The sequence below is a fragment of the Leucopleurus acutus genome, assembly GCF_964270905.1.
Source record: "Leucopleurus acutus genome assembly, chromosome: Y".
NCBI lineage: Eukaryota > Metazoa > Chordata > Mammalia > Artiodactyla > Delphinidae > Leucopleurus > Leucopleurus acutus.
The window spans coordinates 10,141,162-10,213,250 of NC_139164.1; the positions used below are offsets into that span (position 1 = coordinate 10,141,162).

Consider the following 72,089-nt stretch of genomic DNA (forward strand, 5'->3'; position numbering starts at 1 on the left):
GAGACCTTCTCTGCCTGGCTTATTAGTTTCCCTCAGTCCTTGGGGACCATTATAGGGAAACCTCTGAAGTGGAAGGAAAATCCAGGCTCTGAGTAAATTCACCAGCCTCTCAGCTGTTGTGTCATGGGACTCCGGCTTAGAGATGAGAGGGAAGTCAGAGGATGGGGGCCACGCTGAATCTGGGATAGGCCCCTACCACTTGGCAGGTATTGGGCTAGGTGCCCCTCCCTCCAGTCATTCAATTAATTGGTGCCAGGTGCTACAGAGAATAGTGTAGCCTCAAGTCTCACCTGTATTAAAAAAAAACAACAACTGTACCATAATTTCCTTCTCTGGACCTAGCACTCCTTCCTTTTTCAGGCAAGCTTTTAGAAAAACTTGGTTGCTGATTTCTTCCTCTGAAAAAAATCCATGGTCTTCATTCATTGTTCTCTATCACCACTACAACTTCTCCAATCTAAGCCCAGCTAATCTCTAACCTGCCTCCAGTCTCTGCCCTCCTTCAGGGCAGCTGAATCTCCAAGGCAGCAAGTGTAACCATCATTTCCTTGCTTTAAATTCTTTGATGGCTCCCCACTGCATGCCAGATCAGGTCCCAATCTTCTTCTCCTTGAGGCCCTTTGTGATCTGGCCCCTGTCTTTATTTCTTGTCACTTCCCCACAGGAAACATGCATTTCAGCCATACTTAACTACTTACAGTTAGTCAGGGATATGCACATACTGTTTTGTGCCTTTCTTTATTTGCACATACCAATCTTTCTTCCTGGGATTCTCCTTCCAGCTTGACTGTCTGGCAGATTTTGACCTGACCTATGAGCTACAGCTGAAACATGGTCTCTTATGCAAAGACTTCTTGGATCTCTCACCTTTTCTTGGCTTCAACCTTCTAGTCACCTAAGCGGCACCCTCCTCATACTCCCTAGTCAGTTCTTTTCATGTCTGGTCTTATTTATCCCCACCCCTGCCCCTGATTTTTCTTCACTTGAGCCTTCTTCCATACCAGGTATCTGCTAATGTTGTGTACACACATTATCCCATTGAATCTTCCTACCACCCGGTGAGTTTGGAGCCATTATTATTCTCATTTTACAGCTTAAAAAACTAAGGCTTGAAGAATCTGGGTCAGTTACCCAACATCACCCAGGATACAGGGTTAATAAGCAGCACAGTAGAGATTGAAACCCAGGCTGACTCAAAAGGCTTAACCCTGGCACTAAAGTATCTAGCCTTTACCCCTTTAAGGAGTGTAGTAACATCCCTTAAGGGAGAGGCTTGCTGGGCTGGGCAGAAGTGGAGATGAAATCTCTTTAGTTCCATGTTCCCTGAGGTCCTAGAGGCTGCAGACAGTGACCTTGGAGCAGCCCAGCTGCTACTATCTATGCTTTCTTCCATTTGAGACAGAAAGCAGAGGGGGATAGGAAAGAAACTAGTACCTTTCTAAGGCGAAAAAGATGCAAAGCTTCAGGTACTAATGCTGCCTACTTCAACAGCTCACACAAAATCCCCTGGCCAAGCCTTGGCAGAGAAGGTCAAACAGTCCTGGGCAAGACTGACGGGCGGCAGGGAGGAAGCCGGAGGTTGGGGGGCGGGGGTGCAAGCAAATTAAGCCAGCGTTCAGGCTCCAACTGCCACCTGGTGGTCAGCCTTAGAAAGGCAAGTGGATGGGGGCTGGCTGGAGCCCTGTCTTGGCACAAGCTACAGGGCAGAGAGACTGCCCAAGTGAGCTGGCCCTGGCTCAAGCATTCTTTCACTCACTCATTCATCCCTCCATCTATCCACTCATTTCTTCATTCATTCCACAAAGGTGTATTGTACCAGGCACAGTGTAGGCACTGGGAATACAGCAGTGAACAAAACAAAAATGCCTGCTCTCCTTGAGCTCGTAGTCCAGTTGTGGGAGACAGACAAAAAATAAATATGTAGATGACATTGTGTATTAGATAGTAATGAATTCTGAGGTAAAAACACATGGGAAAGGGGAGAGGCAAAGGCTTTGCCATTTTAAGTAAAGCCTCGCTGAGAAGATGAAATTTCAGAAAAGACTTGAAGGAGGTAAGGGAGGTAGCAATGGAGATGTCTCTGGAAAGAAGGTTGTGGGATAAGGAAATAGCCCAGGAAAGATTCTAAGGTGGGAACATATGTGATGTGATTAAGGAGCAGTCAGGAGGCCAGTGTGTCTGGAGTAGAGTGAATAAGGGGAGCAGTAATAGGAGATAAGCACAGAGAGGTAGGCTGGGGTTGGATCAGGTGGGGCTCTGAAGCCCTTCTTATATACTGAGTGAGATGGGAAGTCATGGAAGGGTAACTTGCCCAGGATCACCCAAGCAAGCAACTGGCATTCTGTCTCAAAAGCCTGTGCTCTGCACTGACAGGGATATACACATAGACCAGTGGAAAAGAGAACCCAGAAATAGACCCATACAAATCTGCCCAAGTGAGTTTTGACAAAGGTACAAAGCAATTCAATGGAGGAAGGATAGTCTTTCCAACAAATGGTAGTGGGGCAATTGGACAACCATAGGCAAAAAATAAACCGCAACCTTATACAAAAATGAACTCAGAATGGATTACAGACTTAAATGTAAAACACAAAATTATAAAACTCTTAGAAAAAAATAGGAGAACATCTTTGGGACCTAGGGCTAGGCAAAGAGTTTTTAGGCTTGACTCAAAATGCACAGTCCATAAAAGTAAAAATTGATAAGTTGGACCTCATCAAAATTAAACATTTTGTTCTGGGAAAGACATGTTTGACTCACATAAAAAAGACACCAATGTTCATAGCAGCCTAAAACTGGAAACAATCCAGATGTCTTTCATCAGGTGAATGGTTATACAAACTGGTGCATCCATACCATCTGATACTTACTATTCAGCAATAAAAAGAATGAACTCTTGATATATGCAACAACTTGGATGAATCCCCAGGGAATTATGCTGAGTGAAAAAATACAGTTCCAAAAGGTTATATACTATATGATTCCATTTACATAAAATTCTTGAAATAACAAAACTGTAGACATGGAGGACAGATATATGGTTGCCAGGGATTAGGGATGAAGGGAGGGAAGTAGGTGAGTGTGGATATAGAGGGACAACACGAGGATTTCCTTGTGGTGATTGAACAGCGCTGTGTCTTCTAAGGCTGTGGATACATGAATCTCCACATGTGATAAAATTGCATTAGAACAACACACACACACACACATACACACACACACACACAAATGAGTTCATGTAAAACTGGTGAAATCTAAATAAGTTCTGTGGATTGTATCAGTGTCCGTTGACTGGTTTTGATATTATACTGGTAGTTAGGATGCCAACATTGACAGAGGTGGGGTAAAGGATGCACAAGACCTCCCTGCAGCTTCCTGTGAATTACTTCAAAATAGAAATTTCAAAACAAACAACCTTAGAAGAAACAATTAGAGATTCTAAACAATAAACTTATAGAGTATTCAAGCAAAAAATTTTGAAGACCTCCACTATGTCAGTTTAAATAAACAAAAACAGCTTAACAGATTTACTAGCATTCATACCTAAAAAACATCAGTTCCTCAAGAGAAGATCAGAACTACTTATGATCTGACATTAATATGGGGATATTCAAGGTGACAGTTAGTCCAATACTGTTATATTACAGATGGGGAAAATGAGGCTCAGAGACAGGAGGCTACTTGCCTAAGGTCATACAGCAAAGAAGAATGGTGAAAATAAAGTCCTCTTGGTTCCTGGTTTCAGTGAGGATGATAAGAGACTCGGCAGGGGAAACAAGGTCAGGTGCCTCCCCCTCTGTGAGCCTTTCTCCCTTAAACTCTGTAAAATGTCTGGTTTGAGTATGTAAAGAGCCTAGCCCAGTGCCTGGCACCTAATTGGTACTTATAAAGTGTAATTTCCCTACCCCCCCGTTTGTTGAGAGAGGGACCCCCATGCCTTCATTCAAAGCCAGAGGGAAAGAGACAAAGACTACAGCCACAGCAGGGAGTCACCCTCACCTTCCTTTGAGCGCCCCCTCATTTCTAGACTTCTAGTAGGTATTGATCCTTGTTATGTCCTGGGGGTAAGGTTGAGGGTCACCATGGAGATGCCTGGGGGGATGGGATGACATTTCTGTTTCTATGGTGACAGCCTGAGAAGCAGGATGTGATTTGGAAGAAAGGTTGGGGAGCATGGAGTTCTTTCCATGGAGATGGGGAGGGGGCTCTCTGAATCTCACCTAGGGGTGGAGGTAGGGGAATTAGAGAAGTGAAGCCACTCATCTCCATGGTAACAGATGGGGAAGAGGTGGAGTCACCTAGGGAACAGTGGGAGGTGAAGCCTTCTATCTCTGATGCTAGAAGGCTGCTAGGGATATCGCTTAGAGCTATTTAAATGTTTTAAGTGGTCCTCCATGTACCACCTAAATTCATCTGTCATATCACCAGTATGCCTCCACATTTTGGAAAGACTGACCAGTATACCTACTGTAGTCTCTCTCAGAGCTACTGTGGGGCGCAGTTAAGACATTTCCAAGTTCTTTGGAAAGAAGTGCTATACAAATGGGCATGCAGTAGCTCCTGCTTGGCTTGCGATCCGCAGGCGCAGGAGTTTTGTCTGTCTCATTCACTCCAGCACCTAGAACGGTGTCTTGCACATAGCAGGCATTCAATAAATACACGTTGAATGAATTAATTACCTACCTTTTGTTGCATCCAACTGTAAGTTCCAATAATAGTGAAATGCTTCAAATTCCCTACACATCCTATCACCATTCAAGACTCAGTTTTGGCATCATCTCCTTTGAGATGTATCACTCTCAATGTATCACTATGTATCACTATAAAATCATATACCACTTTACATTGACTTTTTGTCTGTTTCCCTCACCTGGCAGTTAGAGCTTTGGGAGCAAAGACTATGCATATTTATATCCCAGCAGCTAGCACAGTGGTTGGCATATAATAGGTCCTTAATAAATATTGAATTAAACCAAATGCCTCCTTATTGCTTGCAGCACATCAAGTCTACACACTTCTGGCTGACTCCACATCCTCCATAATGTGGGCCAGCCTACTGATTCAGCCTTCCTTCCTTTCACTTTTTAGCACAATCTGTTACATGTTCATTTCCCCTTTCATTCTTCACTGGGTCTGTAATTTACGCCCTCTTTTGTAGTATAGTATAGTGGTTGAAAGCATGGGCTGTGGAATAGGATCTGGATTCAATGCAGTTGGGTTCAAATAATGTGGTAAGGGAACACTAAAGGGCCAGTTACTTTAACCTCTCTGAGCCACAATTTCCTCATCTGTAAAATAAGGATATAACAACACCTATTTCTTAGGGCAGTTGTAGGGATTCATTGAGAAAATGCATATAAAATACATAGCACAGGCAGGAAATGAGCACTCAGAGAAGGTAAGGTATTATTGTTTGTAATTCATTTAACACTGAGTCCCTACCTAATGACCCCACAGTGTCAGGTGCTGTGCTGAGGTAAACAAAGTCAAACAAGACACTCCCTGACCTCAAGGAGCTCTCAGGTTACTGAGAGACAGCTGTGAATAAAGAAAACCATAGTCCGGTACTGTCATAGGGAAATGAATAAAGTGCTGTAAGAGCTAAGAGGAGGATACCTCACCTGCAGGTAAATGAACAGGAAATGCTTTCTGGAGGAAGTGATCCTTCAGCTAAGTTGTCAGTACTAAATACAGATTTGCCAGGCAGACAACGGAGAGAAGGACATTGCAGGCAGAAGGCACGACCCATGTAAATGCATGAAGGCCTAAGAGGACATGATAGTTTGGAGAACTAGGAGAGTCAGCTAAAGGTGGAGCTTAGGATCCATGGGTGAACAGAATGAAAAGGATGTCAGCAGCAGGTCGAAAGGATCAGAAAGTCAGGTATGGAGTCTGACCTTTAACAGAATGCCCCCCTCAGGGCTAAAGTTATTCCCTCCATTCTTACCAAATTCCTATTTGATTACTTGTTTACTGGTCTTTCCCATTGAACTATGGGCCCCTTAAGGTCTCAAACCCAGTGTCTTGTTCTTTAAATTTCCAGTGCCTAGGATTTAGGTAGCACATAACTAATGTGGAAAGGAAGGAACTTCTGTAAGGTCACACAGCTACTCAGTAGCAGACGTAGGACTCAAATATCAGTCTCCAGAGTGTTTGTAACTGTTTTACCACATTCCTCAGAGTTGGATATACAAGGAATTTAAATCTTTCATTTAATTCAGTCTTCATTGTACTGGAGTTTTTCCTTTCATGGCTTAATGAACTTATTCATTCAGAAACAGGCTACTAGGGAGGCAAATTCAAATCTCAGAAATACTTAGTGAAGATAGTTTGAACACTAGGGATTAAGTCATTATTCCATATATAATTTTTGGCAAGTTACAGCCTGCTCTTGGCTTTACACTGTGCACAATATGACCTCATCTAGTGTTATTGCTGGCATTACAGGTACAAATATCAGTAGAACATTACTCGCTCAAGACAAAACAGCAGTAGACCAAAGAAGGTCTAAATTGCCAAGTGCCTCAATTCAGACAGGCCAGAAAAGGTCTACTATACCATTTCTCTCATGACTCACAAAATTTATCTAAGATAACAAATCTGTGTTGGTCCAAACATGACAAATGAACATCATTTCGATCAGAGAAGCACAACAGGAAATACTTGAAAGGTCATCTCATTTCTGTAGTTATGCATAGATTACTTAAAATTCTTTCTACTATTTTCCTGGACTTTAGTTTCTCCCCATTCCGACTCACTCTATATACTGTCGACCAGTTAGTCATCCTAGCTCTGCAACTTCGGGCAAGTTACCTAACTTCTCAGGGTCTCAGTTTCTTCATCTGCTAAATGAGGGGGCTGTGCTAGATTAGTGCTTTTTATACTGTGTTACTTAGAGCCCTCGAGTGCTTAGAGCCCTCAGAAGTGCTTTGGTGCCTTGTGTGCCACTGCACAAGTTGGGGAAAAGATGGGCTGAGTTGGAAGGCTTCTGTGTATCTACTTCAAACACAGCAGCCCTTTTAAAAACTATGGGCCTGTCTAAAATTTGGTTTGGAAAAAGAGTTCTGCTACTACAAAAAGTTTAAGTGACATTATACTTACAAGATTTCTAAGGGCCCTTCTGGTTCCCCTAAACTAGGATTTTTTTTTAAAATGTCTCATACACAACAGGGATTTAATGGGATAAAGTGTTTACACACAGAAACACAATAAATGACTCATTGTTATTATTACCTTTTTTCTAACCACTTTTTAGTCTTGGTATTATCTCAATAAGATGCAATGTAATACTTAAATGATGATGTGAATATACGATATGCACTGTGAAAGTAACTGGCGATTCTCATGAAGACTGTCATTTTGAAAGCCATAGAAAAATGGCTTACAAAGTTCAAGACCAAATTCAAATTCTGCATATTTTTTTTTCTCTTAGGCAACAGTAAAACTATGTCTTAATCCAAGCAAATATGCAGGAACAAATTATCTTTAGTCTCACAAATACTGTTTTAGAAACAGCAGCCTCATCACACCCGTGCCTCAGAGCGTACGGCACTGCCAAGACCCGGATCGGCGACGAGTAGACACGCGAAAAGCAGCACCTAGGGTTTGCTTGTTTGTTCGCGCGTTGTGTGTCTGTAACAGATGCCTAACACTGGTAATAGCCTGGTAAAATGAGTCTACGGAAACAGTTGCTAGGTTTATCTAACAGCCGCTTCTAGTAGTTGTCCGACGCTTAGGTAACAATGGAGCCACTGGACCAATGTTGCGCCCCGTCCGGTTTCGTTGCTGGCAGCCCCGCCCATTTGTCCCAGGACCGGAAGTGAGGTCTTCGGTGTTCTTCCCTGCCCCAAGATGGCAACGGCCGAAGACGAGTTACTGCCGCCGCGGCTCCCCGAGCTGTTCGAAACCAGCAAGCAGCTTCTGGACGAAGTGGAAGTCGCGACTGAACCCACCGGCTCCCGCATCATCCAAGATAAGGTGCTCAAGGGATTGGACCTGCTGAAGAAGGCTGCCGAAATGTTATCGGAGCTCGACTTGTTCAGGTATGGGGAGAGGGTAGTATGACTGAGAACGTAGGTAATAATAGTTACCAAGGGCGGAACCATTGATCATGGGTGCAGGAGACCTTTAAAACCCGGAGCCTTTCTTTCCTACCTCCCACTGCGACCTTGTGTACATTGTTTACATTCTCCACTTCTCTTCCGAGATAAGTATCACACGACTCTGCTCCCTAGTGTTGGCTATTTGCATAGGCATTGGGTGTGAGCGCACAGCCACTGTCAGTGAAGAAAACTGGCAGCTGTTCCCGGTGCCTCCTCCCTTTGTCCCACCCACACCCACACCCCAGCCCTTCCCTCCCCCAGGAAGACAGGGCCACAGTTTTAATGCCCAGCCAGACTTCACAGCCTTCTCTTTGCTCTTTCCAGCCGAAATGAAGATTTGGAAGAGATTGTCTCCAGCGATCTGAAGTACCTGATGGTGCCAGCATTTCAAGGAGCATTCGCCATGAAACAAGTCAACCCCAGCAAGCGTCTAGATAATTTGCAGTGGGCTCGAGAACGCTTTTTAAACTACTTAACTCAGTGCCAATACTATCATGTGGCAGAGTTTGAGCTGCCCAAAACCAAGACCAACTCCACTGAAAATAACACTGCTAATTCCTCCATGGCCTATCCTAGCCTCGTTGCTATGGCATCTCAGAGACAGGCTAAAATAGAGAGGTGGGTCATTTGAGGACTGCCCAATGGCAGTGCTGTTGGTGGGGAGGGGTGCATGTTTGTTTTTTTTTTCTGGGGGTGGGGTGGGAAACAATGGTGTGTGTCACTCTTTGGATTCTTATTTAGCATAGGCCCTGGTGAGAGCAAACTCCTGAGTTTCTCAAGAAACCACTGCCTTGGTTGAAATGATCATACCTAACTGTCAGATCCCTAGCACCTTATGGTTGCCAACAACAGCAATGTAGTTTAGCAGAGTGTCTCCCAGTCTCTCCCACACCACAGCACAGCAATACTCACATGGTACAGTGAGTTATCTCTGAAGGGCACAAATATCTTGTACCTATAGTCCATTTATGGTCAATTGATTGAGAAGCTCTGTTCTAACAATGCTGGATGAGGTGTGTAACATCCTGAACTAATATTAGTACTGGCATACTTTATTATGTGACCTTGAACACCTTGCTTACTCTCTTAGTTTAGTTTTTTAAAAAGAGTGCTCACAGTGTTTAGGAGCTATGCTAGGCACTGGGGATTCAAACTAAGTATGGGCGTTTGTATGAATATGGGTGGTCTCTGCCTTGGAGGAGCATGCAGTGTGGTGAGGAAAAGAGGCATAGAAACAGTATAAATTATAAAATGATGTGTTAGGGAAATGCACAACTTATCGGGAGAGCAGACAGGAGGGGCACCTAACCAAAGAGGGAGCAGGAGAGAGGAGAAGGCTCCCTGGACGAGGTGACTCCTGTGATGAGTTGTTTAAGGATGCATAGGAGTATCATCTAGAGGAAGAAGAAAGGAGGGCTTTAGCCAGCAGAGATAATAGCATTAGTAAAGCTACAGGGACATTAAAGACCACAGTGCTGGGGTGGGGAACAACCGTAAGCAATTAGGTGTTGCTAGGACACAAAGTGGGTGGTGAAGAAGGGGAAAGAATGGTGCTGAAGAATTTGTAGGGTTCACACCAAGGAGAGCTTGGAGTGCGAGGAAGGTGAAAGAATGACCTTGTTCCTGAGAACCTGGGAAGGGGGTTTGAATCCCAGCTCCAAAATTTAATCATTCTGATTTTGGGTAAGTTGCTTAATCCCTCAGTGCCTTAATTTCCCCAGATGTCAAATTGGATAATAATAGGTCCTATAAAATAGAAGAGAAAAAGCTCTTACCACATTGTCCGATACAGTAAGCGCTCAAAAGTCAGCTATTGTTGTATCTTTATAACTGAGTACCGGTTGTGGAATGAGAGACCTGGGTTTGAGACCAGCTTTACTTATAAGACATTGAACTTTGGGTAACTTATGTAACCTGTCTGAGCCTCAGGTTTCCTCATATGTGAAGTCTAAGTAACAGTGGTACCTATCTCATAGGGTTAAGAGGCATTAATAAAATAAGCCACATAAAACAGCTAGCATAGTATGTGTTACATAGTAAATATTCTATAAATCTTACCTATTATTAGGCTATGCTAAAGAGCTTGAGATTTGTTTGTGACTAGGGATCCACCGGAGGTGGGTTTCTTTTTTGTCTTAAAGGGTAGCAAGGTCATATTTGCATTTTGACTGGCATACTCTGGCAGCAGTTAGGAAGCATTCTGAGGGAGAAGATTAGATTCAGTTACGTCACAGAGGTGATGAGACCTTACTACTGCAATGGCAGAAGGGATGGAGGGGATATATTTATAGGGTTGAATCTGCAGAAAATGATCAATTGGTTGTGACAGGTAGGGTAGAAGGAAGCAGCAAGGAAGATGTCCATGTTTCTGATGTAGGTGGGTGGCTGTGGAACTCATTGAGATGGGGGAATAGAAGAGGAAGAACAGATAGGGGAGAGTATGAATTGTATATTGAGACATGTTGCATTTAAGGTGCCTAGGAGACATACAAGTCAAGGTATCTGTAGCATGAAGCTCAGAGGAGAGGCCTGGTCTAGAGACCTGAAAATTGATTGATTCAGTTAACATATTTATTGAGCCTTTACTGTGTGCTAAGTAATGGAGACCCAGACAAAGTCCATGACCTCATGGAGCTCTTGTTTTGGTGGAGGAGACAGACAGTAAGCTAGTAAATAAAAATGTGATTTTAGGTGGTAAGGGCTTTAAAGAATAATAAAGTGTGGTTAAGAGCTAGTGAGTGACAGAGAATGATTTTTGAGGAAATGGGATAGACTGATATGAAGTGGAATTCAGTATCATGTCCTTTGTAAGAAGGTAGGAAGCCCATTGGCATATAACAGTAGTTTAAACAGTGAGTTTGGTATCCAAATAATCGTAATATAACCCCAAAAAAGACTGTAAATGCACTAGAGAGATACAAATGGTGTTGTGGACAAAGACCAGGGAGTGATCACATCTGGTTGGAGGGTTAAGGGAAAGGTTTCCGAATGTAGTTGCATTTGAGGTGAGACTAGAAGGATGGTTAAAAATGCAAATTATAGGTTAGCCTGAATGTAAAAGTAATAATACTCATTGTAGAAATTTGGAAAACAGAACATTTTTTTAAATTAAAAATAAATCTTCATCCTAGCACTCAGAGATGATCTTTGTTAACTATCTGATGTATTTCCTTCCAGATATATAGTTATTTTAGTTAATAAATTTGGAAGAATACCATAAATATAGATTTTTTAATCCTTTTTTTTTAAAACCTAACATCCTGTTTTGGTTTCCCAATGTCTTTTGACGCCGTGGTATTTAATAGTTAAATAGTATTCCAGCTTAACAGTCATATCATAATTATTTAAACTAATCTTTTATTGTCATGCTTAGCCTGTTTATGGGTTGATTTGTTGATTTGTTGTTTTGAGGAAACATAACTGCATCTGTCACTGTTCCTGTAGGACAGATTTCTAGAAGGACCAGTGGCTAAATCAAAAGGTTTGAATATTTTGGCTCTTGATGGTAATTATATTGCTTTCCACAATAACAAAGTTTCAAAGTATGTCCCACTGCAACAGTATTGAATGGCAACACTTAGAAAACCCAGATGGGCAAGCAGGAAAGATACCACATTGTTTTGGTTTGCATTTCTTTGGTTAGAAAGCTTGATCTGTGAATTTTTTTTTTAATGCCTGACAGATGAGATACCAACACTATCTTTTCGCTAATGGCTCCCATATTTATATCACTAACCCAGACCTCTCCTGACTTTGAACACCATACCATATGTGGATGTTTCACAGACATCTTAAACTTAACATGCCCTAAATTGAACTGCTGCCTTTTTAATCCCCAAATGTGCCCCCACACTCATGTCTTTACCATCTCAATAAACAGACCACCACTCACCCAGGTTTTAAGCCAGAAACGTGGGAGTTAGCTTCAGTTCCTCCCTTCTGAATTGCCACATCCAGTCCATCAACAAGGCCTGCAAGTTCTAGCTACAAAACATACCTTATGTCCTTCTGTTTCTCTCTTTCTCCACTATCATACCTTCATCTAGGCCACCAGCATCTCGCACTTGAAATATCCAAAAAGACCTGGATGATCTGGCACCTGCCTCTCTCCAATCTCGTCATATATCATACTCCTCTTGTTCACTAGACTGCTGCCGTAATAGCCTTCTTTCAGTTCTGAACAGATCCAGTTCTTTCCTTCTACAGAGTCTTTGTACATGTTGTTCTCTTTGCATGGAATGCTCTTTATTTATCTGTCTTTCTGGGCTTTGTCTTTCTCCCCTACTGGAATGTATACTCCACGAGAGCAGTAGCCATTTCTCTCCTGTTCTCTGTGGTATATCTAGCACAGGGCTTGGTATATAGAAGGTGCTCAAAATATATTTATTCTTGACAAGCAGGGGGGAACAACATGAGCAAAAGCCCAAGGCAGGGTAGTTGGAGGTATGTACAGGAAATGGAGAATAGTCTGATTTGGCAGAAGCTAAGAGTAGTATGGTTGGAGGACTATAAGGAAGTGATGTGTATGGAACATTGAAAGGGAAGAGCAGAGCAGAAAGACAAGTTAACGTGTTATAATAGTACGTCATCTGGGAAGAAGTGATAAAAATGAAGTTACAACTATCAGATGTTATTTTTTTCTTACATCTTTATTAGAGTATGATTGCTTTACAATGGTGTGTTAGTTTCTACTTTATAACAAAGTGAATCAGTTATACATATACATATGTTCCCATATCTCTTCCCTCTTGCATCTTCCTCCCTCCCACCCTCCCTATCCCACCCCTCTAGGGGGTCACAAAGCACTGAGCTGATCTCCCTGTGCTATGCTGCTGCTTCCCACTAGCTATCTATTTTATGTTTAGTAGTGTATATGTGTCCATGCCACTCTCTTACTTTGTCACAGCTCACCCTTCCCCCTCCCTGTGTCCTCAAGTCCATTCTCTAGTAGGTCTGTGTCTTTATTCCTGCCTTACCCCTAGGTTCTTCATGACATTTTTTTTCTTAAATTCCATATATATGTGTTAACATACGGTATTTGTCTTTCTCTTTCTGACTTACTTCACTCTGTATGACAGATGTGTAAAGAAGATGTGGCACATATATACAATGGAATATTACTCAGCCATAAAAAGAAACGAAATAGAGCTATTTGTAATTAGGTGGATAGACCTAGAGATATTACTTCTGCAAGAAGCATTTATATGATTGGAAAACAAATTGTTCAAATCCTTATTTAATTTCTGTAAGTCCTCTATCCCCCACCTCATGACTTTACACACTGAGGCCATCCTACATTAAACACCTGTATGGTATGTTCTCTCTCTCCCTCAAAACCTGTTTCTTCACATATCTTCTCTAATTCCCATCTTTGAGGCATAAGTCTTGATTAACTGTACCTACATTCTTTCAACAGAACTGGAGAAGTAGAAGCTGGGTAAGTAATGAGTCTAGTTTTAGGTTTACTGAATTTAGGTCCTGAAGTGACAACTGGACAGCCATGTCCATAGACAGATGGAAACGTGTAACTAAAACTTATCAGACTGTTTTGCTACTAGTGCTAAAAATTCAGGAGTGTCACTGGGTGTGGATAGTTTGCCAAGAAAAAACATGTAGAGAGAGAAAAAAGTCAAGGATAAAACCTTGGGGCAAATTAAGGGAGAAGGAAGAGGAAAGAAACAGCAGAGGTAAGAGACTCAACAAGGTACAGGTAAAAGTACTTACAGAAGCATGGGGAAGAGAGAGGACAAATGTCATATCCTCTTTGAAGCTTCTCTCTACCTGTCTCCCCTCCCAAATACTGTAGCACTTAGTTTATGTTACTTACCAGGCCATAACAATCTGTTATTTTCTAGACTTGGAAGTTCTAAAGGTCAGAGACCTTGACTAATTTTATCCTTAGTATCCTAATTATATCATTGTATCCTTGGTACCCAACCGGTAGTTGGATCATAGTAGGTATTTGAGGTATCTTTGGGAAGGACAGAGTGGTCATCAGAAAGATGGAAACAATAGAGTATAGCAGAAAAAACCTGGGCTTTGGAGTCAGGCCTGGGGTTACCAGTCCAATTTCTGCCACCTAGTAGATGGGTATCATCTGGCCTCCCTTAACGTCAGTTTTTCCCATCAGATAACAATATATTGCTGCTTACAAAGCACTTTCATGAATATTGTTCATTTGACCCTCTTAACAGCCCCATGAAGCAGATATTATCCCATTTTAGAAATAAGGAAATGGGCTCTGAGTACTGACTTGTCCAAAGTTACATGGCTGGTAAGTGACCAGGCTTTATTTTTGTTTTTGTTTTTTTGTGGTACGCGGGCCTCTCACTGTTGTGGCCTCTCCCGTTGCGGAGCACAGGCTCCAGACGCGCAGGCTCAGTGGCCATGGCTCACGGGCCCAGCCACTCCGCGGCATGTGGGATCTTCCCAGACTGGGGCACGAACCCATGTCCCCTGCATCAGCAGGCGGACTCTCAACCACTGCGCCACCAGGGAAGCCCCGCAGGCTTTAGACTCAGGTCTTCAAATTCCCAGTTCTAGTGCTGTTTAGAAAAGAGAGAAAAGTGGTCATTTGAAAAGGCAGAGCATGGATTGAGGGAAGGTGTTTCTAGGATAGGGGAAAGGCACCAGTAGAGTAAAAAATTGTAACTGCTAATGACAGGGAGGATGATTGAGTGAGGCTTGGAAGAATGTGGGTGGGGACAGGATTGATAGCCAAAGTGGAATGGTAAAGACATTAGCTGCTTAAAGGCAAGAGGAGAGGAGGAAAGGTTAAGCTATAGAGATTTTAAGTTAAAAAGGGAAATTGAATTTGTACATTGGCTGGCCATCTGGTGAGCATGATGGTGGCATGGAATCCACAAAAAAATGAGCAAAAAGATAGCTGAACAAGAGTGACCGTTCCGCTGAGGTTTGATCATATGAATTTGTAGTTGACTCATTTGACACAAATTTGTAATTCGTTACCTCTCTTCAGCACCTTGGGAACAGAAAAGGGGAATGAATGATGAAAGTTGCCCAGAGTCAGAAGGGTGTCAGGCAGTGGGGAATTCTAGGGTGATAGGGAGTGTTTGCATGCAGCGGCTCACCATAGGAAATCTAGAACAGTGACAAAGGCCTAGGACAGTGGTTTACAATCTGTTCCTTCGAGCCCTAAGATTCCACCACAGTGCATGGGTAGGGGGCATGTTGGGAGCCCTCCTCTGATTTAACCAAGGTGGATTTTATCTTTTATTACTTTTTGGAGGTCCAAATAAGCTCTTATAAGAAGAAAGCGTTCTTCTGCTAAGACAGAAAGGTTTAAAAAACACTGGCCCCAAAGAATAGGAGTTCAGGAACTTAGAAGTCCCAAAGATGACTAGGAGCAAAGTCATAGAAGCAAAGGAAGTAGAGAAGAAGGAAAGACCAGAGAATGTGACTAGACCACATGCATGCAGAGGATAGGAAAGGAAGCACAGGAACCTTATTCAAAGGCCCAGTAGACTAACCAAGAATATACCCTGGATTACATACATTCTAAGGCCCTGATATGTGTGTGTGTGTGTGTGTGTGTGTATTTTTTTTCCTGACTTAGGTACATCCAGGAAAGAGGATGGGGGTAGGAGTGGCACCAGAGTTAAATGTTCTCAAGTGATATCTGTAATAGAATTCATGAAGTAGGAACTGACCTGTGTAGTGTTTGACTCAGAAGGCCACCTATGATGATTCTGTGACAGTTATTTGTAACATTACATAAAGTGCCCACTTATTGATTAAAAGGAGCAGAAGAGCCTAAAAGTTTTTATAATAAAGAATGTTTCCAGAGGGGAGGTTCTTGACTTTTTGTGGGTCGTGGACCTCCTTAACCTCTCCCCAGGGAAAAAAAAAAAAAGAAGAAGAAGCATACACGTAGAATTCTATACAAAATTTCGGGGAGTTCAAGAACATCCCTCCCTCCAAACTCTGTCCGTGGACCTCAAGTTAAGAACTCTAGATTTGGGTGAACACCCACAGAGGAGTGTCTGATTCTGGAGGTCTAAGTGTGGGGTTCCAGACATAGATATTTCAAGATACTTCTCTTGGAAGTCGTGGAGTTTTCTCTTGACTCCTGTCTTTGCCTCAAGACCTTACATCCAATAAATCAACAAATACTGTTATATTTTAATTGCGTCCACATCTCACCACCTCCCTATTTCACATCACTGTCTCTCACCTGGATTGTGGCAATATCCTCTTACAGATTTTCGTGCTCCACACTTGCCTCCCCCCATTGCCCACAGTCTACACACAACAGAGTAGTCCATTAAAAAAAAGTTCATTTCATGTATTCTACTTTAAAGCTTTCAGTGGCTTTCTCTTCTCAAAATATCATGACATTTGATATTTCATGTCTTCTTGGCCTACAGGTTCTACAAATTATGGTCCTGGCTATCTCTCTGACCTCACTTCCTATTATTCTTCACGCCATGCCAGCCACACTGACCTCCTTGCTATTTCTCAAACATGTCAGGCCAGCACTCTCCCACCCCAGGCGCTTCATATTTGCTTTTCCCCCTTAGAACACTGTTTCACATACTGGCATGGCTTCCATCCTTATTTCCTTGAAGTCTTTCCTCAAATGTCATCTCTTCAAAGAAGTCTCTCACCCCTACTTTTGCACCATCACTCTATCCACTTTACCTTGCTTTTTTTCCTTCTTCAGAGCACTTCACCACCACCTGACTCATCTATTTCTTTTTGTCTGTCTTCTCACACTAGAATGAAAGCTTTAAGAGAACAAGGACTTTCTTGTATGCACTGTTGTGTCTCAAGCACTGAGAACAGTACCTGTCACACAATAGGTACTCAGTAAATAGTCATCCAGTGAGTGACAGATGACGTACTAGAAGGCATCTTGAAAAAGGCAGGCGGGGTGGATATGAGTCTTCAAATTATACTAGGATGAGTTAGAGGAGCTGGAAATGTTTTGCCCATAAGAAAAGAAGAGATGACCATTTTTTAGGCTGTTTCACAAGGAATTCCAGCATCAATGGCAGGTAAATGACCCCTAAGATTCTATGACTATTTGAATCTGTAATTCCCAAATGGACATTGTATATACTAAGCACCCAACCTAGTAAAGGTTGATGTCATAAAGTTGCTAAGGCACTCCCATCTCAAAATATGATGGGAAGAGTTGCTCAGATCAGGTTACTTCGATCTTTTTCTGGTTTCAGAATGTATTTCTCAGCTTCTGCTGATCGCTTCATTGCCTTGTAGTCTTAAGAGAACTGCCTTGGTGGCAAATTCTGAGATACAGAATCTGTATTTTTGCCTAAATGGAAATCGGTGTACCTGGTCATTTGTAAAGGTAAAATTGTATTGTGGCCTTCTTTTGAAGGAACACCTCTTTATTTTTAAGTTCATGACTAATGTGTTTCTGTGGAACAGATACAAGCAGAAGAAGGAGGTGGAGAATAGGTTGTCTGCAATGAAATCTGCTGTGGAAAGTGGTCAGGCAGATGACGAGCATGTTCATGAATATTACCTCCTTCACCTTCGAAGGTGGATTGGTATCAGCCTAGAAGAGATTGAGAGCATTGACCAGGAGATAAAGATCTTGAGAGGAGAAGACTCTTCAAAAGAGGTAAGCCTGGTTGCTGCCTATATTGCTAAAAAAGCTACTGTCACAGATTTGAATCTTCTACAGGAGAGTAATCGAATTAAAATCCTTTTAAGTCTCCATAAAATCATTGTTCTTATTAAGATTAGTGGAGGAAGGCTGAAGGTTCACTAGGATAGCTTGCTTTCTAGCTTATAGTATTGTTCCCCAGTGTTTTCTAACCTGTAACACACTTCCAGTCTTTTGTAATTTTGTGACATGCTAGGAGGGAAAGGGGCTTCTCTGAAGTGAAAATTGGTTTGGGCTGTGAGCAGTCATGACTGCTGAAGGAAGGCATAGGGAGGTGGGCCTTGAAAACCTATGCGTGACTGTAATAAACAGGAAGAGGGATAGGATGGGAATGAAGAAGAAGTGTGTAACTGGAGAAAGAGAAAAGAGTAAAAAGAAGATAAAGCAAAAGACATGGAATGTGTTTAGATTGGGGGAGAAACCAGGATTTAACCTTACACAGTGATACACTCTCACACCTTAGGTCACCCAAGTATGAAACACAGCAAGGACATCTCTGTGCACAAAATATTGGGCATATTGGTAAAGAAAATTTGTTGTAACCCCACTTTGGCTGCCTCTGAAGATCATAACCGTGTTTTGGAGCTGCTACTTCAAAATATTAGGCTCTGCTGCCACTTATTTTTTGGTTCAGAATATAACATGAATTGAGTTGAATTTATCAGCTAGTTGCAGGCATTTAAGTCCTCAGAGAAACCTCTTGCTAATTTGATTTGCACTAATTAGCTCAGGAGCTTTTGCCTCAGGGTAACATCAACCTAGTTTCTCCTGTGAAAGGATCAAAGAATGAACAATTAGTATTCTAAAACCTTAAGGCCCCTTGGGCATATCTAGATGAGTGGTTCACAAGCATCCTGAGGCTGGACTCTTCTGGATCCTCCCATCTCCTTAGTTTTTTGTTTTTATGCCCTCTCATTTGGTATTGGGATTGGCTCTGGAAGTGATGGAGTTTAGAAGCAAGTGAACATCTTTTCTTTGATCTTTTCTTTGGTGTGCCCCTGGACAGCCAAGTTTCCTTGAAACATTTCTACACACCTATATATGAAAGATACTAACCCATTCTTCACCCCCTTGCATTTAGGAACATCCACTTCTAAAACACCCTAGGGAGCTCGTGACAGTTAATAGCAAAATTACATTGGACAGGGTTTTAGCAGAAGGGTCTTCATAATTCAGCTTTAGCACTGAAGGCCAGGCTAAGGAAAGGGGCTTCAAATTGAGCTCAAGGGTTTTAGATGGAACATGGAAGAAGGCTTTGGAATCTTCCTCTTTGGAGGAGAGTATTTTAAAGTCAAGTAGTTTTTCACTTGTGGTGAAATGGTTCCTGGGAGAGCTTTCTCTTGCTCCCTTTCCAGCAAGATACTTGGGCCACCTCAGGAGAGCTAACCAACCTCCACCATTAGTATTCTGCAGATATATCTTAGAGACTGATAAATAGGGCTTTTCAAGCACCTAAAGACATAAGAGCCTGCATAGTGGGGTAGGCAGAATGATAAGTACACTTCTGATAATTAATTTCCTTTTTAGGTATCAACTTCTCACTCATCTCATCAGGACAGGCCTCCAATGAAACTGTTTGTTCCCACTCGGAACATGGTCCAAACCAAGTAGGTAGTATTAAAAAGTGGGTTGCCTTTGCAAGCCCCCTGCTTTTATGGTTCATTTACAGTGCATGAGCAACAGAAGGTAATGGCTTCACCTGGGGAGGCTGTTCTTTCATCAGAGGGATATTATCTCCTCTGATACTTTCTCTGTCTTCATCAGACATTTCCCTCACAAACTTGAGCTTAAAAATAGGCTAGAAAGGAAACCAACAAAAATTAATTAACTAATTAAAAACAGAAAAAAGAAAAGAATCTAAGGGAGAATTGTAGACCTTAAAATTGTTTCCCACTGTTTCCTTGAGCTACAGTTCTCAAAAGGACATGTTTGCCTATCTAGGTTTTAATTCTGAGTTTTGGGATGCTTTTCCATAGGGTGACAGAAGAGTCTTCTTCCTCTGTGTATCTTTTATACCCTCCAAGTATAAATACTCCTTCCCTCGTATCATCACTCCTCTATGGGGCGTTAGCCTCCAGGATTGCTTACTGGGAGATGATTCTGGGCTATGTATCTTCTCATGAAAGCTCTTGCCTTTAATTCTCCTTTTTTACATATCCTAACAGGAGTTTGCACAAATCCTCAGAAGATAGCTGGGTAGGGGAGCAAGGATGAAACAGACACAGACTTTATGACTAAAGAGAAGAGGCTTTTTAATAGAGCTATTTATGTTTACTTTTCTAAGTGCAGTGTGATTCTTGCAGAGTATTTGGAGCTGGTTATCCAGGTCTGGCATCTATGACAGTGAATGACTGGTATGACCAGCATCAGAAATTTGGAGCATTACCCGATCAGGGTATAGCCAAGAAAACATCAGGTATGGAAGGGTGGGAGGAGAGTAGTTATACTACTTCACTACTGGTCCCTAACTCTGGAGCAATTAAATTCAGACCAAGTATTGTTGCCCTTTAAAAGCAAAAGAAATCTGGACAAAGATTCTGAGTAATAGAACGGGTGGTTGCCACAGGAGAGGGAGGTTGGAGAGGGGAGATAGGTGAAGGGGATTAAGAGCTATACACCTCTAGTTATAAAATAAAGCCATGGGGGTGTAATATACAGCATAAGAAATGTGGTCAATAATATTATAATAACTTTGTGTAGGGACAGATAGTTACCAGATTTATGGTGGTGATCATTTCATAATATATGCAAATGTCAAACCACTGTAATGCACCTGAAACTAACATATTGTACATCAACTATATTTCGATTTTTTTTAAATTGGTTGAGATTAATAGATTGGCAATGACAGGAGAAAGGGTTGGTTAACTTGAAATAAGCCAATCTGGGGAAAAAAAAAAAAAGATTGGTAGAAAATGAACAGCCTCAATGACCTGTGGAACAATGTAAAAATGTCTACCATATGTACAATTGGAATACCAGTAGGAGAGAAGAAAGAGAGAGAAGGGGCCATTAAAAAAAATTGAAGAAATGATGGCTGAAATATTCCCCAAATCTGTGAAACGCAAATTTTCAAATTTAGAAATATCAGTAAGCCCTAACTAAGCAGGTTTTAAATACAGTGAAAACCAAGCATAGGCACGTCGTAGTCAAACTGCCGAAAACAAAAGAAAAAGAGAATCTTGAAAGCAGCCAGAGATAAAGTACATATTACACACAGAAGAACAATGATACGAATTGTTGTCACCTTCCCATTTGAAACAGTGAGTCCCAGAGATAGTAAAGCAATGCCTCAATTAAACACCCCAGTTTTATTTATTTATTTATTTAACTTTTCATTACGTTGGGTCTTCATTGCTGGGCGTGGGCTTTCTCTAGTTGCATCGAGCGGGGGCTGCTCTTTGTTGCGGTGTGTGGGCTTCTCGTTGCGGTGGCTTCTCGTTGCGGAGCACAGGCTCTAGGTGCTTGGGCTTCAGTATTTGTGGCAGAGGGGCTTAGTTGCTCTGTGGCACGTGATATCTTCCCGGACCAGGGCTCAAACCCATGTCCCCTGCGTTGACAGGCAGATTCTTAACCAGTGCGCCACCAGGCAAGTCCCTAAACACCCCAATTTAAAAATGAGTAAAAGACCTTAGACACCTCACTGAAGAAGATTATATAGATGGGAAATAAGCATATGAAGAGATGCCCAATATCATGTGTCATTAGGGAATTGCAAGTTAAAACAACATTAATCCACTACACCCCTATAAGAATGGCCAAAATCCAAAATACTGACAACACTAAATGCTAGCATGGATAATGGAGCAACAGGAACTGTCATTCATTGTTGGTGGGAATATAAAATGGTACAGACACTTTGGAAGACAGTTTGTCAGAATTAAACATTCTCTTACCATACTATCAAGCAGTCATGCTCCTTGGTATTTACCAAAATGAGTTGAAGTTAGTTCCACACAAAAATTGTACACAAATGTTTTTAGCAGCTTTATTCATAATTGCCAACATTTTGAAGCAACCAAGATGCCCTCAGTAGGCAAATGGATAAACTGTGGTACATACAGACAATGGAATAATATTCATTGCTAAAAACGAATGAGCTATCAAGACATAGAAAGACATGGAGGAACCTTAACTGCATATTACTAAGTGAAAGAAGCTAATCTGAAAAGGCTACCTACTGTATGATTCCAGCTACATGACATTCTGGAAAAGGCAAAACTATGGAGAGAGTAAAAGGGTCAGTGGTTGCCAGGGATTAGAGGAAAAGGAAGGATGAATAGCAAAACCCAGCGGATTTTGGGGGCAGGTAGACTATTCAGTATGATGCCGTAATGGTGAATATATGTCATTATACATTTGCCCAAATCCATAGAATGTACAACACCAAGAGTGAACCCTAATGTAAACTGTGGACTTTGCATGATGATGATGCATCAATTTAGGTTCATTGATTATAACAAATGTACCACTGTGACTCAATGTTGTTAGTGGGGGGAGGCTGTGTCGGTGTGGGGCAGGGGTATATAGGAATGCTATGTACTTTTCATTCAGTTTTACTGTATATCTAAAACTGCTCTAAAGCTAAGGCCTTTTTAAAAAAATAATGTAAAGAGAGAAAGCTATAAAGTCAATGGAGAAATTAAAAGGGAGAAAGGCAAGAAAGAATGGAGAAACAAAAAACAGATGAGATAAACAGAAAACCAATAGCAGAATGGTAAATCCCAATTCAGCCATGTCAGTAATTATGTTAAATATAAATGGAGTAAACCTTCAAATTAGAAATCAGAGATTGATTACCAGACTCAACCACATGCTGTCTATAAGAGGTGCATTTTATTTGTTTTTTAATTAAAGTATAGTTGATTTACAATATTAGTTTCAGGTGTACAGCAAAATGATTCAGTATTTTTGTAAATTATGCTCCATTATAAGTTATTACAAGATAATGAGTATCCCTGTGCTATACAATATATCCTTGTTGATTATCTATATTATACGTAGTAGTTTGTATCTGTTAATCCCATACCCCTAATTTGTCCCTCCCCAGTTTCCTTTGCCCCCTTAGGTAGCCGCAAGTTTGTTTTCTATATCTGTGAGTCTGCTTCTGTTTTTCATATCCGTTCATTTGTATTACTTTTTAGATTCCACATATACATAATATCATACAGTATTTGTCTTTCTCTGTCTGACTTATTTCACTAAGCATAATACCCTCTAGGTCCATCCATGTTGCTGCAAATTGCAGAATTTCATTCTTTTTTATGGCTGAGTAATAGTCCATTCTCTGTGTGTATGTATGTGTACATATATATGTATACCACATTGTCTTTATCCATTCGTCTGTTGATGGGCACTTGGGTTGCTTCCATCTCTTGGCTATTGCAAATAGTGCTGCTATAAACATCAGGGTGCATGTCTTTTCAAATTAGTGTTTTCATTTTTTCTAGATATATACCTAGGAATGGAATTGCTGGATGATATGGTAGTTCTATTTGTAGGTTTTTGAGGAACCTCCATACTGTTTTCCATAGTGGCTGCACCAATTTACATTCTTACCAACAGTGTACGAGGGTTCCCTTTTCTTCACATCCTCTCCAGCATTTGTTATTTGTAGACTTTTTGATGATAGCCATTCTGACAGGTGTGAGGTAATACTTAATTGTGGTTTTGATTTGCATTTTTTCTAATAATTATTGATGTTGCGCATCTTTTCACATGCCTGTTAGCCATCTGTATGTCTTTGGAAAACTGTCTCTTCAGGTCTTCTGCCCATTTATTGGGTTGTTTGTTTTTTTGATGATGAATTGTATGAACTGTTCATAATATTTGGGGTAGTAATCCCTTATGGGTCACATCAGTTGTAAATATTTGCTCCCAGTGTATAAGTTTAATTATGTCCCATTTGTTTAGTTTTGCTTTTACTTCTTTTGCCTTAGGAGAGAGAGCCAAAAAAATATTGCTACGATTATGTCAGAGTGTTCTGCCTATATTCTCTTCTAGGAGTTTTATGGTTTTAGGTCTTATATTTAGGTCTCCTAATCCATTTTGAGTTCATTTTTGTATATGGTGTGAGGGAATGTTCTAATCTCATTGTTTTACATGTAGCTGTCCAATTTTCCCAGCACCATTTATCAAAGAGACTGTCTTTTCTTCATTATATATTCTTGCCTCTTTTTTCATAGATTAATTGACCATAGCCTATTTCTGGGCTCTCTGTTCTGTTCCATTAGTCTGTGTGTCTGTTTTCGAGCCAGTACCATGCTGTTTTGATTACTGTAGCTTTGTAGTATAGTCTGAAGTCTGGGAGCATTATACCTCTGGCTTTGCTCTTTTTCCTCAAGATTGCTTTGGCAATTCAGGATCTTTTGTGGTTCCATATGAATTTTAGGGTTATTTGTTCTAGGCCTGTGAAAAAATATCATGCATCTTTTGATAGGTATTGCATTAAATCTGTAGATTGCTTTGGACAGCATGGCCATTTTAATAACATTAATTCTTCTAATCCAAGAGCACAGGATATCTTTCCATTTCTTTGTATCATCTTTAGTTTCCTTCATAAATGTTTTATAGTTTTAGAGTATAGGTCTTTCACCTTAGTTAAATTTATTCCTAGGTATTGTATTCTTTTTGATGCAGTTTTAAGCAGGATATTTTTTTACTTTCTCTTTCTGATATTTTATTGTTAGTGTATAGAAATGCAACAGATTTCTGTATATTGATCTTGTATCCTGCAACCTTGCTGAATTCATTTATTCTAATAGTTTTTGGGTGGAGACTTTAGGGTTTTCTGGATATAGTACCAAGTCATCTGCAAATAATGATAGTTTTACCTCTTCCCTTCCGATTTGGATGCCTTTTATTTCTTTCTTATCTGATTGCTGTGACTAGGACTTCTAATACTGTGTTGAATAGAAGTGGCGAGAATGGGCATCGTTGTCTTGTTCCAGAATTTAGCAGGAAGGCTTTCAGCTTTTCACCATTAAGTATGACATTGGCTGTGGGTTTGTCCTAATTGGCCTTTATTATGTTGAGATATGTTTCCTCGATACCCACTTTCAGAGTTTTTATTATTAATGGATGTTGAATTTTGTCACATTGGTTTTTCTGCATCTATTGAGACGATCATGTGATTTTTATCCTTCCTTTTGATAATGTGGTGTATCACACTGATTAATTTGCATATATTGAATCACCCTTGTGACCCTAGAATAAATTCAGCTTGATCGTGGTGTATGATCCTTTTTATATATTTTTAGATTTGGTTTGCTAATATTTTGTTGAGGATTTTTGCATTTATATTCATCAAATATACTGGCCTGTAATTTCCTTTTTTTGTAGTGCCACACTGTGTCATGGAGTGAGCAGGGCCAGAACATTCAGCTTGGGCTGGGGTACACATGCAGCAAAGCAGCTGCGGGAGACCCAGCAGCTCTGCTGCCATAAGAAGTCTGGGCTGCTTCTGGGGTGCCTCTTGAGTAAATTCCAGCAATGGTCACCACTGCTGCTGCACCTGGGCTCCACCCCAGGGCCAGGTCACCTCTCCATCTCAAGGTCAAGTCTTTTCCCAGGTCCTGGCCACCCTAGATCCAGTGCCATGCATATGGCATGAAGTGAGCAGGGCTAGAACATTCTTTCAGCTCTGGCTGGAGAGCACAGCATGGCTGTTGCATGAAACCAGTAGCCTAGGGCAGCAGGCTACTGGTTTCCCTACCCTACCTGAGGGCAATCTACCCACGCAGTACTCATGAGTGGAACCCAGGCTTCTCTATGGACTTCTGTGTATCTTTCTTACAACCTTGGTTGTACAGGAGTCTTTCTGCCAATTTCCAGTTAGTTTTCAGTGAGAATTGTTCCACACATTGATATATTTTTGATGTGTTCGTGGGGAGAGGTGAACTCCACCTCTTCTTACACCACCCTCTTGATCTCCTGTCAAGAGATGCATTTAAATATAAAGGTACAGATTGGTGGAACATAGAAAGATTTTCTAAATATACCATGCTAACAGTAAACATAAGAAAGCTGCAGTAGCTATGTAATGTCAGATAAAGGAGACTTCAAGACAAAAGGTGTTACTGGACTTTCAAAAGGACTTTTAGTGCTGATAAAAAGGGCAATTTATCTGGAAGACATACCAATCATAAACATGTTTGTGACTAATAACAACCTTCAAATCACATGAAGAAAAAATTGACAGAATTAAATGGAGAAATAGATGAATCTACAGCCATAGTTAGAGATTTTCATACTTCTCTTTCAGTAACTGAAAGAATTTCTGGACAGAAAATCAGTAAGGACATAAAAGATCTGGAGAAAATTCACAGCCACCTTAACCTGTTTGACATTTATAGAAAAATATATCCAGTAGCTGCAAAATACACCTTTTTTCAAATGCACATTGTATGTTCACTAACTTAGACCATATTCTGGGCCACCAAATAAGTGTCCATAAACTTTCTTTTTTTTAATTAAGTAATTTATTTTTAAAATTAATTAATTAATTTGGCTGCATTGGGTCTTAGTTGTGGCACATGGGATCTTCATCGTGGCACGTGAGATCTTTCGTTGCGGCCTGTGGGCCCTTCATTGCAGTGTGTGGGCTTCTCTCTAGTTGTGGCGCATGGGCACTAGAGCGCACAGGCTCAGGAGTTGTGGCACACAGGCTTAGTTGCCCCATGGCAGGTGGGTTCTTATTTCCCCAACCAGGGATCGAACTCTTGTCCTCTGCACTGGAAGGCGGATTCTTAACCACTGGACCACCAGCGAAGTCCCTCCATAAACTTTGAAAGATTGAAATTGCACTATGCTCTCTGACCACAATCTAATTCAGTTAGCAATCAATGACATATAGGAATTCACTAAATATTTTAAAAGTAAACAAGATACTTATAAATAACCCATCAGTCAAAGAAGAAATCACAAAGAAAATTGAGAAGTATTTTTAACTGAATAATAATAAAATACATTAAAACTTGTGGGATATAACTAAAGCAGTGCTGAGAGGGAAATGTATAACTTTCAGTAGTTATATTAGAAAAAAGAAAGGTAAAATCAGTTACTAAGGTACTAACTTAAGACGTCGGAGAAAACGAGAACAAAATTAGCTTAAAGTATATGGAAGAAAGGAAACAATAAAGATTGAGAACCTTGAGGGGGGTTGGTGGTCGTAGTGTTGCACAAGAGTCAAACATATGTATACCCTCATGACCTGGCAGTTTCACTCCCAGGTATATACCTAAGGGGAATGAGACCATATTTCCTCAAAGGCCTTGTACAAGAATGCTCATAGCAGCATTATTTGTAATACCCCAAACTGAACACTACTTAAATGCCCATACATAGTAGAATGGATAAATACATTTTGGCATATTCACACAGTGAAATACTATTTAGCAATAAGGTTAAATAGACTATAGTTCTTATAAGTAACAAATATAGCTAAATTTTACAAACATAATTTGAGTAAAAAGAAGTCAGGCACAAAAGAGCATAAAGTTCAGACATGGCTGAAACTTGTATATGCCAGTTAAAAGCCAGTATGGTGCTCACCCTTAGTGGGAGATCAAGAATGGAACTGGATCTGAGGGGGACTTCTGAAGAGTTAGTAATGTTTTGTATCTTAATCTGGGTACCGATTACATGGATGTGTTCAGATGTGAAAATTGATTGAGCTATACTGTGTGTATTTTTCTGCATGTATGTTATATTTCAGTAAAAAGACAAAAGAAAAAATTCATGGATAATATTTACAGCAAAACTAAGTGACAGTGTATCCCCATGAAACTCAAAATAAAAACAGTTAAGGGCAAATCATTCATAGCCACAAGATCAACAAGGAATGGACATCTGTGTAGGAGAAAGCACAAGGAGTTGACAGACCATGTGAAAGACCTGACAAATGGGAGAATTCCAAAACAGCAAACAGGTATTCACTAAAAAGCGTGGCATTCTGACAAGTGTGAGGTGGTATCTCATTGCATTTGAGGTGGTTTTGATTTACATTTCCCTTATGATTAGTGATGTTGAGTACCTTTTCATGTGCCTGTTGGCCATCTCTATGTCTTCTTTGGAAAAATGTCTATTCAAGTCTTCTGCCCATTTCTTATTCAGATTGTTTGTACTGAGTTGTATGAGTTCTTTATGTATTTTGGATATTAACCCCTTAACAGACATGTTATTTGCAAATATCTTCTCCCATTCAGTTAAGTTGCCTTTTTGTTTTGCTGATGGTTCCCTTTGCTGTGCAAAAATTTTTTAGCTTCCATTTGTTTATTTTTGGTTTTGTTGCTGTTGCCTGAGGAGACAGATGAAAAAAAATATTGCTAAGACCAATTTCAAAGAGCATACTGCCTGTGTTTTCTTCTAGAAGTTTTATGGTTTCAGGTCTTACATTTAAGTCTTTAATTATTTTGAGTTTATTTTTGTAAATGATGTGAGAAAATGGTCTAGTTGCATTCTTTTACTTGTAGCTATCCAGTTTTCCCAACACCACTAAGCCATTAAAAAGAATGAAATCTTGCAATCTGTGACAGCATGGATGGACCTGGAGGGTATTATGCTAAGTGAATAAGTCAGACAGAGAAAGATAAAACAAATGGGTCCTAAAAAACCCAGAAACAGACTCAAAGATACAGAGAACAAATTAGTGGTTGAGAGAATGGGAGGATGGGTGAAATAGGTGAAGGGGATTAAGAGATACAAATTACCAGTTATAAAATAAATAAGTCACAGGGATATAATGCAGAGCACAGGGAATATAATCAATAATATTATAATAACTTTGTATGGCACATAATTGACACAAATATAGAATCACTATGTTGTACATCTGAAACAAATATTATATTGTAAGTCAACTATACTTCAGTTAAACATTTTTAATGAAAAAAATAAAAGTGTGGCAGTTCAGTATAAGAACATTAGTTGAAATGGGAGGGGTTTTGCCCTCCAGTAAAAACTGAATGAATACGAGGAACCTGTGGTCAGAAGGTCTGAAAGGGATGGAGCAGGCTAACCCTTAATGAACTCTTGAAAATGAGCCACCAGATCTCCTGACTCATACACCGTCCCACACTGAGGAGAAATTGCTGATAATAAAATTCAGATTGAGCAGAACAGGGACAATAAAGAATAAGGAAAGAAAAGGTCTAGATAAGAATGGGAGACAGGACCAGAACCAAGAACTCTAATCAAGCAAGTCATCGTATTCCTTTAACATATATAAAAACAGCAGAAAGAGAGCCTCTGTGAAGTTAGAAAGCCACCCTGAACCATACTTTCTAAAAGCTCAGGAAAGCTTAGCACACATAAGAATGAGCAACAGATTGTGATGATGGTTCCACAGTTCTGAATATACTAAAAACTACTGAATTGTACATTTTAAATGTGTGAATTTTATGGTATGTGAAAAATATCTCAATAAAGCTGTGAGAAAAATGAATGGAAAATTAATCAAGGTCAGATCCCACAGAAAATTATCATAAGGAGAAAAAGAAGAGAATCAAAAGCATTCCATGTTGCTTATCTTTTTTATGTATAGTAGTTTGTTAATCCCATACTCCTAATTTGTCCCTCCCTCCCTCCCTCCCTCCCTCCCTCTCTCCCTCTCTCTCTACTTTGATAATGATAAATTTGTTTTCTATGTCTGTGGGTCAGTTTCTGTTTTGTATATAGATTCATTTGTATTATTTTTTAGATTCCACATGTAAGTGATATAAAGGATATAAACTGAAAAAACAAATATATATAACTGAATCACTTTACTGTACACCTGAAACTAACACAGTATTGTAAATCAACTATACTTCAACTAAAAAAAAAGAGAAAAAGGCGGGGGGGAAACATTCCAGAAAGACACACTCAAAAAACAACAAATTTAAAATATACTGTTTAAAAATAAATTGGAAGACATTAACAAAATTAAATAAGACATGGAAGAACAATACAAAGCAGGATTAGAAAAACTCTGAAATGTAGTGACAACTTGGGGGAAGTAAGTAGAAAGAATCACTTGAGAAATGAAGGCTGAGGGACTTCCCTAGTGGTCAGTGGTTAAGAATCTGCCTTCCAATGCAGAGGATGAGAGTTCAGTCCCTGGTCAGGGAACTAAGATCCCATATGCCATGGGTCAACTAAGCCCATGCACTCTAGAGCCCATGAGCCACAACTAGAGAGCCCGTGTGCCGCAACAGAGAGTCTGCATGCCACAACTAAAATCCAATGCAGCCAAGTAAATTAAAATAGAAAAGAAAAGAGAAAGGAAGGCTGGGACTTCCCTGGTGGTCCGGTGGTTAAGACTCCATGCTTCCATTGCAGGGAGCGCAGTTTCGATCCCTGGTTAGGGAATTAAGAGCCCACATGCCATGTGGTATGGCCAAAAAATAAAAATAAAAAAAAATAGAGATGAAGCCTAAGGCAGAACACTCTTTGACATAAATCGTAGCAATATTTTTATGGATCTGTCTCCTCAGACAGAGGAAACAAAAGCAAAAATAAACAAATGGGACCTAATTAAACTTAAAACTTTTGCACAGCAAAGGAAACCAACAACAAAATGAAAAGACAACCTACAGAATGGGAGAAAATGTTTTGCAAATTATACGCCCAATAAGGGGTTAATATCCAAAGTATATAGATAGCTCATATAACTCAATATAAAAAAAACTTAAAAATGGGCAGACGACCTGAGTAGACATCTTTCCAAAGAAGATATACAGATGGCCAACAGGAACATGAAAATATGCTACTCATCAACATTGCTAATGATCAGAGAAATGCAAATCAAAACCATAATGAGATATCACCTCACACATGTCAGAATGGCTATCATCAAGAAGTCTACAAATAACAAATGTTGGCAAGGATGTATAGAAATGGGAACCCTACTACGCTGTTGGTGGGAATATAAATTGGTGTAGCTACTATGGAAGGCAGTGTGGCAGTTTGTCAAAAAATTAAAATAGAACTACCATATGATCCAGCAATTCTACCCCTGGGTTTTTATCCAAAGATAATGGAAACACTAACTAAAAAAGATGCTGCACCCCAATGTTCATAGCAGCATTGCTTACATTAGCCAGTGTATGGAAGCAACCAAAGGTGTCCATCAGTAGATGAATAGATATGGAAGATGTGGTGTGTGTATATATATATATATATATATATACACACACACACACACACACACACACACACAGTGGAGTATTAACCCTAAAAAGAGTGAAACTCTGCCATTTTCAACAACATGGATGGCCCCTAGAGGGTATTAATGCTTAGTGAAATAAGTCAGAGAAAGACAAATACTGTATGATATCACTTATATGTGGAATCTAAAAAATAATCTAATAAAAAATATAACAAAACAGAACCAGACTCACAGATATAGAGGACAACCTAGTGGACACCAGTGAGGAGAGAAAAGGGAGGGAAGGGCAAGATGGTAGGGGATTAAGAGGTACCAGCTACTATGTATAAAATGAATAAGCTACAAAGATACATTGTACAGCACAGGGAATATAGCCAATTTTTTTTAACATCTTTATTGGAGTATAATTGCTTTACAATGGAGTATTAGTTTCTGCTTTATAACAAAGTGAATCAGCTATACATATATCCCCATATCTCTTCCCTCTTGCATATCCCTCCCTCCCACCCTCCCTATCCCACCCCTCTAGGTGGTCACAAAGCAACGAGCTGATCTCCCTGTGCTATGCAGCTGCTTCCCACTAGCTACTGGTTTTACATTTGGTAGTGTATATATGTCCATGCCACTCTCACTTTGTCCCAGCTTACCCTTCCCCCTCCCCATGTCCTCAAGTTCATTCTATCGTAGGTCTGTGTCTTTATTGCCATCCTGCCCCTAGGTTCATCATGACCTTTTTTTTTTCTTTTAGATTCCATATATATGTGTTAGCATACGGTATTTGTTTTTCTCTTTCTGACTTACTTCACTCTGTATGACAGACTCTATGTCCATCCACCTCACTACAAATAACTCAATTCCCTTTCTTTTTATGGCTGAGTAATATTCCATTGTATATATGTACCACATCTTCTTTATCTATTTGCCTATCAATGGGCATTTAGGTTGCTTCCATAACCTGGCTGTTGTAAATAGAGCTGCAATGAACACTGTGGAACGTGACTCTTTGAATTATGGTTTTCTCACGGTATATGCCCAGTAGTGGGATTGCTGGGTCGTATGGTAGTTCTATTTTTAATTTTTTAAGGAACCTCCATACCGTTCTCCATAGTGGCTGTATCAATTTACATTCCCACCAATAGTGCAAGAGGGTTCCCTTTTCCCCACACCCTCTCCAGCATTTGTTGTTTGTAGATTTTCTGATGATGCCCACTGTAACTGGTGGGAGGTGATACCTCACTGTAGTTTTGATTTGCATTTCTCTAATGATTAGTGATGTTGAGCAGCTTTTCATGTGATTCTTGGCCATCTGTATGTCTTCTTTGGAGAAATGTCTATTTAAGTCTTCTCATTTTTGGATTGGGTTGTTTTTTTTTTAATATTGAGTTGCATGAGCTGTTTATATATTTTGGAAATTAATCCTTTGTCCATTGATTCGTTTGCAAATATTTTCTTCCATTCTGAGGGTTGTCTTTTCATCTTGTTTGTAGTTTCCTTTGCTGTGCAAAAGCTTTGAAGTTTCATTAGGTTCCATTTGTTTATTCTTGTGTTTATTTCCATTTCTCTAGGAGGTGGGTTAAAAAGGATCTTGCTGTGATTTATGTCATAGAGTATTCTGCCTATGCTTTCCTCTAAGAGTTTTATAGTGTCTGGCCTTACATTTAGGTCTCTAATCCATTCTGAGTTTATTTTTGTGTATGGTGTTTAGGAGTGTTCTAATTTCATTCTTTTATATGTAGCTGTCCAGTTTTCCGAGCACCACTTATTGAAGAGGCTGTCCTTTCTCCATTGTACATTACTGCCACCTTTATCAAAGATAAGGTGACCATATGTGCATGGGTTTATCTCTGGGCTTTCTATCCTGTTCCATTGATCTATCTTTCTGTTTTTTTGCCAGTACCATACCATCTTGATAACTGTAGCTTTGTAGTATAGTCTGAAGTCAGGGAGCCTGATTCCTCCAGTTCCTTCTTTCGTTCTCAAGATTGCTTTGGCTATTCGGGGTCTTTTGTGTTTCCATACAAATTGTGAAATTTTTTGTTCTAGTTCTGTGAAAAATGTCAGTGGTAGTTTGATAGGGATTGCATTGAATCTATAGATTGCTTTGGGTAGTAGAGTCATTTTCACAATGTTGATTCTTCCAATCCAAGAACATGGTATATCTCTCCATCTATTTGTATCATCTTTAATTTCTTTCATCAGTGTCTTATAATTTTCTGCATACAGGTCTTTTGTCTCCTTAGGTAGGTTTATTCCTAGATATTTTATTCTTTTTGTTGCAATGGTAAATGGGAGTGTTTTCTTGATTTCACTTTCAGATTTTTCATCATTAGTATATAGGAATGCCAGAGATTTCTGTGCATTAATTTTGTATCCTGCCACTTTACCAAATTCATTGATTAGCTCTAGTAATTTTCTGGTAGCATCTTTAGGGTTCTCTATGTATAGGATCATGTCATCTGCAAACAGTGACAGCTTTACCTCTTCTTTTCCGATTTGGATTCCTTTTATTTCCTTTTCTTCTCTGATTGCTGTGGCTAAAACTTCCAAAACAATGTTGAATAATAGTGGTGAGAGTGGGCAACCTTGTCTTGTTCCTGATCTTAGTGGAAATGCTTTTAGTTTTTCACCATTGAGGATGATGTTTGCTGTGGGCTTGTCATATATGGCCTTTATTATGTTGAGGAAAGTTCCCTCTATGCCTACTTTCTGGAGGGTTTTTATCATAAATGGGTATTGAATTTTGTCAAAAGCTTTCTCTGCATCTATTGAGATGATCATATGGTTTTTCTCCTTCAATTTGTTAATATGGTTTATCACATTGATAGATTTGCGTATATTGATGAATCCTTGCATTACTGGAATAAACCCCACTTGATCATGGTGTATGATCCTTTTAATGTGCTGTTGGATTCTGTTTGCTAGTATTTTGTTGAGGATTTTTGCATCTATGTTCATCAGTGATATTGGCCTGTAGTTTTCTTTCTTTGTGACATCCTTGTCTGGTTTTGGTATCAAGGTGATGGTGGCCTCGTAGAAGGAGTTTGGGAGTGTTCCTCCCTCTGCTATATTTTGGAAGAGTTTGAGAAGGATAGGTGTTAGCTCTTCTCTAAATGTTTGATAGAATTCGCCTGTAAAGCCATCTGGTCCTGGGCTTTTCTTTGTTGGAAGGTTTTTAATCACAGTTTCAATTTCAGTGCTTGTGATTGGTCTGTTCATATTTTCTATTTCTTCCTGATTCAGTCTTGGCAGGTTGTGCATTTCTAAGAATTTGTCCATTTCTTCCAGATTGTCCATTTTATTGGCATAGAGTTGCTTGTAGTAATCTCTCATGATCTCTTTTATCTCTGCAGTGTCAGTTGTTACCTCTCCTTTTTCATTTCTAATTCTATTGATTTGAGTCTTCTCCCTTTTTTTCTTGATGAGTCTGGCTAGTGGTTTATCTATTTTCTTTATCTTCTCAAAGAACCAGCTTTTAGTTTTATTGCTCTTTTCTATTGTTTCCTTCATTTCTTTTTTCATTTATTTCTGATCTGATCTTTATGATTTCTTTCCTTCTGCTAGCTTTGGGGGTTTTTTTGTTCTTCTTTCTCTGATTGCTTTAGGTGTAAGTTTAGATTGTTTATTTGAGATGTTTCTTGTTTCTTAAGGTAGGACTGTACTGCTAGAAACTTCCCTCTTAGAACTGATTTTGCTTCATCCCATAGGTTTTGGGTCATCGTGTTTTCATTGTCATTTGTCTTTAGGTATTTTTTGATTTCCTCTTTGATTTCTTCAGTGATCTCTTGGTTATTAAGTAGTGTATAATTTAGCCTCCACATGTTTGTATTTTTTACAGTTTTTTTTCCTGTAATTGATACCTAGTTTCATAGTGTTGTGGTCGGAAACCATACTTGTTTTTATTTTTCGTTTTTTTGTTTGTTTGTTTGTTTGCGGTACGCAGGCCTCTCACTGTTGTGGCCTCTCCTGTTGCAGAGCACAGACTCTGGACATGCAGGCTCAGCGGCCATGGCTCACATACCCAGCTGCTCCGCGGCATGTGGGATCCTCCCGGACTGGGACACGAACCCTTGTCCCCCGCATCAGCAGGTGAACTCTCAACCACTGCGCCACCAGGGAAGCCCTGGAAACCATACTTGATATGATTTCAATTTTCTTAAATTTACCATGGCTTAATTTGTGACCCAAGATCTGATTTCTCCTGGAGAATGTTCCTTGAGCACTTGAGAAGAAAGTGTATTCTGTTGTTGTTGGACGGAATGTCCAATAAATATCAATTAAGTCCATCTTGTTTAATGTATCATTTAAACCTTGTGTTTTCCTTATTTATTTTCATTTTGGATGATCTGTCCATTGGTGAAAGTGGGGTGTTAAAGTCCCCTACTATGATTGTGTTACTGTCTATTTCCCCTTTATGGCTGTTAGTATTTGCCTTATGTATTGAAGTGCTCCTATGTTGGGTGCATAAATATTTACAGTTGTTATATCTTCTTCTTGGATTGATCCCTTGATCGTTATGTAGTCTCGTTCTTTGTCTCTTGTTATAGTGTTTGTTTTAAAGTCTATTTTGTCTGATATGATCATTGCTATGCCAACTATCTTTTGATTTTCATTTGGATGGAATATCGCTTTCCATCCCCTCGCTTTCAGTCTGTATGTGTCCCTAGGTCTGAAAGGGGTCTCTTGTAGACAGCATATATATGGGTCTTGTTTTTTTATCCATTCTGCCAGTCTATGTCTTTTGGTTGCAAAATATAATCCATTTACATTTAAGGTAATTATTGATATGTATTTTCCTATTACCATTTTCTTAATTGTTTTGCGTTTGTTATTGCAGGTCTTTTCCTTCTCTTGTGTTTCCTGCCTAATGAAGTTCCTTTAGCATTTGTTGTAAAGCTGGTTTGGTGGTGCTGAATTCTCTTAGCTTTTGCTTGTCTGTAAAAGTTTTAATTCCTTTGTCGAATCTGAATGAGATCCTTACTGGGTAGAGTAATCTTGGGTGTAGGTTTCTCCCTTTCATCACTTTAAATATGTCCTGCCAGTCCCTTCTGGCTTGCAGAGTTTCTGCTGAAAGATCACCTGTAACCTTATGGGGATTCCCTTGTATGTTATTTGTTGTTTTTCCCTTGCTGCTTTTAATATGTTTTCTTTGTATTTAATTTTTGATAGTTTGATTAATATGTGTCTTGGTGGGTTTCTCCTTGGATTTATCCTGTATGGGACTCTCTGCTTCCTGGACTTGATTTACTATTTCTTTTCCCATATTAGAGAAGTTTTCAACTACAATGTCTTCAAATATTTTCTCAGTCCCTTTCTTTTTCTCTTCTTCTGGGATCCTTATCATTCTGTTGTTGGTGTGTTAAATGTTGTCCCAGAGGTCTCTGAGACGGTCCTCAGTTCTTTTCATTCTGTTTTCTTTATTCTGCTCTGTGGTAGTTATTTCCACTATTTTATGTTCCAGGTCACACTTATCCGTTCTTCTGCCTCAGTTATTCTGCTATTGATTCCTTCTAGAGAATATTTAATTTCCTTTATTGTGTTGTTCCTCACTGTTTGTTTGCTCTTTAGTACTTCTAGGTCCTTGTTAAACGTTTCTTGTATTTTCTCCACTCTATTTCCAAGATTTAGGATCATCTTTACTATCATTACTCTTAATTCTTTTTCAGGTAGACTGCCTATTTCCTCTTCATTTGTTTGGTCTTGTGGGTTTTTACTTTGCTCCTTCATCTGCTGTGTGTTTCTCTGTCTTCTCATTTTGCTTAACTTACTGTGTTTGGTGTCTCCTTTTCACAGGCTGCAGGTTCTTAGTTCCCGTTGTTTTTGGTGTTTGCTCCCAGTGGGTAAGGTTGGTTCAGTGGGTTATGTAGGCTTCCTGGTGGAGGGGACTAGTGCCTGTGTTCTGGTTGATGAGGCTGGATCTTGTATTTTCTGGTGGGCAGGACCTTGTCCGGTGGTGTGTTTTGGGGTGCCTGTGACATTATTTTGATTTTAGGCAGCCTTTCTGCTAATGGGTGGGGTTATGTTCCTGTCTTGCTAGTTGTTTGATATGGGGTGTCCAACACTGTAGCTTTCTGGTCGTTGAGTGAAGCTGGGTGTTGGTGTTGAGATGGAGATCTCTGGGAGATTTTCGCCATTTGATATTACATGGAGCTGGGAGGTCTCTGTTGGACCAGTGTCCTGAACTTGGCTCTCCCACTTCAGAGGCACAGCACTGACTCCTGGCTGGAGCACCAAAAGCCTTTCATCCACACGGCTCAGAATAAAAGGGAGAAAAAGTAGAAAGAAAGAAAAAATAAAATAAAATAAAGTTATTAAAATAAAAAATAATTATCAAAAGTTTTTATTATCTTAAGAAGTAGTTAAAAAGAAAGAAAAAAGAGGGCTACCAAACAAAACAAATCCACCAATCATATCAAGTGCTAAAAGCTATACTAAAAAAAAAAAAAAACCCAAAAAACGGACAGACAAAACCCTAGGACAAATGGTAACAGCAAATCTTTACAGACAAAATCACACACAGAAGCATACACAGTCACAAAAAGAGCAAAATGAAAAAAAAATATAATTGCTCCCAAAGTCCACCTCCTCAATTTGGGATGATTCGTTGTCTATTCAGGTATTCCACAGATGCAGGTGCATCAAGTTGATGGTGGAGATTTAATCCGCTGCTCCTGAGGCTGCTGGGAGAGATTTCCCTTTCTCTTCTTTGTTCACGCAGCTGCCGGGGTTCCGCTTTGGATTTGGACCAGCCTCCGCGCGTAGGTCGCCCTCTGGCGCCTGTTCTTCGCTCAGGCAGGACGGGGTTAAAGGAGCAGCTGATTCGGGGGCTCTGGCTCACTCAGGCCAGTGGGGAGAGGGAGGGGTATGGATGCGGGGCGAGCTTGCGGCGGCAGAGGCCAGCGTGACGTAGCACCAGTCTGAGGCGCGCCGTGTATCCTCCCGGGGAAGTTGTCCCTGGATCCCGGGACTCCGGCAGTGGCGGGCTGCACAGGCTCCCGGGAGGGGCGGTGTGGATAGTGACCTGTGCTTGCACACAGGCTTCTTGGTGGCTTTACGTAACAGCAGCCTTAGCGTCTCATGCCTGTCTCTGGGGTCGGCTTGCGCCCGTCTTTGTAGCTCCTTTAAGCTGCGCTCTTAATCCCCTCTCCTCACACACCACAAAACAAAGAGGCAAGAAAAAGTCTCTTGCCTCTTTGGCAGTTCTAGACTTTTTGCCAGACTCCCTCCGGCAGGCTGTGGCGCACCAGCTCCCTTCAGGCTGTGTTCACGCAGCTAACTCCAGGCCTTTTCCTGGGGTTCTGACTTCCGAAACCCGAGCCTCAGCTCCCAGCCCTGCCCGCCCTGGCGGGTGAGCAGACAAGCCTCTTGGACTGGTGAGTGCTGGTCAGCACCGATCGTCTGTACCTGAATCTCTCCGCTTTGTCCTCTGCACCCCTGTTGCTGCGCTCTCCTCCGTGGCTCCAAAGTTTCCCCCACCTCCACCCCTGTCTCTGCCAGTGGAGGGTCTTCCTAGTGTGTGGAAACCTTTCCTCCTCCACAGCTCCCTCCCACTGGCGGGTCCCATCCCTATTCTTTTGTCTCTGTTTTTTCTTTTGCCCTACCCAGGTACGTGGGGAGTTTCTTGCCTTTTGAGAGGTCTGAGGTCTTCTGCCAGCGTTCAGTAGGTGTTCTGTAGGAGTTGTTCCACGTGTAAATGTATTTCTGTTGTGTTTGTGGGGAGGAAGGCAATCTCCACTTCTTACTCTTCCACCGTCTTCCGAATATTTTATAATAACTCTAAATGGAATATAATATATAAAATATTAAATCAACATGTTGTACACCTGAAACTAATATTGTAAATCAATTAGACTTCAATTTGAATGAAAGAAAAGAAATGAAGGCTAAACTAGAAGAAAACAAGAATGAGTCAATATAACAGAAAATGCCTTTCTAAAGTAGAAAGGAAAATGTTTTAAATCAAAAAGAGGCAAAGATGAACAGATTTCTAGAAAAAGTGACAAATATGAAAGATAGCAAAGAAGACCTGACATATAGATAATAAGATTATCTGAAGAAGAATACCAAAGCAAGGAAAAAGAAAAAAATGCTTAAAACTAATATTGGATGGTTGTAGAGATTGTCATACAGAGTGAAGTAAGTCAGAAAGAGAAAAACACCATATGGTAATGCACATGTATGTAATCTGAAAAAACGGTACTGATGAACCTAGTGGCAGGGCAGGAATAAAGACGCAGATGTAGAGAATAGACTTGTGGACACGGGGAGAAGGAAGGGTAAGCTGGGACAAAGTGAGAGAGTGGTAGTGTATATATGGACATATATACACTACCAAATGTAAAACAGATAGCTAGTGGGAAGCAGCCGCATAGCACAGGGAGATCAGCTCAGTGCTTTGTGACCACCTAGAGGGGTGGGATAGGGAGGGTGGGAGGGAGATGCAAGAGGGAGGGGATATGGGGATATATGTTTACATGTAGCTGATTCACTTTGTTGTACATCAGAAACTAACACAACATTGTAAAGCAGTTATACTCCAATAAAGATATATTTTTTAAAAAAAAACTAATATTGAGGAAACTTTAGGCTTGCTTTTAAAAAGCACACCGTGTACCTAAGAATTTTGCTCCAGAATGACCAACAGCAAGACACATTCTAATAAAATTACTAGACTTTCTTTTTTTAAAAAAAGAAATGCCTTGGATACTTCAGGAAAAACAGCAGGTGGATGGTAAAGGAAGGAAAATTAGATCATCTTCAAACTTTTTGACACCGACACTTTATGCCAGAACAAATGGAGTAACATTTAAGATACTCAAGGGGAAAAAAATGTGAGCCAAGAACATTGTATCTGGTAAAACTGACTTTTAGGTATAAAGGGTACAGGTATTTATCAACATACAGGAACTCAGGAAATATTGGTCCCATGATCCCTTTCTGAGAAAGTTGCTAGAGAATGAGCTTAAGACAACCAAAGTGATGAGAGAGACATTGATATAAGTACTATCAGTCAGCATGAAATATATAGTTACTTGTAGAACTAAGACTAAATGAGATTTGAAAGAGAGAAAGTATTAATGCCTGTATGCCCAGTGCTCTGGTAATATAGATATAATGCAACTTTTAATGGGGAAAGAATTTGCAAAAAAAGAACTGTTCTCAGCAATTATATTGGTATCAGTATTAGTGTTATTCCAGGACTGTGTAATGTGAGATAATATTAACTGAGTAATTATGAGATACTCTAATTCCATCATCCTCTGTCTTTGAGAGCCAAGACTATTAGTGTGGAAGAATACAGATGTAATTCAAAAGAATTTGAGTTAGAAACAAAACACCCCTTTAGTCCTGAATATGAACTCATGAGAAATTTTATTGAAAAGTACACACACACACACACACACACACACACACACACACACACACACACACACACACACTTTTGCTTTATCCACTGAAAAGGCTTAGAAACAATGACCAGCCCAGAAGCAATGAGCTCACCTAGTAACCCAGGTTCTGTTCTTGAAATACCATTCCCATTAAAAGAAATCAGGATTTCTTAGACAAATAGCTAATTCCAAGTTTGCAGCAGGAAATAAATAACATGAGCTTGGAACATCTTTTCATAAAGGTAGGAAAGAAGCTTTCAAAGACTACTATGGTCATATCAAAAGGACTCAGAAGCCACTGGAGACGTTTGCACTGGCCAAAGACAGTTTGGCTTGAAAAAGGATAATTGCCAGTAGCAATGAGCACATCTAGTGCCCAGATCTTGGTGTCTAATACTATTCTCCAATTAAAGGGCTCCTTAGAGAAGTGGATAATTCTGGGGCTGGACAGGGAATATACAAGATGAATCTGAAATATCTTGTAGTACTAGAAAATAAAGGAGCACTCAAAAAACAACAGCAAACAAACTATTGAGGTATGTTAATGTGACACAGGGCCTTCTGAAAGAACTGTGGCCAAAACTGGAAGAATGTGAGCAGGAAAATAACAGTATTGGATTATAACACAAGGAATAAAATGTGTCCGTGAGTCTATAGTGATAGAAATAAATGATTAAATAAATAGATGGAGGTGAAGAGACCAATCTCCCCTACAGAAAAATTATAAATAATTTGTGTATATATACCTGTCTCAAGGAGGTGCAGCATAACTCCTCACCCCTTAAGTGTAGGCTGTGTTTAGTTACTTGCTTCCAAAGACTATAGTATAGAAGGAGGGGGGAGCAGTTGGGAACCCTACAAACACTACCTGAAGTGATCCCAGTTAACATCAGCAGTGATAAGTCATGTTGGTGGTGTGTAGCCTTGGTTTGATGTGATAAGGAGGAAACTTCACTGTGTTGTTCTCTTCCAAAAATCATAACCCTAGTCTAATTATGAGAAAAATATGAGACAACCCCAGGTTGAGGGACATTCTGCAAAATACCTGATGAGTACCCCTTAAAACTGTCCAGGTAATCAAAAACAAGGAAAGTGAGAAATTCTCACAGCAAAGAGGAGACGAAGGAGACAGAGGACTAATGTAATATGGAATATTTGATGGGATCCTGGAACCAAAAAAAAAGAACATTATGTAAAACCTAAGGAAATCTGAATAAAGTATGAACTTTAGTTGTTAGTTATGTATGTATCAGTATTGGTTTATTAGTTATGACACACAAACCATAGTAATGTAAGATGTTAACAATAAGGGAAATTGGGTATGGATGTATAAGAACTCTGTACTATCTTCTCAGTTTTTCTGTAAATTAAAACTAAAATTAGCTTATTTGAATATTTTTTAGAATTCATTGCAATTCATTGAAACCCATCAAGTGTGTTTAAATCCGTGAGTTCATAACTATAGTTAAAACAGAAATTGTTCAATTTCAGAGGATGATAAGGAACCAATTTAATAACTTGAGAAATGGTAAATTAAAGCAGAAGAATCAAGCATTAATCTTGTTTTCTTTTCCTGGGTGACTAAATAGTAGTAGATGAGGGAAAGCCTCTCTTTATAAAAAGCATTCTACTTAATAAAAAAAGAAATGTTAAAGAGTATCACCATTTTGAAACCCTGGGAAAATTAACGAATCTAGGCATTGAGCGTCAACAGCTGCTAACATCACAACATAGGAGACACAGATACTATGTGCCACCTGCTGAGGGAGGACAGCACCACCTGTATTCATGCGAAGGGATCAACCCTAAGTCATGTCAAGCTCCGTGTCCGGTTGCCAATCTGCAGAAATACAGAAGAACGTGTTTGACTCCATCATGACTATGCGGTCAGCAAAAACCAGAGTTGGGGAAACTACAGGTCAAATGCCCCAGCCTCTTCAATAGAGAACTTGTAAGGAAAGAAAGGGATGGAAGAAGAAACCTGTAGATTAAAAATATATCAAAATATTTGAAAATGGGTAAGACTAACCTCAAAAGCATTTTGCTAAGTGAAAGAAGTCAGACACAAAAGACCACATGTTACTTGATTCCATTTATGTGAAATGTTCAGAATAGCAACTCTATAGAGATAGAAGGTAGATTGGTGATTTCCAGGGAGGGAAGGAATGGGAATTAACTGCCAGTGAGCACAGGGTGTCATTTGGTAGATGCTCATGGAGAAGCTTTGGGGATGGGTACAGAAAATGTATATCTTGACCCAAGTGAAGGCTATAAAGATATAGCCTCCTTATCAAATTTTAAGTTATATATATTTTTGTGTGATTTCCAGTATCTTTTACTTTACAATAAAAGGGTTAAAAGAAAAGCAGAACACAAGACTCCTAAGCTGTAAGGAGAGATCAGATTCCCCACATATTTCATTCTTTATCATGGTGATGAGAGTATTTCTCGTGAGCAAATTCAAGGTAGCTAGGAAATGTTCCTTTACCTCAAAAAGGAAAGAAAAAAATAGTGCAAAAGAGACGTAGTATTTGGTACACTGCATGACAAGTGCGATGTGGACCCCAGACTGTTGCAAACGTGCAAAATAAGACACATTCTTTTCTGGTAGGTTCAGCTGCCCCCTGATTTCCAATTTTATACACACACAGAATTGTAGAACTGTAATAAAGGAAATGGATGAAGGAGGAGAAGTCACCTATAGTCCCACCTCCCTGGCAAGTCACAAATCATAAAATCATAAATATTTTTTACTTTAGTGTTTTTGTCAGGCGAGTGTGATAACCACTATACTATGGAAACACTTCACTGTTTTTGGTTTGCTGAGGTTCTGTTGGTCAGTTGGTGTTTTTGTTTTCTGTTGTGAGGGGTTGGCCTTTTTAGCAAGAATTCGTTCCCAAAATAGAATTCATTTTGAGGGGCAACTTTGTTTTTGCCTTCTCGTGAAAACCACTTAGAGGATCCTGTATTACTATTATTTAACATGTCACCTGTTAAGTAATAGTAAGTACTCTCCGCAGTTCTGCTGGCCCCAGGGTAGGCAGCTAGGTATATATTCCTTGTTCTCTTGTTATGTGGTCGTATTCAGAGTGGAGCTGGGGCCCATGACAGTCGCTCTTTCCCTCACCCTGCTTTCTCATTTTTCTACTTGGGCAGAGTTCAGAACAGCTCAGCAACAAGATCAGGAACAGGAGGAAGAAGATGATGAACAGGCAGTCCACAGAGCTCGGGAGTGGGATGACTGGAACGACACCCATCCTGTGGGCTATGGCAACCGACAGAACATGGGTTAGTCTCCCCACAGCAAGACAGGACTACAGGGGCTTCTGTCTTCCCCACCAAGGAAAGCTGTGCAGTCTTCCCCTCCCTGGGCTCCTGCTTCAGCCATGTACAACGAAGGCAGAGATGCTTAATCTTGCCTTGCATTCATTAAAATGTCAAACAATTAAGTGTGTATTTCTACCCTAGATGATGAGCCAGCAATCTTGTCTTGGAATTACAATCCTCGTCATGATATATTCCATTTTTCTTAAGTGGAAAGCAAAGAGTACTGAGAAATGGTTCTATATAATCAATGGCTGTATGAATTCTCTTTGAAAAAGAAAAGTCCCCTCTATCATGTGAGCCTGTGCAGAAATATGAATATCAGCTGCTTTCTTCCAGGGGGTGAAGGGAGGGGGTCAGCTATGGTTCCCTGGGCTTATGGAGAGATCCTAGTCATCTCCCTTTGATGTGGGCAGTGAGTTACCCAGCATCAGAGCTGCCCAGACTGGCTGGAGCTTGCTTTCTCCTTTCTACCCCAGTGCTGTTAACTAACCCAACACTTGCTTTACAAGGGACAAGCACAAAAGCCGGGACTTGCCCTGCCACACAGCTCTATTTTCAGGAATTACAGCTGTCAATGAACAGAACATAACAATCCTATCTACCCAATCTTCCTTGCTTCAGCCATGAGAAATGAGGAAACCGATAAGGCGCTATGAGAGCCATCCTTGTGTGAGCATCTGAGGCCAGGGTCTTTACTCTGGAACTATCTAGAACCCTGAGAGTAAGAGCAGCTCAGGCCATAGCCTAGCTCTTAAGTGGGCTGCTGGAAGACCACTTTGGCCCTCTTTGCCTGTTCTGTGCCATACCTGGCACAGTCCCAAGCGGTCAGTGTGCTGTGGCAGTCATTTTGCTAGTTAATAAGGTACCTGCAGTCATGCCTATAACTGGGAGTGGAGGAGGGGGGACCGCACAGATGACAAGGAAAGGTACCTACTTTCTGCAGTAAAGAGAAGACATGTCCTCAGCTCCCGGGTTGATAACCTAGAAAAGAAGCCATGTGTTAAAACAAATGATCTCTATAGAAAACATACTTTTGTTCTATGTGGCTTTGGTACACTTCGTCTTCTTTTAAGAATATGACTCAGCCTTCCTATTCTAGCTTCTGCAGTCTAGCTTAGGACAGGGGTTTGAAAAGGAGACTCAGATCCCTCTGCTTTGTAGGGTGGTAAATGGAGAGCTGTCAGACGATGAAAAGGACGTTAGGTTTAGTGGGAGATGACAGAAGACTACCAATAATATATTTATTGCTAAATATATACTGCTTAATAAAGGATTCATGTCACCCTCACAACATAAGCTCCTGAAACTGGTAGAGCACAGATTAACTTCCCCACTGATTTGGGAAGCAAGCATTCATTTGTAGTTCTCTTCCAGTTATTGCCAGGTTGCCTCTAGCAATGGCCTGTTTCGTGCCCTTGAAACTCCACCCTGAGCTCATTCCCAAAATGGGCCAGGTTGGGGTTATCCCCTTGGTCTGATCTATTTAAAGATGGTCCTTCTAGAAGATCCAGCCTGATGAAACCCCCTCACATTCTGATATCTAAGAGGCAAACTAGACAAAGTGGGTTTGAATCCTGGCTTTAAAAGTTGAAAGCTGTGTGACCTTGGGCAATATAACTTCTCTGAACTGCTCCTCTGTTTTCTCTATGTTTATAGATGAGCTGTTTCATAGGGTTGTTTTGAGAATTAAATGAATAATGGCAGCCATTATAATAGGCTGAAGAATAAGTGTTTTCATTTGAGCTCAGTGACTATGGTCTGTCCACTAGGAAGGGAAAGGAAATGGACAGGTAGGTGTTGGAAACTCTGTTCTGTGCCAGGCACCAGACCCAACACTTCCAGATGCTATTAATACTCACAATGACCCTGCAAAATAGGTAGCATTGTCCCCATTTTACAGATGAGAAAATAGGCCCAGAAAAGCTGAGTGATTTCTTCAAGTTCAGATTAGTAACAAGCTGTGCTTCTGTCATTTTCCATGTCCTTCCTAATTGCATGTGCTTTTAGTTCTGCATCTTAAAGCAGCTTAAAAAGAAGGAGCAGCTTGAAAAATCCAAACCCAAACCACCACTTATATGTTATTGGAGCTCTAGAAATGCCTTTTTAACTGACTCACTGAAGAAAAGGTTATGCCAGCCTGCTTCCCCGCTGCCATTTCCCCCTCAGCTGGGGGATAAGAAGACAGAGGCTGTGAGCAAACCCATCTTCCTCCATTTTCCTCCCCAGTTCAGTCTGCCTGCCTGGCGGCTAGAGAAAACAAAAACAGAACCACCTTCTCTACTCCCACCAGAACAAGGCGTTTCAGGGTCCTAGAGTGAGCTGGGTGTGGTGGACTGCAGCAAGCGAGGACTCAAAGCATTCTACGGATAACAGTACTGCCTCATCGTTTGCACTGTGCTTATTTCACGTATGCTGCATATTTCATTCTCACAGCCTGTCAGGCAGGAGATGATGCCTTCGTTTTACAGGGAAGGAAACTGGCTTGGGGAAATACAGTGAGTGACTTACTTCAGCACACATTTAATACATAGACCATGCAAACATATCAGTGTAGCCAAAATATTTGCCCTCTGTAGCTCTCACATGGAGGCCAATTAGTTATTTGGAAGAGGTGAACGCTGTGCACTACTTCTTTTAATGCCATCATGCGGTGATTTGTCCTTTCCACTCTTGTTCTTTTGAACACCCCTGTAAGACAGGGCAGGGGACTGAATGAGCTGATTTCAAGCCCAAGAAGTTGGAGTTAAGGATTCTGAATTGAGTCTCAATGCTCAGTGCTCTGCCCCTCCGTAGCCGGGTGACCCAGGGCCACCCAGGTCACTGGGGTCCCTGCTGTCATTTAAAACAACATGCAAAGGATAAAACTTTTGAACCTAAATCCACCTCTCTATGTTAACTGAATTCCGAAGTCCTCCTCTCCTTACTGTGGGCCTCTGGTTTGCTCATCAGCACAACAGATACACTGCCACCCAGCTCTTTCAGACACCCGACAACAAGAGGGCACTGTGACCTTTGTCTCCTTGCAAAACAGCTCCCTCCAACACCTGCACATCATTTCCTCACAGATTGCTTTTCACCCATTCATCCAAGGTTTAACCTGGCTCAGTTCACTCACGCTCCATAGCAAGGAAGTATGGCTTCTAATACAAACTCTCTCAGTTTTAGCCCCTCCCAGATGCTGACTTACCTCACAGTTACCTCACAGTTCAGAGTAAGGAGCAAATGAAATAAAATATGGAAAAGCACTTTGAACAATTAGAAAACATGGCACAAATGTTTGTAAGCTTTGCGGCCAGAGGAGGGGATGCATTGTTTTTAAATTCAGTATTTCACAACTTATTTTAACCCCTGCTCCCCTATTGCTTTCTCAGTCTTCTATATATATCACCACCAGCGAAAAGGTTTGTGAACATGCTTTCCTTTGTGTGCTGGAGAAGACCAGCACAGGAGAGAATTGTTACATGCAGTGGAAATTGAGAACTGGTTTTTACTTATCTGCCCATCAGGCCGCCTTTGACAAATGTATGTGAAAAGATGGTAAAAGATTTCAGTTTCTTGTCCCAACTGGCAATAAATCCCTCCAAGAGAGTACAACTCAGCAAAGACCTAGGCCATCCTATTCTCATGTGGTAGCAAAAATAAGAATTCGTGTATTGAGCACCTACTGTATACTAGGAGTTGACTATATCTAATCCTCACAACAACGTCCCAAGGATATTATTATTGCCTCAATTTGTAAATGAGGAACTTGAGGCTCAGAGAAGGGACTTCCCAAAGATCACTCAGCCCTAAGTGTAGAGCTGGGCCTGGATTCCAGGTGGGCCTGATTCCACAGACCACGTCCTTCCAGTCTACCACACTCCGCAGGAAGCACAAAGCACGGGGGACATATGAAGGTGGTCAAGATACCCCACTGGCACAGTGCTCTGGGAATCACCCCTCCCCTTTCTCTGTCTACATTTTGAGCAATGATTCTATCAGGTTTGCCGGATAGGCCCTTTAAGGGCACATCTGAGACCTGCTCACTAGGAGAATACCCTGGACTCAGAACTCTCCCCTTCCTGGGGCCCTACGTCCCTCAACTGTAGAATTCCTGCTCCCAGTGCCAGGCCCACCTGTTTCCTGCCCTATCCGATCTTGGTACAAGTAAATCTTTTAAACCCTGTCTCTATTCCACCCTCTCACTTAAGGGTTCCTACACATTTTCTGAGCCTGCCAAAGCCCCCCCTCTTTATCTACCAGGCCCTCCTGGACAATTAAGACAAGACCCAGGTTGTGAGCACATGAGACTTGGCAGCCAGGGGCTGGGAGGGAGGATTTCTGCCTGAACTCTAAGGCCCTCCCACACTCAGAGACAGATACCACCTCTGCTACCCTGGTGCCCTTGTCCCCGGCTCAGAGACATTGATTGGCAGAAAGACTCCTCACCCACTTTATGGAACCTGTCTTCTCCTTTCCTTTTCTACCTTCTGCCTGGGTGAGCTCACCCCACCTCCAGCTTCCATGACTCACCACATGTATACTGATGGCCAGTGCTAGCCCTGACCTTTCTGCTGAGCTCTCTGCAGATAGTTACCGGAAAAAGGAATCCACAGGCTTGGGACCTGGAGACAATCTTTAATTTTGAAAAGGCTGGTGTGCAGAAGCAAGCCTTTTAGCCTGAAACATAATAGATGTTCAGTAGACATTCATTTAATTAAACAATGAATAATAATAGGAAACACTTACAGTAATACCTCCTGTGTGCCAGGCCCTGTGCTAAGTGCTTTACATTCACTCACTCAATACTCAGAACAACCCTATGAAGCAGGTGCTATTATTATCCCCATTTTACAGTTGGGGAAACCAAGGCACAGCGGTCTGCCAACTTGTAAGGGGCAGAGCTGAGATCTGAACCCCAGCTATCTGGCTCTAAAGTCCATGCCTTTAGCCGCTAGAATGCCTCCCGACAACAGATCTAGAGAGACGGAACGATTCCCCCACAGCGTCTAGGGAGGAACTTGGCAGAGCCAGGACCAAAAGCCAGGTCTGCTCTCTGTGCAGTGCTTCTCCCAGGCCACTGGTACAGAACCCCTGGGAGTGGAGGCACAAGGAGGGATCTGAGAAGTCTAGATATTCATGCAATAAAAGGCTCTAGTCGACTAGGTGGTTCCCAGCAGAAGACAGGAGGAGTCAGAGCATCCACCAGGGCAGACTGCTTTTCAGAGATCCTATTTGAGGCCTAAGCTATTCCCTTTTCCTGCATTAATTTATCAGGGACCCCTCCTCCCCCACCCCACCTCACCCCCACACAGCTAGAACCAGCCCGAGGCAATTGAGCATCTGTGGGGAAAGGATGCATATTAGAGAGATTAGAAAGTATGATCTAAAGCCTGGTGTGTGTGTAGGAAGTTGAGGTGGGGAGAGAACAGGGAAGACTGGAGAAAAGGTTAGGTCAAGGCTAAAACCTCCAGCAGATAAAGGGACTCAGTGATAAGATTAAGGCAAAGCACCTGCAATCAGCTCAGCTTTGGAGGCACCAGCCTTCTTACCACAACAGAACAGCACCGTGGCCATGGCCTTCCTCTCCCATCTGGATCTTCAGGAAAGCCTCCAAACACTCTCTGTTTTGCAGTGGATCCCAGTCTATGCTTTTTTAGGTGAGTGAACCCCAGGGGTTGGAGAGCACAAGGGAACAGATGAAGAAAGAGACCAGGAATCTCCAGATGAGGGCTCCAAAGAAATCATTTGGTTGGTCACTGTCTCTGGGAAGGACTGTGCCTCTCTACCCAGAGAGATTGCTATTGTTGAGTTCATTAGATTTCTCTCCTCCCATCTGAGGGGCATGAAGGCCATGAGTGAGGCTGCAGGTTTCCTGGTTTAAAGATAACCCCAGCCTTCTCTCAGGACTGCCCCCTGTGAACTAGCTGAAGAGTCCTATTCGGGGGCAGGGGCAGAGTTGGTGTTACTGCGTAGACGTAAGGTGATTTTCCAGTATAAGACTATGAGAGAATTATGGAAAATCTGTGGGCTGCGTGAGTGACACATTAGATAGAATTTTGAGAAAGGGTCAGCTCTTCAGTGCACTCAGAGAATGACAGTCATCGGTGCTGGGCAAATGGACTAAGAGCTCGAAGCTTTTCTCAGTCAGAAACCAGGGCTTTGTGAGCAGCCAATTACAGGGGCAAGTTTGGAAACTGGAAACTGGAAGAAATGTCATCCTGAAGGACGAGACAGGTTAGGAGGCTGCCAAGTCCAATCTGTGGGAGGCTATATGACCCCGTAGAGCAGTGGTTCTTAACTAGGGACCTATAGACCTAGAATGAGGCAGGGAGGGACACCGTTGAATTTGGATGGAAAAAATTACCTGTTTATTTTCACTAATCTCATATTGAAATGATGAATGTAGTCAGCAAACCACAGAAATACCTGTGAATTTGTCAGTAATAGACATAACAGAGATTTACATTTCACATGCCCGTTGTTGCAGTAATCTCAAAAGTTCATTTATGCTCGTTACCCCTTCCAAATTCCAACAGTTATTGGAACTACCATTAGGTGTGGTTATTTAATGCATAAATCAAGAAGCTCATGTTACTGTATGACATTTTTGGCAATATTTTGATAACGGTGTTTTACTATGATGAGTTTCCTTTGTAAGTCTGTGTATTTTATTTTGTGCATTTAAAAATACTGTTCAGAAAAGGGCTTCACCAGACTGCCAAAGGGGTTCATGGCTAAATGCTCCTTACAGAAAAGTGTCCTTCCTCCCTTCCTCCCTCCCTTCCTCCTTCCTAATTCCTTTCTTCCTTCTTTTTCTTACCCTCCTTCCTTCATTCTTTCTATCTTGCTCAGAGCCTCCCTCAGCACTTCCTCTCCTTCCTATATGATATTCAGAATCATGGCTGATTACTGAGCACTATTGGGAGTGATGGGGGAAAAAGTAGGGAAGAGGGGGGAGAGAAAAGGCAGAGGGACAAGAAAGAGGAAAGCGAGGAGAGAAGAATGAAGAGATGATTTGGGGGAGATGTGGAATATAAATATTCATGACCCTTGGAATTAGGCAATGCTCCTGAGAGCCCCTCTGAGGCCCAGCTTCCAGTTAAAGGATGGCTCTCCATCTGTCTAAAGGATGGCTCTCCATCTGTCTCTTCTTTTCTGGGCTTGTTTTGCCATCTATCTAAACTGTTGCAATATCCTCTTTCCTGGCCTTCTATTCTCCACCTTCTCCCATATATTCCACTGCCTACAGCCAGAAGAGTCTTTCAAATGCATCTTTGATTACAGCCCTCTGATGCGCAAAAATAGTCAGCAGTTTTCCCTTGCCTACTTGAAGTACAAATGTGTTATCCTGGGCATTCAAGGCCCTGCTCCACTCTCTGCCTCAAACTCTTTACCAGCTCATCCCCCTACTCTTCCCCTAGGTGAATCTCATATTCCAGGCAATCTATTCACAGAACAAATGTGAAGAGTACTTACTCTCTCACTCCTTCACTTCTGCTCTATTTCCTCCACTTGAAAGATTCCCTGATTACCCTTCCTGTACTATCCCTGGACAACCCCTCCTTTGAGATATTGCTCAAGTCATACCTTCTCTGGAACATTTTCCTGGCAACCTGAGACTCCATTATCTCTGAAAGTCCAGAGCATTTTGGAAAAATTGGTTGCATAGCAGCCTTTATGCCCTTTGCCTCCTCTACCCAATAAGCTCCATGAAAACAGGAGCCATGTCTTGTCATTGTTATATTTCTTGCAAGACCAGGCTTGACACTGTTGATTCTTCCAGATTTCTTCTCCTCAGTAAAGACCTTTAAGTCCACCTCTTGTTCTTTTTTCTGTCTCATGGACATCTTTTTTTTTTTTTTTTTTTTGTGGGTCTGCCTCAGACAGACCAGGTCTGCCATTTACTTGTTATGTGAGCTTGTGCAAGTAAGTCATTCACCCTCTATCATTGTAGAACAGAGCTCTCAAGACTATTCTGATAATCAAAGAGGAAAGAAAACCCTCAGTAGATGTTCATTTTCTTTCTGTTGTAGAAAATGACATTGGAGCCCAACCACCCCACCTCAGAAGACGTTTGATCAACAGAATTAATGCCTTAACCACTGCACCACCAGGGAAGCCCTAGACAGTAAGCTTCTTGAAAACAGCCTTCAGCACAGTGCCAAGCACAGGAGGATGATTCAGGATAAATATATTTGTTACATTCAGTTGTAGCACAGGGAAGTTTGATTTCAAAATTCTCCAAGTGGCAGGTGAATGTTAACAGGGAAAGAAACACTAATGCCCTTATTCCAAATAAAGAAAGGCTTTCTGAAGTTCCAGGGTGTGCCTGAGTGTGTAAAGCTATGGGCAGCCAGTCATTTCTAGTGTAAAGCGAAAACCCGGCGTCTAATCAGTTGGCTCAAAGCCTTCAGAAATCCAAGAATGTGGCTGGTTATGGGCTTCCCTGGTGGCACAGTGGTTAAGAGTCCGCCTGCCGATGCAGGGGACACGGGTTCGTGCCCCAGTCGGGGAAGATCCCACATGCCATGGAGCCACTAAGCCCATGCGCCACAACTACTGAGCCTGTGTTCTAAAGCCCGTGAGCCATAACTAAGCCCACGTGCCACAACTACTGAAGCCCGCGTGCCTAGAGCCCATGCTCCGCAACAAGAGAAGCCACCTCAGTGAGAAGCTCATGCACCACAACGAAGACCCAACACAGCCCAAAATAAATAAATTTATTAAAAAGAAGCTTACTGTCTAAAAGGCAAAGGGCCAGACATGTAAAGTACTACCTACACAAGCAGCAAAATGCAATCGGGCCAAATACATGCAGAAGTAATGTGCTGTGTGTGTGTAGAGGAGGGAACTCTTCATTCTGACCAGAGAATAAGCAAAGATATCATCCAGGAGGTATCATTTGAGCTAAGCCTTGATGGCTGAGAGAATTTTGATATATCCAGAAAGTTGGAGAGAGGATAGTCAGAATAAGGGAACAGCATCACCAAAGGCATGGAGAGGTGAAATCGCATGGTGGGTTGAAAGAATGGAGAGTAGACTAAGGTAGTTGGACCCCCATTTACCATTCTTCAGCCATTTGCATCTCACTTTCTGGTTCTTTCCACAGCTAAGTACCACGTATGCTATTATTACTTAACATTTTTTTCCCCAAATTGACTCATTCCTGTAACCTAAATTAATATATTCTAACAGGAAACTTTACATTATCACCATGAATTCACTTTTATTCACTACACATTAAAATAACTTTCCATCCATGAGCCACTTCAGATCACCTTGTGTCCTTACAGTGGTGTGGATATGATCACTTCATGCTAGATCATAAGGGCTGTGAGTGCTGCTGCTGACAGATGAGGCCAAGAAGGTGTGTGGGGCCAGCCCATGGAGGGCCTTAAACACCAGGTTAACGTGTTCGGACTTTATCCCGTCAGCAGTGGGAAAATACTGAAGGCTTCAGAGGAGGCAAACAACATTATGACTGTGCTTTAAAAATATATCTGCGGGGCTTCCCTGGTGGCGCAGTGGTTGAGAGTCTGCCTGCTGATTCAGGAGACACGGGTTCATGCCCCGGTCCGGGAAGATCCCACATGCCGCGGAGCGGCTGGGCCCGTGAGCCATGGCTGCTGAGCCTGCGCATCCGGAGCCTGTGCTCCACAACGGGAGAGGCCACAACAGTGAGAGGCCTGTGTACCGCAAAAAAAAAAAAAAAAAAAAAAAAATCTGCGGCATGGAAAATAGACTGGAGGGGAAGAGACCAGCAGGCAAGAATAGACAAAAGGCTGCAGTCCGGACCAGAGGAGATCAAGTTCTGGACCACAGCAGTGGCAATGGAGACAGAGGCAGGAGGATGAATGGGAGAGAGTTTTTTTTGGAAAGGGGGAGAAGTTAAAGATAGCTCCAAAATGTTGAAAACTGTGACATTTATCCTGAGGCCTGAAATATGAATAGGAGCTAGCCAGGCAATGAGCTGAAGAAAGAGTCTTCCAGGCAAAAGGGACAACATGCACAGAATCCCAGAGGCCGGGGAACAGAATGAGTTGAAGAAAATGACAGAAGAACAGTATGGTGGCATGCAGAGAACCAGGGGATCGCCAGGGTCTCCATCAAGGAGGACCTTGAGAACCAAGGTTATGAGACTGGACTGATCCTAAGAGTCATAGGAAGCCATGTGAGTTGTTGAATTACTGAATTACCATTAACCCCCATAGGTTCTTATATTTATCATTAATTTTGATTCATTAAGTAATCACAGAGCCACAGAAATGTCTCTTTGACAAACCAACCATGTTTTTGGTTATATGCTATAGAAGGACAGAGATTTGCATTTAGCATGCTGGCTGCATCATGGCTCAAGTCAAAGGAGGTAACCTGTTGAGAAGACATTGGCAGTTGGCTTAGAGAGAGATAATGGTGGCTTGGACCGGATGGTAGCATGGAGGTGGAGAATAGAATAATTTGGAAGATGTTTAGAGGACAGAACTGATGGGAATTAATAATTGACTAAAGGAAAGCAATAATTAATTAGAGCTCAGTGGCAAAGAGTACAGTCTCTGGAGGAAGAGTGTGAGTTCTCAACTCTGGCTCACCCACTAGCTGGCTTTGTGACCTTAAGTGGTTATTTAACTTCTCTGAACCTGGGTTCCTCATTCACAAAATGAGAATGCTTATTGTCCTAATGGGGGCTTTATGAAGATTAAATAAAATACGCATGTAAAATACTTAGTTATAAACCTTCCAAAACAGAAATCTGCAGACCCAGTTGGTTTCAACGGCATATTCTTCCAAACATTTTAAAGATGATATATCACAAATCCTACACACCTTTTTCAGAAAATAGAAGAGGAAGGAACAGTTGCCAACTCATTTATGAGGCCAGACCCTGATACCAAAACCAGACAAAACAGTACAAAAAAGAAAACTACAGTCCAATAGCCCTCATGAATATAAATGCAAAAATCCTCAAAAAAATACTATCAAATCAAACAAAGATTAATATACCATGACCAAGTAGGCTCTATCCCAGAATGCAAGCGTAAATACTTGAAAATCAATCAATGTAGCCTAACATATTAACCACCTAAGGGAGAAAAAGCACACACAATTATATCAATTGATGTAGAAAAAGCATTTGACAAACTTTAATCCATGAGAAAAATCTCTCAGCAAACTAGGAATAGAAGGCAATTTTCTCAACTTGATAAAAAGCATCTGTAAAAAAAAAAAAAAAAAAACAACCTGCAGGTAGTATTGTACTTAATGGTGAAAGACTGAAAGCTTTCTCCCTAAGATGGGCAGCAAAGCAAGGATGTTCACTCTCACCATTTGTATTCAACATCATACTAAAAGTCCTAGCAAGTGCAATAAAGCAAGAGGAAAAAAAGAGAAAGAAAAGCATACAGATTGAAAAGTAAGAAATACAACTGTTGTGATTCACAGATGACATGATCACCTGTGTAGAAAATTCCATTAAATTAAATACTTTTAAAATCTACTAAAAAAAAAATCCATCTAAGGGTGTGGAGAAAAGGGAACCCTCTTGCACTGTTGGTGGGAATGTAAATTGATACAGCCACTGTAGAGAACAGTACGGAGGTTCCTTAAAAAACTAAAAATAGAACTACCATACAACCCAGAAATCCCACTACTGGGCATATACCCTGAGAAAACCATAATTCAAAAAGACACATGCACCCCAATTTCATTGCAGCACTATTTACAATAGGCAGGACATGGAAGCAACCTAAGTGTCCATCGACAGATTAATGGATAAAGAGGATGTGTCACATGTATACAATGGAATATTACTCAGCCATAAAAAGGAACGAAACTGAGTCATTTGTAGTGACGTGGATTAATCTAGAGTCTGTCATACAGAGTGAAGTAAGTCAGATAGAGAAAAACAAATACTGTATGCAAACACATATATATGGAACCTAAAAAAGAAAAAAAAAGATGGTTCTGAAGAACCTAGGGGCAGGATGGGAATAAAGATGCAGACCTACTAGAGAATGGACTTGAGGACATGGGAGGGGGAAGGGTAAGCTGGGACAAAGTGAGAGAGTGGCATGTACATATATACACTACCAAATGTAAAATAGATAGCTAGTGGGAAGCAGCCGCATAGCACAGGGAGATCAGCTCGGTGCTTTGTGACCACCTAGAGGGGTGGGATAGGGAGATGCAAGAGGGAGGGGATATGGGGATATATGTATATGTATAGCTGATTCACTTTGTTATAAAGCAGAAAGTAACACACCATTGTAAAGCAATTATACACCAATAAAGAAGTTGAAAAAAATTAATAATGATTCATATTTAACATTATCTGAGTTTTCTTCTGAAGATTACCCAGCAAATTTACCCTCATCTTTTATGAGGGTCAGAGGTAGCAAGATTTGTATCCATGGCAATCTTCCCATAAAATTCCTCCCCCTGCTATTTCCTATTTAATTAGTATGCTTACAACAACCACTTCAGCCAGCTCTTGTAAGGGGAATTCAGCCTATCACTAAGGTTTCTTCTACTTCATAACACAAAAATTTTTTTTAATGCCCATTCCATCTTTTTCCTGTTATTTTCATCTAAGCCCAAAATGCGAGAGACAAACCTGCTGGCAGGTAACTCTTGAGTTTCTTCCCCTTCTCTGAAACTTTTATCTACTATGATGTTATCTGGTCAAAGAAGTCATTCCTTTAGCTGGGTATTTTTTAATTCATGATATGTGTACTGAGCCCCTCTTTCTCATGAATGCAGATTTTAAAATGGAATTCAACTCCCACTGTTGCAAGATGTATCATGTCTGCATTTCACAGCCTGCTGTGACCCTTTGCTAACAGAGATGATTCTTCCCCCTTCTGAACTTTTGAGACATTTTGAATGGGACAAAATCGAACAAAGTAAAGCAGTTTCTAATATGTGTTTTCTTCTCAGCATCAAATAGCCCATACACTGCAAGCCGCCCCTCTCCACTGGAATGTGCTGAAAGAGCAGTTGCACAAAGGAAGGAGGGTTGAGCTTTCAGAAAGGACTTCCAGAGGTCTCAGAATGCGGATGTAAGCCACCATCCCAAGATGCTGTTTCCTTCCAGTTTCCAAGTAGTGCTGTCCTTTGACCCCAGCTGAGGACCTACTCTGAGAACATCATGGTTCTTCTGTTTCCTCAGTTAAGATATCAGCCATCAACAGGACCCAGATCCAGGGACTCGGAGGTCATCCCAGACCAGAGCAGAGCTAGGAGTGGGGTAGGGAGTTGTGGGAGGATGAGGAGAGAAGAGTCTCACACCGGCCTTGACCTGCTCCTTCACTACAGAGCAGAGGTCAGGGTTATGAGAGGTGTATTAAACTTGAAGGGAACTGAAGGGCACGAACACTTTGCGTCCCCTCAGGAGCTATTCCTATTCTTCTTATACTCTACTTTCTGGTGTTCTCTAAGTTTGGGATGCTGTCCATGCTCGCCTTAGCCTGGCTCACCTATGACTGGAACACTCACAATCAAAGTAAGAAACGGGAAGAGTGGTAGTCCCTGTCTGTACCAAGGGTGGAACCACAGGGCTGGAGTGGGGGTGGAAGGAGAGAGTGGGAGAGACAGAGGGAGAAGAGGTGGGGAGAGGAAAGAAGAGGAAAGGTCAGTGAGGCAAAGCAAGTGAGAGAAGGAGAGGAGTACAGGAAGGTAGAGGGAAGGGGAGGAGAGAGGAGGGCAAAGCTCAGCAAGGCTGCCCAGGAAGAATTGAGGCTGGTTTCTGGGCGGGTGCTCCCAGCATCCTACTACTTCCCTCCCACCTTTCTGACTGCTCCAGAGGAGCAGGGGCTTCCTGTGTCTTCTTGGAGGTTGGTTTCAGGGACAGTACCTATAGCTCTCTGTGCCCAAGATAGGGAAATGTGAGAAGGAGGCCCCTCTAGTGACCTGAAGATTTTAGGAAGAACCCTCCACCTCCGGGAGAAGTAGAGGGATTGGTAAGATCTCACCCAGTCTTTCCTTCCTTTTTGTACCTGCAGGTGGTAGGCGTTCAACTTGGGTATGAAACTGGGCCCTCTGGAATTATTTCCAAATTACTTCCCAGTAAAGGTGACTATGCTGCCTCTGGGTGCCCTCAGTCCCTGTTGCCCAGACACTTCCTCCCCATTCAGCCCCATGTTTTCAAAGGCTTTGGTGGCCAGCAGTGGACGTTAAGGCCCAGAGGCATAATGCAGAGTAGACCCAAGATGGATGGGCAGGTGGGGAGACAAATGGATAACACTTTGCCTCAGAGTGGCAGACCCAGGTCAGCCTCTCTGAGCATCATAACCCCTGGCAATCCTGTGACAGTGAAGATATCCCAGTGAAGAGGGATTTGGGGCTCCCCAAGGGAAACACAGGCTACCTTCTGGGATCTGAGTCCACATGTCCTCTCTTCCTTCTATCCACTAATCTGATTCAATCTCCCCCTAACAGCTGGTGAGGACTCATGACCTCTGTCCCAGTTTCATATAACTACTAAATTTTGAAGCTTAAATTATTTTTTGTCTGCCTGACTTTGTATCATATTAAATTACCATATGCATTTTATCTTGTAGACATTCATGTTTCTGTTTAAAATTATTTTAACAGTTCCACTAAAAAATAAGGTAAGTAGCATATTTGCATAGCAGCAAAATGCTTCATAATCTGGTCCTCCCCATTTTTCATCTATCAAAAAATCTCTGAACTCTCCCTACTGATTATATGGAAATTCACATTATTCCCCCAAATTGTCTTTTACTTTTTTCTTTTTTTTTGTGGTACATGGGGTCTGTTGAGTCTGTCTCTCCTGAGCAGGGCTTGGAGGGTCTGGTCTGTGGTCTCCCGCATTGGTTCTGGTATCCCATATGCTAAACGTGGACCTGTTAAGGTGTGGCTTATTCAGATATGAGTCAAGTCCTAGTCCATCAGGTGGTTCTGCTGTGAGGGGAACTGGCCCCTTCTTTAGGGCTGTGACTCACTGAATTTGGCCTGGGATTACCTGTATTGTTCACTGTGATCCCTTGAACTGAAAACGAATCTTCTGAGGAGTGCCTGAGTTTTCCTGTGTTGAATATGGGCCCACTGGTATATTGTTTGGGGGTGCCTGACCTGAGTCTGGGTTCTGTGCTGAGTCTGTGTGTCTCCTTAGGTGGGACTGGGATCCATTGTGGGCCTTGAGCTTCTACATCTGGGTTTGGGGCTGCGTAGAATTCGTCTGGGTCCATTCGGCATGATGTCTAGAATTCTGTGAGTTGAAACAGTGTCCTCTCTGAGGATAGCTGGACCCTCTGAGCTGGGTCCTGGTGGGGATGGCTGAACAAATTTGAGATGCTCAAGTGGTTGTAGGGTCGGCTCTCCAAGGTCTCAGTCTGGTTAGCTTAGACTGGAGTTCTTTAGGAGTGTCTAGGTTCCCTGAAGTATGTTTCAAGTGTAGGAAATGCCTGAGTGGCATTCTTGTGAGGTTCTGAGACCGGTAGGGTATTGGTTAGGAATACTTGAGCTGAGTATGGACCCTCTAAGGTAGCATTCAGGCCCAGAAACTGAGTCTGGGTCATCTGAGTTGGGTCTGGGGCACCCAGAGATTTGTTTATATTCTCTGAGGTGAGTCTGGGTCTCATGGAGATAAGTCACAGTTCCTGGTAGTCTATTAGGTGTCGCTAGAGTTGGGTGTTTCTCACCTGCATGAATTCTGGGTGGATCTCGTCATGGGTCTGAGCCCTCTGTGGTTTGTTCTGTGTCCTATATATCTTGTATATTGATACCTGAACTGACTCTGGGTGTCCTTAGGTATGTCAGAGGATCCTGAGTTGGAACCGGAGTTCCCAGGGGTACCTGGCTCTCCCTGAGTTGTGTCTTAGATTCACTGAGGTGGATCTGGGGTCCTCTGAGGGGAATATTTGCACCTCTGTGTTATTTGTGTATGGCTTACCTGTTATTTCCTCACTTGAAAGGTGTCTGGTTTCTCCTATGGGGGGGAGGTATGTGCCTCCAGAAGTGAATCTGGATCCTCTAAAGTGTTTCTGTGTTTTTTTGAGTTTGTTGTGGATTCCCCTGTGTTGGATCTGCAATATCCTTAGCTGAGTATTGGACCCCTGTGCTGATTCTAGACTCTCTGAGGTAGGTCTAAGACCCCTTACTCCTAGTGTGGATTTTTCAGGGTATTGGTGGTGGTTGCCTGAAGTGAGACTTAGTCCTCTCAATTTGTGATTTTCTGTGGGAGGACTTGGCCCTTTCTTTGTGTCCTGAACTCAGTGAGTTTCTCTGGAGTCACCTGCTGTTTCTCAGGGCCTCCAGAAATGAGTATGGGACATGTGAGACATGCCTAGGGTTCCCTCACCTGCATCTGGGGACCCTTTGGGTGGTCTGAGTTCCTTTCTGTTGAAGATTGACTTGGTGAGGTGTCTTTTGGGAATGCGTGAGTTAGGCTGAGTCCCCTGTACTTAGTATGTATCACTTCGGGTGCATCTGGGATCCCATGTGGTGGGGTCCTTAGCTCCTTCATTTAGGTCTGAGACTCCCTGACTTGGTTTTGAGGCTACCTGGCATATTGTCTGTTGCACCCTGAACAAAGTCTGCATCTCTTGAGGAGTACTGAGTCCCTGCAGTGGGTGGGCTTTATCTGGAGATGCCTGAACAGAGTTGAGTGCCCTAAGTGGTGTAAGGTTTACTGTAGTAGGTCTTGCATCTCCTGAGCTTAGTCTTCTATGGTATTGTCCCATGTTCCTTGAACTGAGTCTGCTTACCCTCAGGAATGTGTCGATCTCCTGAGCTGAGTCTGGACCTCTGAGGAGGGTCTGTGTCACCTAGGGTGGACCTAGGCTTCCTTGTGTTGAGTGTGAACATGTTCAGGTATTGTTTGGAGATAACTGAGCTGAGCTGATTGGGTCCCTGTGCTGAGTCTAAATGTCTTATGTGGATTTGTCATCTTCTGTGTTAGTTTTTCGTGCATCTTTATGTGGATGGAAGATCCATAATTTGAGCTTGGAGCCACCTACCATGAAATTTGAGGTCCTCGATCTAAGTGTGGGTATCCTGAGAATATCTGGTTTACCTGCGGTTTTTAATGGGCCCAATAGGTTTTGGTTCCCTGTTATGGGTATGGGTATACTGTGGTGGGACTGGGTCTTCATATAAGGGTCTAAGACCCCTGTGATGTGGCCTGGGCATGCCTTAACTGAATTGGGGTCTCATAAGGTGGGTGTGGGATCTGTTAACATAGATCACTGGCCCCCAAACTGACTCTGGGTCACCTGACTTGCATCTGCAGTAACTACAGGTGCATTTGTGTTCTCTGATTGTGGCTTGGGTTCTCTTGAGCTTACCTGGGGTATCTGAAGCTGTCTGTAGTCCCCTGAGGAGGGTATGTGATCCCTGAACTGAGTATGCACCCCCTGGTGTGGGTCTGGGGATTTTGTGAGTATCTGAGTCTCTCTGGTGTTTTTTTGAGGATTTCTGTGCCTTACTGATATAGCTGTGAGACAGTTAGATGTGAAAGTGGACTCTATGGTGATATGACTCTGCATACGCTGAATTTGGCCTGTATTTTCTGAAGTGTACCTGGGTCTTTGGAAATGATTGTGTTCTATGATATGGGACTGTGCTCTTTTGAGGTGACTCTGCACCCCTCTGGTTTGGGTTGGAGATCTCCGAAGGTGGAATCTGAGTCCCCTCAACTGAATCTAGGACTCCAGAGTGAGACTGGATCCCACACGTGGGTCTGAGGATCCTATGTTGAGTGTGGAGCCATAGATGTATTCTTTGCAGATGCCTGAGTTGAGTCAATATATCCATAGGTTGATCTGGCATCCACTGTTTGTGGTTATGGCTCCTTCATTTGAGTCTGGACTCAGTATAGTCTGGGACTACCTGATACGTTGTCTGGGCTCCCCTGGTGATTCTTCCTCGTCTCAGCTGAGTCTAATCTAAGATAAATTTAGGTCCCTTGTGAGTCTAAAGTCCCTTAAGGTGGGTCTGACATATGTTTTGAGTGTGGGTATTGGGGTGTTGTTTGGGGATGCCTCTGAAGAGTTGACATCCCCTGTACTGGATCTGTCTCCCATTAATTGTGTATGGGATCCCTTTAGTGGTATTGGTCCTTTCAGCTTGGTCTGAGTTTGATCTGTATCCACCTGGCATGTTGTCTGAAATCCCTTAGCTGAGTCTGAGTTCCTGAGAAGGTCTGAGTTTCCTATAGTGTCCATGGCTCCTTGGGTTTTAGCTGGGGATGACTGAACAGAGTTGGGTGTCCTGATATGGGAGTGGTTCCACTGTGGCTGGCCTGGTTCTTTCTACGAGAGTGTAAAACCCTGGTAATGTTGTCTTGGGTACCTTAGCCGAGTCTGGGTGTTATGACAATTATCAGCACTCTCCTGTTGGTTGTATGGCCCATGATGTATGTCCAGGTCCCCGGAGGCATGTTTCAGCCTTACTGAAGTATGTTTGGGCCCTTTTCTGGTATATTTATACACCCCAAGTGATGTCAGTGAATGCTGTATCTGAGTTTGTGTACCTGAATTTGGTCTGAGTTTTCCTGTGTGGAACTTGGGAAATGAATCTGGACTTTCTGGTGGGACTCTTTCTTTCTTCCTGGTTGGTGTGCCCTCCTCTGAGATGGATTTGGATACCGTTATGGTTTGGGGTAGCATCCGGATTACCTTAGGTGGATCTGGTCCCTTGAGGCAAACCTGAGCACCCCTGTACTGAGTGTGGCGTTATTGGAGTGTTGTTTTCATGTACCTGAATTGAGACTTTATCCCCTTGGGTTGGTCTGAAATCCTTGTATTGGTTTTTAGGACCCTTTATTTGGATCTGACACATCCTCATTTCTGCCTTGAACCTCGTATTTTTCAGATTTCTCTGAACTTAATGTCCCGTCATCTGAATTTAGGTCTCCTGAACTGAGTCTGTATATCCTTAGGTGGCTGTGGGTTCCCTGTGGTGGATGGTATGTCCTTCCTCTTAGACTGGAGTTGCAGTTTGAGTCTGACATTGTCTTTGGTCCTCTGAGCTGAATCTGGGTTCCCTGAGTTCCCAAACGTCCCTGAAGATGTTTGAGTCTCCTGATGTTTGGGTTATTGCCCCTCTGGATACTCAGGGATGCCCGGGGAAACCTAAGTCCACTGTGATGGTTGCAGATGTAGGGGGGTCAGGTGTCTCCTGAGATTAGTCTGAGTTGTCTCTAGAGATCTGAATTACCTAGAGTCACGGGCTGCCTCAACTGTTGTGTGGGCACACCTGACAGATCTCGAACTGTTTTGTGTCTTTTAGTAGATCTGGGTGTGCTTGTATCTGAATCCCCTGGAGATTTATGAAGTACCTGAGCTGAGTATTGGTCCTATACAATACTGGTTCTATACAGTGCTAGGCCTGGGGCCTAAAACTGAATCCTTGTCCCCTGACAAATGTGTACCTGTGTACCTGCCGGGTGCATTTTATTTCTCTAATGTGGGCCTAGTGTCTCTAGAACTGAGCCGGGGTACTCTGAAGTTGATCTGGTTTCACTGAGGTGGATCTGGCATCTCCACGGTGGGTCTGCAGTATTCAAATGAGTCGGCTCAGTTTGAACTGAGTATTGGGTCTAGGTGTGCAGAGGTGCATCTGCATGTCTTGAGCCTATTTTATGCCACTTGTGGGGTTTTGAGGACAATTATGTTGTCTGCAGAAGCCCACCATAAGTGTGAAGTTGCTTAGAGTTTTCTGATAGTGTCAGGGGTACCTATGGTATGTTTGGGGTCTCTTGGAATGTTACTTGGGGATGTGTCTATATATACTGTGTCTGGTGTCCATGAGGTGACCTCCTGATTTGAGTCTGGGTCCTATGGGACCTGAGTCTATGTACTTCAGGGTAATGTTGGTGGATATTTGGGGTCATGCTAGAGGATCTGGATGCCATTATGTAGGTCTTGGATCGCTGGGGTGGGTCTGGGCCTCTTGAGTGGATGTCTGGGCATGTGTGAGTTCAATATGGGAACCCCAGAGGAGAGTTTGGGTGCTTGACGTGATTCTGTGGTCCCTGAGTTGAGTCTGTTTCCCCTGACCTGAGTGAGGTTCCTTGAGGATGGTTCAGTCCCATTAGGTAGGTTGTGGGCCCCCTGTATTTTACCCTGAGTTGGGGCTTAGACCCCTATGGTGTATTTTGAGTTCCCAAGTATGTTGCCTGGGGTGTTTGAGGTGAGTCTGAATTCATGAAGTGGATATTATTGCGCTTAAAGAGGTTTGCGTATCTGAGGTGATTCTAGGCTACCTGTTGGGGGTTCCCAGGACTGTGTGTAGGCCTGCCTGAGTGGTATGTTTGTATGAGACAAACATACTCTGAAACACGTCTTGGACCTGTAGGTGGATCTGAGTGTTCTTTTGAGTATCTGAGGACACTGCTGTTGTCTGGAGATGCCTGAGCTTAACCCAACTCATTCCTATGAATTAGGTTTAGGATCCCTGAGGTGTATTTATGGCAATGAATATGGGTCACCTGAGATTATTCTGTGATACCCCCTGATGCATTTGGTTTGTCTGAAGTGTGTCTGGGTCTCCAGAGCTGAGCCAAGTTCCTTTGAAATTGATATGCAGTCTGCTGAGGTGGTTCTGGCAATTCTGAGGTGGATTTGGGGACTATTCAAACTGAATCTGCCTCTCTAGCTTGGGCCTGGGATTTCCAAAGGTGAGCCTGAATGTTCTGAGTTGACTTTGGATCAACTGAGGTGTTTCTAGGCTTTCAATATGTTGTCTGTGGAAGTCTGTATCATTGAGATGGATTAGGACTGGCCAATATCAGTTTGGGGTCTCTGAGGTGTGTCTGGGGTCCTCTGGAGTATTTTCTGGGGATGCATGTACTAAGTTTGGTGCCCATGAACTGATGTCAGCTTTTGTAATCAGAGTGTGGGTCCTGTGGACAGAGCCTGGGTTGAATTTGGGTCTGTTTGAGGTGAGTCTGTGTTTAGCCATATATGTCTTAGTGCTCCTAGGGTGGGTCTGGGGACCTCATAGATTGATATCTGTGAGTGTGTGAATTGAATCTTGGCCCCTTGATGTAATCTGGGGTCTCTAGAGGTGTGTTAGGATACTTGAGAAACCTCTGGTTTCCTTGAGTTGAATCTATGTCCTCCAAACCGAGTTTTGGTATCCTGAGGATGGCTTGATTCCTTTAAGTAGGTTGCGAGCCCCGTATCTTTTACCCTGTGAACTTGCAGTATGTTTCTGATTTCCAGGTCTGTTGCTGAGGAATGCCTAAACTGAGTCTGGATTCCTGAAGTTAGTCTTCTTTGCTCTGAAGTGGATCTGGATCTGAGGTACTTCTTGTGGATTTAGAGCCACTTGATTATGGGTCACTTGAAATAGATTTGGTTTCTCCTAGCTGGGTCCGATGTCTGCAGAACTGGGCCAGTGTACCTTGAAGTGGGTTTGAAGTTCCCCTACGTGTCAAAACATAAATATATATAGTATAAATAATAAAATATATATGTGTATAATTATATATAAAATTATGTAATTATCTGTAAAACATATATTTTTATATAAACCTTATGATAACCATAAAGCAAACATCTACAGTAGATACACAAAAGATAAAGAATGGAATCAGAGCACACTAATACAGAAAATCATCAATTTACAAAGGAAAGCAGCAAGAGAGGAAGAAAGGAACAGTGAAAGTACAAAACAGCCAGAAAATAATAGGACAGCATTGGTAAGTCTTTACCTATCAGTAATTAATCTAAGTGTAAATGGATTGGATCATCCAGCGAAAAGACATAGAGTGGCTGGTTGGATAATAAAACAACCAACTACATGCTGCCTACAGGAGACTCACTTTACCTGTAAGGACACACATAGGCTCAAAGTAAAAGTATAGAAAAAGACATTCAATGGAAACCAAATGAAAATAGGGTAGCTATAGTTATATCAAACAACATCAACTTTAGCGAAAACATTAATGAAACAAAGATGATCATAATTTAGCCCGGCGGTCCCCAACCTTTCTGGCAGCAGGGACTGGTTTCATGGAAGACAATTCTTCCACGGACTGGGAAAAATTGCAGGGGGTGGGGGTGGGGGCGGGTTGGAGGGGATGGTTCGGGCTGTAATGCGAGCGATGGGGAACAACGGGGAGCGGCAGACGAAGCTTAATTCCCTCCCCTGCCGCTCGCCTCCTGCTGCGCAGCCCAGTTCCTAACAGTACTGGTCCGTGGCCCAGGGGTTGGGGACCCCTGCCTTAGACCACCTGAATATATCAAGTAAGTACTAACAGATCTGAAGGGAGAAAAACACATATCACAGTGATAGTAGGGGACTCCAGTACCCCATTTTCAACAGTAATAGATCATCCAGGCAGAAATTCAACAGCAAAACATTGGATTTGAGCTATACCTCAAACAAATGGACCTAACAGACATTTTTCAGAACATTCCATCCAACAACAGCAGAATACACATTCTTCTCCAGCACACACAGAACATCCTCCAGGACAGACCATGTGATGGGCCACAAAACAAGTTTTAACAAATGTAAGAAGATTAATATCATACCAAGAATCTCTTCTGACCATAATGGTATGAAACTAGAAATGAATAACAGAAGAAAAGTTCGAAAATTCACAAACATGTGGAAATGAAGCGACACGTTTCTGAACAAACAGTGAGTCATAGAAGAAATTTAAATATCTTGAAACAAATGAAAATGGAAACATATATCAAAACCAATGGGGTACTGAAAAAGCGGTTCTAAGAGGCAAGTTTATTGCAATAAATGCCAACATTATGAAAAAAGAAAGAGCTCAAATAAACAAACACCTCAAGGAAATAAGTACAAATTAAGACCAAAATTTCTTAAAAAGGAAGGATATAACAAAGAGTAGAAATAAATGAAATAGAGACCAGAAAAAACAAAGAAAAGATCAAAGAACCTAACAGCTAGATTTTCAAAACGATAAACAAAATTGAGAGGCCTTTAGCTGGGCTAACTAAGAATAAAACAGAAAAGACTCAAATAAATAAAATCGGAAAAGAGAAAACATCACAATTGATACCACAGAAATACAAAGATCCTAAGAGACTAATGTGAACAATTTTATGACAACAAATTGATAAATTCTGAGAACATACAACCTACCAAGGCTGAATAATGAAGAAATAGAATATCTGAACAGACGAATAACAGGCAAGGAGATTGAATCAGTAATCAAAAGCCTCCTAACGCAAAAAAGCCCAGGGCCACATGGTTTCACTGATAAATTCTACTAGATATTTAAAGAATTAATGCCAGTCCTTTTCAAACTCATTCCAGAAATTGAAGAACAAGAAGTACTCCTAAACTCATCTCATGAGGCTACTACTCTGATACCAAAGCCAGATAAGGACACTACAAACAAAAGAATACCATAGACCCATATACCTGATGGAGATAGATGCCAAATTTCTCAAAATATTAACAAATGGAATTCAATAGCTCATTAAAAGGATCATTCACCACGATCAGGTGGAAATTATCCCTGGGATGCAAGGATGCTTCAAAACATACAAATCAGGAAGTATGACACACTGCATTATTAATGAAAGATAAAAGTAATGTAATTATCTCAATAGATGGAGAAAAGGCACTTGACAAAATATAATGTCTTTTCATGATAAACATACCTAATAAACCGGGTACAGAAGGTATATACTTCAACACAATAAAGACCATATACAAACGCAGAGATAACATCATACTCTAAGCAGAAAGGGTAAAATCTCACCACTCCTATTCCACATTGTACATCAAGTCCTAGCTAGGACAGGTGGGCAAGAAAAAGAAATTAAAGGCACCCAATTTAAAAGGAAGAAGTAAAATTATCTTTGTTTGCAGGTGATTTGATATTATATGTAGAAAACCCTGTGGAGTCCACCACCAATTGCTAAAACTAGTCAACAAGGTCATTAAAGTTGCAAGGTACAAAATTTACATATAATTGCATATTTGTACACTAACAACAAAACATCTGAAAAAAATAACATAGTCCAATTACAAAAAGCATCAAAATAATAAAACACTTAGAAATAAATTTCATGCAGGAGGTGAAAGATCTGTACATTAAAACAAAAAGGCTTTGATGAAGTTAGGAAAAACATGGAAAAATATCCCATATTCTTAGATCAGAATAATTAATTGAACTTCCCATACTATCCAAAGCCATTTATAGACTGAATGAAATCCCTATCAAATTTCCAGTGGCTTTAAAAATTTTTTTTGCCACGCCATGCGGTGTGCGGGAACTTATTTCCCCGACCAGGGATTCAACCTGTGCCCCCCTGCAGTGGAAGTACGGAGTCTTAACCACTGGACCGCCAGGGAGGTTCCTCTGATGTCTTTTATCATAGAAATAGAAAAAGCCATTTTAAATTTTTACAGAACAGAAACCCTGAGTAGCCAAAGCAATCCTGAGAAAGAAGAACAAAGCTGGAGGCATCAACTTCCTGATTCCAAAGTATCACAGAGCTAGCGTAATCAGAAGAGTATAATACTGGCATAAAAGCGGACACCTAGATCAGTGGAACAGAATCAAGAACTCAGAAATAAATCTCCCAACTAATATTTGACAGGGGAACCAAAATGCTGAATGGGGAAAGAATGGTCTTTTCAATAAATGGTGTTGGGAAAACTGATAGCCACAAGGAGAAAAATGAAATTTTACTCCTATCTTACACTATTCACAGAAATTAACTTGAAATGAATTACAGATTTAAGTAAGTCTATAAGAACTGGGACGATAAAACTCTTAGATGGAAATATAGGGGAAACACCTCCTTGATATTGGTGTTGGCAATAATCGTTTTGTATATGACACCAAAAGCACAGTCAACAAAAGCAGAACTTAACAAACTGGATCACATTAAACTAAAAAGCTTCTGCACAGCAAAAGAAACAACAAATGAAACGGCCATGTATGGAATGAGAGAAGTCATACAACTAATAAGGGGTTAACATACAAGGTATGTGAAGAACTCATATAACTCAATGCCAAAAACAAGTAAATAAACAATGTGATTAAAAACTGGGCAGAGGAACTAAATAGAAATTTTTCCCAAGAAGACATAAGATGGCCAACAAAAGCATGTAAAGATGTTCAACACTGGTAATCATCATCAAAATGCAAAACAGAACTACAATGAGCGATTATTGCATACTTGTTAGGATGGCTATAATATCATCAAAAAGACAAGAGATAGCAAGTAATGGAGAGGGTGTGGAGGAAGGGTGACCTCCTACACTGTTGGTGGGAATGTAAGTTGGTGTAACCACTATGGACAACAGTATGAAGGTTCCTCAAAAAATTAGGAATAGAGCTACCATATGATCCAGCAACTGAGCTTCTATGGATATATAGAAAGAAAATACAAAGCAATATCGCCAACAGTCAAGATATAGAAACAATAGTCGAGATACAGAAACAGGGAATTCCCTGGTGGTCCAGTGATTAGGACTCCGCGCTTCAAGAGCATTCAGTCCCTGATTGGGGAACTAGTATCTTGCATGCTGCACGATGCAACCAAAAAAAAAAAAAAGAGAGAGAGAGAGAGGTGGAAACAATCCATGCCCATTCATGGGATGAATGGATGAAGAAAACGCTGCATCTTTACCCATTCATCATGTTGTCTATCTATCTATCTATCTATACAGTGTAGTATTATTCAGTCATGAGGGAGAAAGAAATTCTGCCATTTGGCAAGGCAACATGGATGATCCACAAGGGTATTATCCTAATTAAGTCAGGCAGAGAAAGCAAAATACCGTAACTGCTTATACAGGGAAACTAGAAAAACGGAACTCATAGAAACAGATAGGGTTGTAGTTACCAGGGGCTTAGGGAGTGGGGAAAATGGGCAAATGTTGGTCAAAGGGTACAGACTTCCAGTTATAACACGAATTAGCTGTGGCAGGATCAAGATACAGCATGGTTACTGTAATTAATACTGTACTGTGCATTTGAAACTTGCTAAGAGAGTAGGTCATAACTGTTCTTACCACAGAAAGAAATGGTTAACTATGTGACATGATGGAGGAGTTAGCTAACTCTTTGTTGGGAATCATCTCTAGCATATGTGTATTAAATGAACACATTGTACACTTTAACTTTATTTATTGTTATATGCCAAACAATCTCAATAATGCAGAAGATATAAACTGTTTGTCAAGTAAGTCCAAAGATTTAATATCTGAATGGTTGGTTTTTGGGGGATTTATTTTGTTCCTTTGAATAGGCCATGCTTTCCTGTTGTATTGTTTTTGTTTGTTTGTTTGATTTTTGTCTTGGTTTTTTATCTCTGTTTTGAAAATCTGGCATTTGTAATAAACATTGCAGTCTGGGTTGGTGCAGGAGAAGACATTTACTAACTATTATGGAGAGAAGATTTGGGTCTTTTCAGGCCTTTTCTGGGTATGTGGTCTGTTGTATCATAAATGTAGTTTAGAAATTAATATAAAAAAGCAAATGAAGCAGAAAATAAAATGGAAAGTTTAAAAACGATTAATAATTAAATCCATATTACTCCACTTTACAGGGAGAAACAACTGAGTCCTTAAGGATGTAAAGTAACTATCAATGGTTACAATTATTCTGTGTTCTATTATTCTGTTTAGCAAGGATTTGGGAACAGCTACAAATTCCAAGAGTGTATAACATAAGTGTATATGAGATGAGATGGAAGCAAAGAAGTGAGGGTATTTCAGGAATTTTATGTAATTAAAAAAATTGAAAGATATACTGTAAAAATCTTCGGAAGCGATGGTATAAAATACTTAAGAGACATAATAACCCATATCTCAAAATCCTTCCTATATCTGTTCCTTCAGACCACGGTAACTCTGGGAACAGTACCAAGAAGCTGTCAGTTAAGCTGGTGGACCTCTCATTCTGCCACCATCAACATATCCACCCGACTGAAAGTAACAATTTTTGCATCTGGAGTCATCCAGAAGACTGCTGGGTACTTACGCTATAAGGGCAGTTACCTTTGGGGGGACATATAAAAATGTGTGTAAAATTCTATGAAATATATGTACACTTTCATTTATGCAAGATGAATAAATTCTGGATATATGCTGTACAACATGCTGTATACAGATTGACAAATGTTATACAATATGCTTAAAAATTTAAGAGGGTAGATGTCACGTTAAACGATACATAAAAAATGTTTAATGTAAAATAGATAACTAATAAGAACCTGCTGTATAAAAAATAAATTAAATTTAATTTAAAAAAAAGAAAGTTTTTTCCACTGCAATTCACAGATGTAATCTTTATGAGGGTTACATAATCATATAGATATATGTAAACATATATCATCACTATGTAAAAGAGGATGCATAGAGACATTTATTCTTCAGATCAAAAACAAAGCTGGATGGTACTTAGTGACCACCTAGAGGGGTGGGATAGGGAGGGTGGGAGGGATACATAAGAGGGAGGGGATATGGGGATATATGTATATGTATAGCTGATTCACTTTGTTAAACAGCAGAAACTAACACACCACTATAAAGCAATTATACTCCAATAAAGATGTTTAAAAAAAAGAAAAATAAAATAAAATAAAGCTGGAATATTTTCATTGAGAAGTAGAGAACTTACTAAAAATAATCTTTGAAACTATGGAAAGAACAGGAGGTTACGATTCTTGGATTGTAGCAAAATGAACAAAGGAAAAATGTTAAGCGTTGAGATCAGGGGGTAACAACATAAAGCCTTTGGCCTTTACTCTGAGTGTCATTCTGCCTGCTTGGATGAGAACAAATGCTGGGATAAGGATGGGTGAGAAGGAAGCAGGAATGATGGATTGAACCAGACTAAAAGCAGTAGAGGTAGTCTGCCTAGAAATACCCAGCTAAGGGGATAATAAGTGACATCCAAATAAAGTTGCTGAATATGTAGTTTACGTTTTATAATGTTCTCTAAATTCCCCCTACTATTTTCCTCTTTAATCAGCGTTATGGTTATTTGTACCTAAGTGGTTTAATGGACCTCCTTGAAGTAGGCACATGTTTGTCATGTCATTTGGAATTTATATGTGGTAGAAAAAAAGATAAACCTTATATATTTTAATGTCCTTATAAACAATGTTAAGCATATACATAATGTATAAATATGTATCTTATAATTCACTTATATTATATACCTATATGTAATGTGGATATGTTTCTTATGTATTTAATATATGCCTATCTATCTCATATATATATGGGTTATCTTTGTTGCCTTATTCAGATACAGCAGGGTAGTCCTTTTCTCTGTCACTTTGGCAACCACTGGGAACTGGTAGGCCTGGTCAGTGAGTCCTCAGTGGCCTGTTATGACCAGTTCTTGTGACCAAGACAGCCCCCTGCCTATCTTGGATGAGATGGCTAATCAAGGCACCCCAGAAGCCACTGGATCCTATTTTTTCTCTACCCTGCAGTTTTTCTCCTGGGGTAGGACGTGGTATACAAGACAGGCTTAGCCTGAACAGGGCCTCTACCATTTTGACCTCCCATGGATTCTC

The 72,089-nt window shown here is 41.3% G+C and overlaps 1 protein-coding gene across 2 annotated transcripts; it reads left to right on the forward strand.

Annotated features, from left to right (window-relative positions):
• Positions 1-7,818: 7,818 nt before the first annotated feature.
• Positions 7,819-43,684, forward strand: LOC309978866 (immunoglobulin-binding protein 1-like; the record flags this gene model as incomplete). 2 transcript variants are annotated; one of them, XM_082865514.1, is made up of 6 exons in its annotated part: positions 7,819-8,042; positions 8,427-8,720; positions 17,514-17,709; positions 19,282-19,361; positions 20,058-20,170; positions 43,444-43,684. In XM_082865514.1, the coding sequence occupies 6 exons, from the start codon at positions 7,852-7,854 to the stop codon at positions 43,578-43,580; spliced, it is 1,011 nt and encodes a 336-aa protein (XP_082721640.1). In that variant the 3' UTR covers positions 43,581-43,684. The 2 variants fall into 2 exon arrangements, with proteins under 2 accessions (XP_082721640.1, XP_082721639.1); XM_082865513.1 differs by lacking the exon at positions 20,058-20,170 and having other exon boundaries at positions 7,852-8,042; positions 43,444-43,591.
• Positions 43,685-72,089: the final 28,405 nt, after the last annotated feature.